Source organism: Amphiura filiformis, chromosome 1 (assembly GCF_039555335.1).
Source record: "Amphiura filiformis chromosome 1, Afil_fr2py, whole genome shotgun sequence".
Taxonomy (NCBI): Eukaryota; Metazoa; Echinodermata; class Ophiuroidea; order Amphilepidida; family Amphiuridae; genus Amphiura; species Amphiura filiformis.
This window is the reverse complement of record NC_092628.1, coordinates 22280619-22341566: the sequence shown is the minus strand read 5'-3', so window position 1 is coordinate 22341566 and position 60948 is coordinate 22280619. Positions and strand designations below refer to the sequence as shown.

The 60948-nt window shown below is 37.2% G+C and overlaps 2 protein-coding genes across 3 annotated transcripts; one reads left to right on the top strand and one right to left on the bottom strand.

The window, feature by feature from the left end:
* The first annotated feature begins 3981 nt into the window (after positions 1 to 3981).
* Positions 3982 to 14938, top strand: LOC140170018 (uncharacterized). Of its 2 annotated transcripts, none has more exons than XM_072193364.1 (6): positions 3982 to 4108; positions 5797 to 5895; positions 9074 to 9272; positions 11521 to 11672; positions 12203 to 12385; positions 13614 to 14938. In XM_072193364.1, the coding sequence occupies exons 2-6, from the start codon at positions 5824 to 5826 to the stop codon at positions 13911 to 13913; spliced, it is 906 nt and encodes a 301-aa protein (XP_072049465.1). In that variant the 5' UTR covers positions 3982 to 4108; positions 5797 to 5823; the 3' UTR covers positions 13914 to 14938. The 2 variants fall into 2 exon arrangements, with proteins under 2 accessions (XP_072049465.1, XP_072049534.1); XM_072193433.1 differs by lacking the exon at positions 3982 to 4108 and adding an exon at positions 4204 to 4311.
* A 414-nt stretch (positions 14939 to 15352) lies between these two features.
* LOC140169831 (glutathione S-transferase omega-1-like) lies at positions 15353 to 32564 on the bottom strand. The gene is made up of 5 exons (XM_072193171.1): positions 32387 to 32564; positions 31406 to 31511; positions 19625 to 19850; positions 18630 to 18756; positions 15353 to 16103 (listed from the first exon to the last, which is right to left on the bottom strand). The coding sequence occupies exons 1-5, from the start codon at positions 32460 to 32462 to the stop codon at positions 15865 to 15867; spliced, it is 774 nt and encodes a 257-aa protein (XP_072049272.1). The 5' UTR covers positions 32463 to 32564; the 3' UTR covers positions 15353 to 15864.
* Between the last annotated feature and the right edge of the window lie 28384 nt (positions 32565 to 60948).

Genomic DNA, 60948 nt, shown 5'->3' with positions numbered 1-60948 from the left:
TTAAAATTAGACAATTTTAGTTTTTGACCTCTGTTGAACCCAACATTTGACCTTTGACCTTTTCGGTTATAACTCAAGAACCGTACATCACAGGTATGGCAAACTATATTTTTTCTGAATCCTTATGACTAGAGGAATAATTTGGTATAGTTTTTAAAATGATTGGAGCAATTTTGAAATTTGACCCCTGTATGACCTTTTCCCGCCAAAACTACCTTTCCACCAAGTATATTTTAGTATACTTTTTGTATGCTGTTCAGGGGACATCTCTGACATTCATAGGAGTGAAAATAATTCTGTTACAATTAGTGGCGAGTCAAAACCCACTTTGACAATAATTAGTAATCTTAACAACATGGCTTATCCGTTTGAATTGCCGTAAATCGGGTTACTATCATAATAGTCTTTGTTGCTCCATTATTATGAACACGGAACCTCTGGTAGAAAATATGTACCTATTGTTAGGTGTTTTTTTTACCAAAGTTGTAAACATCTATTTCCGTGATAAAATACATGATCTAAATGAAAATAACTCGGAACTGAAGAATTTGTTGGCCTAATTTGTTTTATGATAAATTATGATAAATTTAACGAACTGGCATCGCAATGAACTTCCCGTTACAATATTGTATATACATGTACATACTTTTTGATAAATTTTTGACAATTTTGCGTCAAAGTTTGTCACCCTTGACAATGCTGTGCCCTATTATCCCCCCATCTGAAACTGTCCTGGCTACGCCACTGCCTTTCAGGTGCATGCCTTGAAACTTGAAAAGGTATATTTTTGTTTTATAATCATTATTGTTTAATATGTCCTTAAAATAGTTTCTTCATGCCTTCGACCCTTTTTGGCACATAACTCTGCAACGACAGGTACACGCACAAACGGACGGATAATTTGATGCTAATAATTGAAATCGGAGCATGTTTGGGGTCATTATGAGGGTCATAGGCTAAAAAAAACACTTGCTCACCGCCCTTCAGCTTTAGTTTTCAAAATAATGGGGCAATCCAGCACGCTTGGTATTTCCAGGGTGGAGCAACACCTCATCACACCATCCGCCAGAACCGTCCGAGTCATCCGAGATCGGTTCCAGGAGCTGTTCCCAAACTGAGTGGTTGGGATGGGTCATGCTGTATGGCCTGCAAGATCACTAGATCTCACACCACTTAATTTCGTCCTTTGGGGCAAAATCCACAGCAAAGAGGGAGGACCACCAGCAAGCCTACCAAGATCTTCGCAATCGTATAACTGCTGCATTCTTAAGTATCCGGCGTACAAGAATGGTACGCAACACAATTGATGCAATGAGCACCATGGCTGAAACCTGTATTCTTCAAGGAGGTAACCAGGTCAGAGGGCAGAGCAGCACTGTAAACTCACTTCAGAAGAACCAAAGTCAACAGCCCTTTCAGGGCTACCTTTTATCCCTAAAAGAGAAACGACTTATGTTGTAAACATGTAAATAAAAAGAAAGCAAGTAACAACGAAGTTGGAAAGTAAGAAACATAATAAAACCAAAAGGCATAAATACCAAGAAAAAGTAGTCCCTTCCCACATCCCTTTTGCCCACAAATTAATGACACATAACATAAACAAAATCCATAGTACATAAGCCCACCGGTAAAGCCCATTCTCTAAATAAGGCCACAAAAATTGTTTGATTGACGTAACCCGACCGACCGTAAAAGTAGGCCCGACCCTAGACTTTTTTCTCTATAAAAAAAACTGATTAATTAAAAAATTAACAAATAAATAAATAACAATTAAAAGAAAAGAAGTAAAAAAGTTCCAAAGCCTTAATTTATCAAACGCAATTTACAACTTTAAAATTAAAATTTTAAAAACAAATCCCGACCTATGTTACGCCAATCAAACAATTTCGTTTTTTGTGGCCTAAAGGTGTTGTTAAAAATATTTTTTAAGTTATCATTGAGGAATGTTTGATATTCATGCATGGTACGTGTACCTTTTTCAATCTTTGCAGTAGCCAAACCTCCTCCGTGGACAGAGTGAAAACGGATACATTTCTTAAAAAGAGCATGATCTTCAAAAGTTGTGAGCCGATTGAAATATATTTCTCGGTTTATTAAAGCTAACGATGGCAGGTTTCTATATTTGATCAACTTTCTGAAATATGAGAAAAGGGCGCAATGAGAGTTCTGTTTTTGTTTTTTGTTTTTTTTGTTTTTGCTTGTTTGTTTGATTTTTGGACACCCTATATGTTCAATTTTTGTTTTAATAATGATATAAAAACACGGATAAGTATATAAGGCCTAATAGATTGGAGCATTTATAAACGTTAATAATTGCGAAACGCGGGCAGTAGAGGAGATTAATAAATGTACATACGATTCCTGGATTACGATTTATGAATAGAATACAATGGCGAATCGGGAATAAAATAGATTTGAAGTGTAAGTAGACTTCGCGTAAAATAAACCTAGTCGCTTTGCTAAAATTCCACTAGTTGTTCTTCTTCAATTAAAACTTTTGAAAACTCGACGATTGAGTTTTGAATACACAGACCAAGCTATAAGACGCGCAAAAGAAAATCAAAGTTTGCAGAAATCATTTTAAGCTTGGAAACTTAACAACATGGCTTATCCGTTTGAATTGCCGTAAATCGGGTTACTATCATAATAGTCTTTGTTGCTCCATTATTATGAACACGGAAACTCTGGTAGAAAATATGTACCTATTGTTAGGTGTTTTTTAACCAAAGTTGTAAACATCTATTTCCGTGATAAAATACATGATCTAAATGAAAATAACTCGGAACTGAAGAATTTGTTGGCCTAATTTGTTTTATGATAAATTATGATAAATTTAACGAACTGGCATCGCAATGAACTTCCCGTTACAATATTGTATATACATGTACATACTTTTTGATAAATTTTTGACAATTTTTGCGTCAAAGTTTGCCACCCTTGACAATGCTGTGCCCTACCCCCCCATCTGAAACTGTCCTGGCTACGCCACTGCCTTTCAGGTGCATGCCTTGAAACTTGAAAAGGTATATTTTTGTTTTATAATCATTATTGTTTAATATGTCCTTAAAATAGTTTCTTCATGCCTTCGACCCTTTTTGGCACCGTAACTCTGCAACGACAGGTTGTATACGCACAAACGGACGGATAATTTGATGCTAATAATTGAAATCGGAGCATGTTTGGGGTCATTATGAGGGTCATAGACTAAAAAAAACACTTGCTCACCGCCCTTCAGCTTTAGTTTTCAAAATAATGGGGCAATCCAGCACGCTTGGTATTTCCAGGGTGGAGCAACACCTCATCACACCATCCGCCAGGACCGTCCGAGTCATCCGAGATCGGTTCCAGGAGCTGTTCCCAAACTGAGTGGTTGGGATGGGTCATGCTGTATGGCCTGCAAGATCACTAGATCTCACACCACTTAATGTACATACGACATAGTCGCTTTGCTAAAATTCCACTAGTTGTTCTTCTTCAATTAAAACTTTTGAAAACTCGACGATTGAGTTTTTAATACACAGACCAAGCTATAAGACGCGCAAAAGAAAATTAAAGTTTGCAGAAATCATTTTAAGCTTGGAAACATTATTATTTAAGTTTGCATACATTAAGTTTAAGTTTGCAAAAGATATTTTAAGTTTGCAAAAACTATTCGAAGTTTGGAAACATTATTATAAGTTTGCATTCGAAGTTTGGAAAAATTATTATAAGTTGGTGAAAATTATTTTAAGTTTGTGAAAATCATATCAATGTTGCATGGTTTAGATGTGAAAATTACGTTGGTTTAGATGTGTTACTTGCAGCAACCCCAATACCGACGTTATCACTTTGAGATTGAGATTGCATGCCTTTCATGGTACAGTACATCATACATTTTGTCTTCCGAGTACTGCACTGACTCTCGTACACAAGGTCGGCATTTTGCAAGTATCTTTGCACGTCAGTTGTCGCAGCTTGTGGAACCTGCGCACCCGTGTGAAAATGGGGAAGGAGAGTATTAAACAACCCATGCATAGCCGGGTCACCGTGAACTCGATAGTCACTTGTTGTTCAGAAGTGGCCCGTGAATGCATAGGTCTAGCGTTATTGAACGACAGTACAGCAACAGGTAAGTCTTGATTGCTCTATTTTCAAAATGAACTTGAAAGAAATTGTTTCATTTATTTATCTTTATTGTTAAATAGTGGGAGTGACAACTTGAGAAGTGCGTTTATTCTCGACCAAAGAGAGCTGCACAGTATTGGAAGGAAGGAAGGAAGGATTTGGACCTATACAGACATATACAGACAATCGATAATACTATAACACAGGGCACATTTTGTATATATGCCAGGGAAGTGTTACCACTAGTATTTATAGAAGTTTTTGCACTGGTAATTTTTTGTGTATACGGGTTTGCTAAGGCATGCAAAATAAATACATGTACTATTTATTTGCATACCAGATAACTGCACTGTGCTGTGAAGCCAGAACGTTCACGGGCTGCACAAATAGGGAATTTAGATTTTTAGTCCAGCAGTAGCTAAGATATATTTTATGAATTATGACCCTACTATGATAAACGTTAAACGTGCCTATGAACTGACATCAATGTCAATGCAATGGTAGTTCAGCATATCTTGCGAATGATATAGTTAGCTCTCGGGGGGGCACTTCAATATGAAATGGATATAGGTGTAGGGCTGGCACTTTCGCACTAAGGGGCATTCGGTGAGAGCAAAATGTAAAAAATATGGGGTCATTGGGTGAGAGCATGATTTTTGGCATTCAGTGAGAGCAAAATGTAAAAAATATGGGGTCATTGGGTGAGAACATGACCTTTTTTTTAAATGGAATCTTTGGGTGAGAGCCGAAACAGCGCCGCAAAAACCTCGAAAATCGAATTTCTAGGTCTAAATGGCTTCAAATTTCATCGTTTTTTCAAAATAAGTAACAAAATCAGTGATAAATGAAAGTTGCTGTTCAAATTGAACTTGTAAGGGTCTTTGGGTGACAGATCAAATGGAAAAATAAGGGGTCTTTGGGTGACAGAGCATGTGTTCGTAAAAAATATGGGGTCTTTGGGTGAGAGCGATGCTGAAAAAGGGGGTCTTAACAGCCCTACATACGCGTCACCTCCAAAGTTGGAGTGCCCCCCCCGGGAGTTAGCTTTGACAAAAATTGCATTGGGTAAAAAATCTTAAATAGCATGGCCGTTGCTAAGGAAGTGGAATAAGAAAGCGCGGGTTACAAATTTGACAGCATTGCAGGACGGATTCTCCTGACTCTTCTGAACATTTTGATATATAATTAGTCGATTTGAATCATCTGCCCAACGACGCGAAATCTCATACTATAGGGCTGTTAAGGTGGTACTACACCCCCTGATAAATTTTGTGACTAATTTTGCATTTTCTCAAAAAATAATTACACACTGGTAACAAAAGTTATGTATATATTATAGGGGCCAGGAATCCAATTACTTCACTGAAATATCAGTGAATCAAGTGGTTTATTATGTATGTTAAGAAATGAGGTACATTCTAGCGGTACAGTCTTTTCTTATCATAAATAATGTACCGCTTGTCTTGAGTCACTGAAATTCCAGTGTGTTGTTATTTGTTGAGAAAAATGCAAAAATAGTCACAAATTTATCAAGGGGTGTAGTGCCACCTTAATAGGCCTAACTAGCTCCAATATGCGGGCTTTCTTAACTTTTGTTTATATCTATAGGCATAACGGGAGAGAAAACAAAGACGTTTTGTAATCTTTTTACCACCCCAAGTTTGATAATATTATTATAATTATTTTATCAAGGCAAAGAACAGTAAAGCTACATTCAAAATGGCGGATGGCGGACCAGCTCGTGTTATTCTGTGGGGAACACCAAGATGTTTGTCTACGGCATTTTTAAAGGTTTGCTTAAATACTTATCATTAACTTAATTGTAATTGTATTATTGTTTACCGAGCTGACTATTTCTATAATATGCATATTATAGTTATGCATGACTCGACTATACGGCAATTGTATGGACTATGGAGTGCTGAAACAAACATTACAAGATACAAGACATACCCTTTTCAGCATGATTAAAATAAGTACATAGCAAACTCAAAACGTACAGGGTGAGTCAAAAAAGGTGCAATAGAGCAAAGAATCGATATTTATGTAAGAACCAAGTTGAACTTTCCCATTATTGAAAGTTTCCATAAATGCCACACTCAATATTCACCTTCTGTGAAAAAATGAAGTGACTCGCTTCTACCGTTTAATTTTTATGAGTCCTTTTGCTGCGATACCCAATTTCATTATTTGTCCACGAAGTACCATGTATTTTGAATGGGAGCACACAATGCACGATAAATGCACCGGCTCTGAAACTGACTTTAACTTAAATAAGGTTGATTTTGCGTTATTTTTATTTCTTTTTTTCTGTTCAAACAAACTTTCTAACATTACTTTAAGTCATTCATACCTCACTCAACTCCAACTCCAGTTTTTAATCCCAATATGTCCAACTTACTGGATATTTACTCCACTCCAATTTGCGCGTATTTCATTTCGACATTTGAAAAAACACGCCTACAAATTGATATGGTTTTGATAGAGAATAAACATCTTTAAAATAAAGGGAAAATGAAAATAACAATAAATAGACCAAGGGCAATAACACTTTGGGTGCTCCATTTCATTTCAATGCCAACGAGGTTAAGAAATGGCAGTGGTTCCAAATCTACCTTACACAGAGTGGGCTGACATTCAAATTTTAAATGTCTCTTGGACAAACATTAAAATTGGGTATCGCTATAAAATGTGTCATAAAAACAAAACGGTAAATGCTAATTCCTTGTTTTTTTCACACAAGATTACTAATGGATATGTTAATTGTAAAATGTTTTAAAACCTAAAGGTTCAACCCCGGGGGCACTCACATTTTTTTGGGTAGGTGTGCCACCGCCAGTTTCGAACGCGAGGTCTAGGGAACTGATCGCCCGTCAAATAGGGAGGGTCTAGGGAACTGATTGGCCGGTCAAAAAAGGGGGGTCTTGGGAACTGATCAGCCGCCAATGGGGGTCTCGAGAACTGATCCAGGGTAATTTTCAATTTTTTTTGTTGCATTTTTGCCACAGATTTTCGAAAAAATCGATTTCGATTCTTGTCAAAAATTGTGCTTCGAATTAAGTATAGGCCTATCGGGATGAAAAATAAATTAAATGTATCTCAACATCTGGCCCTGGATCATTCCAAGCAGAATGTCTGCATCACACTTGAATCCAGATTAGGGACCGATCGTTATTTACGGCAGGGTGGGGGATGGGCGTTTTGGAAAAAAATATCAACAAAAATTTTCGCGTTCCCCCCTCGCGTCCGCTCAAAATTTCTGCGTTCCCCCTTGTTTTCCCAATTTCTCCATTTAAAACTTCACAATCCCCCCTCCTGGTTCAACTAAAAATTTCAGGTTCCCCCCTCTCAAGACTAAAAAAAAATTGTGTTCCCCCTAAATTTTCCCATTACCCCCTGCCATAAATAACGATTGCTCCCTTAGTAGGGAGCCTACAGGGATCTATTCTATACGATGATTTTTATTTTTGGGTGGATCATCTAGATAGGATAAAATTCAAATTGAGAAAATATTCTAGGTATGACTTGTAGGCCCTACTTATCAGAAAACGATCATGTCAAAAATTAATATTTTGTTCTGGGTCTGATTATTCGGACTAACTTGTAGGCCTACTATAACATCCAGATCATAAGAAAATGACAAATAGCCTAAATTCCCTGTACTGGCCTACTTTCTCACCTACTGAATAATTATAGCAAACCTGAGATTGCCGCAAAGAAATTAATAGTTTTATGTGAATGAATCGAGCCATAAATGTCAAGTGTGCAGAATTCGGCAGTCTTTCCACCAGGCTGATAGATCGAAAATCACTTCTAAATTCACTATTCGGGCCAGCCAATGAAGTGTACATATTTGAGGTACTATAGTCATAATATTTACTTCCAGTTTTATTCCCAATGATGGTCTCAATTCATCAAAATGTTCATGTCACCATCAGCCGAAAAGTCCGATGATTTTCAATGTCATGGCCACACACACAGCACAGCTCGCTCAAGTCTCGAGTGATGTTTACATTTTGAAAACAATCACAAAACTGGCCCAGTGTTGCCTAAAAAGGAGCCCAAAATTCACCTTATTCCTTACAATGTGTTATTGGGGAAGAAAATGATGGAAAATCCCCATTGAAGGAACCTTTTGGGCTTGCAAATGTAGCTTTTGGGCCGAGATTTTGGGCTTGTAAACGTAGCGCGGAAAACATGCCAATCTATTGTCAATGAGAGCGGAGATGATGAATTCTGTGAGTCTAGCGAACGGCTAGAAAAAAAATTGAGTCATCAGAGCGGCAATCAATGAATTCAGGGGGTCTAGGGAACGGCCAGCGGCTCTGAAAAAGGGGGTCGTCGCCGCGGCACGTACCCGTATAGCTGGCAAATGTGAAATAAAAATGGATTCTTTTGTCTATTGCACTTTTTTTGACTCACCCTGTACATTTTACAGACATGACAAAACGTTTCAATAACATTCAAAATCATTTTTGAAAACTTGCTGCAAAACATTCTAACGTAATGATATTTTAAATAACATTTAAAAGTGTTGAATAAATATTTTGCACAAATATTTGGTCAAAATATTTACGATAACACTTTGACAAACTTTTTTAAAAACAGTGTTGTGTTTATTCATATCAAATGTTTTAGAAACGTTTTCATGACCCGACATTTAAATGTTATAAAAACGTTAAAAATCGAGGTTTGAATTGTAGTCGGGGTCCGATTGGGGGTCATGTCAATTTATTTGTATTTTGCCGTTTCCCCAAGTTTCATGCACATTGTATTCACAATTAGTGGGCCAAGTTATTACTAGTATTATTTTTTGTAACAATGAGTAGTTGCTTATTTTTTGCTAATTTTTCCTCAAAAACTTCAAAGCCCCTCCCCCAGTGGCGGTCCCGGGGAGGGGGGGGGGTGAATTTCAGAGGGGGGGGGCAAATTGCACCTTTGTTAATATTGTGTATCATCATACTTGCAGGCTATGACCCATGTGGACGATTCTATCGTATGGCATGAGCCTTACTTGTATGCACGAAGGCTGGGCACAGATGGCGCCGATAGGGAGAAATTTAGAATCATGGCAGAACAAGGTATGAAGGCTAAAGGTGCTGGTGGAAACTTCGATGCTATTATAGGAATGGCCAAGATGTTGCCGTTTGGATATGTTGGATCAGAAGGTTCGTATTTTGTATTATCTTTTTTAGTCTATGCCTGGTAAGTCTAACGGGCACTCGGGACTGGCACACTGCATCTGGAAATTATTGCTTTTCCGATATACTTACTCCCTATTCCAGAAAAATACAGAACTAATTTTTTTTTGATTAAATAAATATATTATCCTGTTTTGTAAAATGATACATAGCTAAATCTCAGTCACAAAATCCAAAGACATGGCACAAGTCTAAGCTTTCAAAGTTTGTAGTATAGGCTATGAGTTTAATAATATATACTGCGCCAATAAAGTATCCTTACACTTGGAAAAATAATCACAATTTCAAAACTGTACAATATTGGGGTAAATTTGTTTTTTAATAGATGCAGTATCTAATCCTGCACATTATGACACCATATTGAATCCAATGTGACCTCAAGAAGTAAAGTTACAAGCAATTGAAAAAAGGTCCCGTTTTAAAAGTGACAAACTGGCCTATACAAGGCGCAAAAAGATTCCAACAAGCGAAACAAAGAGACAACACAGTTTCTTAATTGAAGCGTTATTTAAAGCAGTTCAGTTTTTGCTTATCTGTACTTTTCATAACATTCACTTTATTTGTTAGTTCTTTTGTTTCAGTTTTCTTTCGTTCCTTTTGTTTTAAATTAAAGCCAAACGCATAAATTAGCCATTCACCACTCTCAAACCAGATGTTTTGTCTGTGGAGTTTTGAATAGGCCAGTTTGTCACTTTTAAAACTGGACCTTCGTCTAATCAAATGCTTGTAACTTTGCTTCTTGAAGTCACATCGGATTCAATGTGGTGTCATAATGTGCAGGATTAGACAGTGCATCTATTAAAACAACAAATTTACCCCAATACTGATCAGTTTGGAAATTGTGATTATTTTTCCAAATGTAAGGATACTTTATTGGCGCAGTATATACATGTATATAGGCCTATATAATATAATTGGTTATATAAGTTACAAAAAATGTGTTTTCCAAAAATAGAATGCATAACCTGAATCTTACCCCTTAAAAACGCTTGGATTTGGCCAATATTTCCCAAATTTGGCAAAATATTAAAATATTACTTTTATTGCCAGCTAGAACTAACTCAAGGATTAGGACTTACCCATGTCTCATTTGGCAGAAGCTAATAATATTTTTTAATCTCAAAAAATGAGTGCTGTATTTGTCTGGAATTGGGAGTAGGCCTAAGTATGATTGTGTTTTGGGCACTTCACTTTGTAGTATGGAGGCCACATTGACCAAATGCCTTGATAGTTTTGCGCAACAATTTGCACATGCGGATATTTTCATTTGACCAGGTTGTCATTTCTGGAAAGTGATGAAAGTTGAGATAAATCGAGTTGAAAATTATTTTTTACCAAATTCGCTATCGTAGACATGACGTCATATTGGTGACCCCGGAGCGTTACCATAGTGACTGGATCACGCTTTCGCGAGAACTGCAATGGTGATATCAATATATGGAATTTATATATCAAATTTTTAAATTACCAGTCATATTTAAGACCTGAAACCTCATGATTTCAGAAGGAAAACGTCTTGCAAACGCTTACTAGGCATTGAAACCCATAAGAAATGGCTAAATCTTGATTTTCATACAACAGAACATCGACGTGTACAGCGTAGATAGTATCGTCATGCAACCGCTTGATCCATCACTACGGAAGTAGTTTTGACCTCGGCAGGAAGTGACGTCGGACTACGATAGCGAATCTGTACCCAAAATTTTCAATAATTAGCGCTTGACTCACGGTCACAAAAGCTCACAAAGATGGTGTCATGTATAGGCCTATGCATGGTACATGCGATATTATGAAAAACACATTTCGTCGCTTCTATATCATTCGCAATAAATATTCGAGAGATATTGTCTCCTAAGCTAAAAGACCGTTCAATACTTTTAACAACAGAAAATCGGCACAAAATTTATCATTCCCCTATCGTCCGCTTAAAATTTTCGGACCCCTTGCTTTCCCCTTTTCTCGATTATTAAAAATTAACATTCCCCTCAAGTAAAAAAATCAGATTCCATCCTCATGACTCCCCCAAAATCGGATTTTCATATTAAAACTCCCACCCCCTGGCGTAAATATTGAACGGTCTCTTAATTTCGACGAAAAAGTGTGATGGAATAAAATGAGTGGTCATGTTTTGAGTGGCTCTCTCACCAGCTCTTTTCGGAGCCATCATTTAATGGTTTAATAGCGCTCTTCATCACTAATTTATGTTTTATTGCAGTGTCTTATCAATGGGTGAAAGAGCAACTGCAAGCTGAAGCCCCGGGGAAGAAACTGATTTTCAACAAGGACATGGTAGAGGGCATTGTCGATACGTATGACGCTATACCAGAGGGATTCCGACATGTTTTTCTTCTGCGACATCCATTGAAGGTATTGAGAAAACGAGCGAAATTCGTAGAGTAAAATGCTGATAGAATTTCTATTTATTTATTGATTGATCTGTTTAACGCAAGACGTTGTTAAAGTTATATAAAGGTCATATTAGGAAAGATTGTTGGATTTTCATGAAATTTGGTACTGTAAAACATGAAAAAATTGGGCCATTTTTCCAAGGCTGTGTCATTTGCCCTTTTGATGTCAAATTAGTAAATATTGTTGGGTTTTCATGTGCAAAAATATGGCAATTTTTTATGTCATAGTGTCAACCAGCGGTCAAATTTGTAAATATTGTTGGATTCTCATGATCATGTCGATCATGAAACTACAATGTATGATCCAGGTGATTACGAAAGCATGCGAGACTCCGTAGTTCGAGAAACGCATTGTTCTTTGAATTAAGCACGCAAGAGGGCATTTTTTTTGTTCCGTGCTTGTCGATAATAATTTAAAAAAACTCGAATGAGTAGGCCTATGCTCAAATAAACACTAATCACATGTTTTTTTTTTCCCTGGCCATACAGGTTTTTCCATCCTTCAAAGGCATGTTCAAAAATAACGCTGTTCCTGGGATGGAAAATGTTGACTTGAGGAAACTTCCCGGTACGGGGTTGATGCCAGCAGGGTATTTCTACAAAGAATTGTTTGATTTATATGAGTACTTGAAAGACAGCAAACCAATAGTCATATGTACTGACGATCTTCAGGTTGGTAACTTTGTTTCTTCCTCCTTCTTCTCTGTACTATAGGTCACATTATCACGATGCGAAATTGGTGGGGAATGCGACACGGGCGTAGCAAGCGGGGGGACAGGGTGGACGAAGTCCATGGGCCCCGAGGGTTCAGGGGCCCCAAGCAAAAGAGAAAATGAAATAAGCGCTGATTAGCTGATTAAGGAGATCCTAAAAGGCAGGGCCGAATTTACCTGGGCCAGGCCAACTTTTGGAGGCCCCAAACTCATCGTGAGGAAGGCATGTGCACAGGAGGCCAAGTTTGAATTACAAATTGGGGGCCAACTATAAGATCGACAGTGGTGGCAGAAACATTGCAAATTAGAGGGAGTTAAGCATATTTTGTTCCGATCTCACTGGGACAGTTGCGCGCGAAATGAATTTCTAATTTCAGACCATTTTAGCCCAAAATTAAGGTGAATTTTGCTATGTGAAAGGCTATAGTAGGCCTATGATATGCGCGAAGCGCACAAAATTGTGCAATTTTACCATACTTTGGTCCAAAACATGGTATTGTAGGACTAAGAGGAATATGAATAGGGCAATTTTGGGGGCCCCTCTGGCCCAATGGTAAATCCGGCCCTGCTAAAAAGGGCCCGGAACTCTTTCTTGTCCATGGGCCCCGAGGCTCTTGCTCACTGGCAATGCGATCATTGTTCTGAAATTCAGCATGATTTGCTGAAACCTGTGTTTTGGGATTATTAGCGATTTGACGAGCCAGGACACCCAAAATGCATCAAAACTTTGGAATAATAATAAGACGTGCTGTGCCGAAGCGCCAAAATAATTGCAAACGTAAACAATCTTATGAAGATAAAATCTGACATCAAAATAAAGCCGTTTTTCATACAGCCGTTTGTTGCATATCGCGCGAGTTATAGGCTAACGAATTCGGCATGGTATGACACTAGCCATGCTAGCAGTTAATACCGATGATAGCAATTTAGGCCTAGCTATTTTTCAGTGAGTTCACAAATAATGTTTTCGATTGTTATGAAAACGCTTTACACTCTTTATATAACAGGACATTTAAGCGTTTTTTGACAACCTTTTCTAACATTTTGCGAATAATATCGAAATCGTTTTGCGTTTGCTGGGGAGTAATACTGTATCGTTTATCTTAACTTTATCACCAATCTTCTGTCTTGTCTGACGTGGTTTAGAACTTATTTCTCATAAGTTTGTGTGTATTTTAAATCACCAGAAAAATCCAGAAGGCATCATGAAAGCTTACTGCAAGGAGATTGGTTTACAATATACAGAGAACATTTTGAATTGGTCCGATGATGGTGATGCTATCATGCAGAAATGGATGATAGCCAAGGAAGCCGCTGTGATGCTTCCGTCAACATCAATACATAAAAATGCATTTGGGAGCACCGGTTTTGGGGAACCTTCGGAATTGCCAGACAAAGCTGAAATGGATGAAGATATTGTGGAAGTTGTAGATAAATGTATGCCGTATTATGAGAAGATGCATAAGGACAGATTGCAGGTGGAATGAAGATGAGGGAATGAGTTTTGTTTTTAGAAGATGCAATTTTAGTGTGTATATATAAAACCGCTGCTTAACGACATTTGGTCAAACTTAATATCATGCTGCGCCATCGAAATGATGCGGCTTCCACGGTCGACCAACGACCGTTATCCGGATGTCAGCATAATTATACACAAGTGGTATAACCAGTGATCACATCCGCCAATATATAGCCCATTCCTATAATTGGCACTTCCCTGCCGTTGATGAGGTGTGAACATTGATATCACGTAATTATAAAAGAACGAAAGCGATGACAATTATAAGCTGGATAAGGGTAAACATTTTACATTTCGCGTTTACGAAAAATCGCAAACAATGACGGCAAATTAATCATGTATGTATAGTATATATTTTATTATGCCCTTATTCATTAATATTTGGTCTATCTAGAAAGTACAAACAATACTTATATTTCTTAACACCTGATTTGACAACAAGTTTGTTACCCTTGTACTCGCTTTCGGTATTTTATAATCACGTGATATTGATGTTCACCCCACCAACGACAGGAAAGTATCAGCTATAGGAATGGTCTACAGTGTGCCGTCATTTGGATCGTATGAGAAATTTACCGATATGACGATGTCATGTCGATATTTTATATTTAGCAATTCAAAAATAGGAATATCAGGGTTCACAAAAAAAGTCATTTGATTATGACCAATTTTGTCAGGTTTTCGTAAAATTAGTTACTAGTTAAGTTCACTATATAGGGACTTAACCTAACTATTTTGCAGCATTTGGGGTCAGAATTGTTTACCCTATTTTGCATCTCTTTTAAAGCTGAATTTTTACCCGGCTCGCTTTTTCAGAAAGGCGAACCGCTTATGCTCAGTATGTAAAAACGATGCCCAGTGTGCAAAACCCGAAGGCAAAAGCGACCGAGTATAAATTGCCTTAAAAGTAATAACTCGCTGGAAGCTCAAAAATAAAGCACCAAATTTATATCAATATTGTAGATAGCTTTTAATGTTATATAACGTGAATAAGTATTAGGCCCCCTAATACATTTGCAAGTTTTATACGAGTACTATTATAATGCTGCATAATTTCAATGCATTTTCACCTATCCATATTATAGTCAATGATACATTTTATTAAAAATGCTAATTACCAACATGACCAATGTGAACTATGTTTATTAATTAGTTGCAGTCTATTTTTCTCACCCTGCCATCGCGAGTCAGTTAACATGGTTATCAACCGCTATGTCGCCGGTAAGGGATCATTAAAATAGTTCTATAGTTCAGTAAAATATGTCTTTTCTTAAACATTACCCAAAAGGTCCAAATTAAAAATAAAGTAACAGAGGGTCCACGTTTTTGAGTAAAAATATTTGAAGCAGACTTAAAAAAATCCACTTCAAAGAAATGAAAGTCCCTGTTTCATAGGCCCCCTATATGTAAAGTTGCAAACTTGAAACATTTCTATAGTTCAGTAAAATAGGTCTTTTCTTAAACATGACCCAAAAGGTCCAAATTAAAAAAAAAAAAAACTAACAGAGGGTCCACGTTTTTGAGTAAAAATATTTGAAGCAGACTTTAAAAAATCCACTTCAAAGAAATGAAAGTCCCCGTTTCATATATGTAAAGTTGCAAACTTGAAACATTTCATACACCCTCTGAGAAAGATTCCAGCTGAATCTTCCACATAAGAAGGGTGAGTGTCAAATACGATTTTGAAATGTTTTGAAAATTCATACTCCCTCTGTGAAAGATATTTCCAAAACCTTCCACAGGGGGAGTGTGGATTTCAACTGTAATTGTAAGTTTACTTTAAAGTCTTATCGGGCTATTCGAGTTGAAATCCATACACCCCATATATATAAGATTTAATTTCCCACACAGAGTCACTCCCTGTTTGAGAAATAAAGGTTATGTCCCATATAAATGATTATAGGACGTGTCTTTCATGGCTAGCACTCGATCTCGTCAAACATTGTAGTCGGCGTGCGGTAATTGGTATGCCATTCAATGTACGCTTTTTCTGGTAGTAGAATACTCTTCACGGATGGATCCTCTAGCATACGAGCTTTCCAGGCTTGTAAGACTGGCAGGCTGTCCGGTAGATCATTTCCACCCAGCACGAAATGATTTCTGAGACGAGCAAAGAAAGGCCATATCATGTAGTCCAGCATCCCTGGTAGCTCCGCACCTGTATCATAAGAAATATATAATAAAACGTACGGAGACGGGAAACAGTTATACTTTAGCCAATTTTCGGTACCAATTTACTTGTTTACAAGCCATAAGAAATATAATATGTGCCAAGATTATATCATTTTTCTGTTCACAGAATCTGTGTTCTGTTCTGTTATTTTTACAGTATCAAACCACAGGTATCAAACATTAGATGTCACTATTTCATTCTTTCTCCCTCCCACCCACCCCGGCCTCCCGCTCCTAGATCCTCCTCCTTGTCCTTCTCGTCTGCGCTCAGGGCCGTTGTCAGCCCGGGTTGTTTGGGTACCCCAAGGCGATCCCTAAAAGAGAGAAGGAGAAAGAAGGGACGGGGAAGTGGGGACAGGGACGGAAGAGGGATGTGAAACCGGGGTGAGAGTATGAGATATGTATCTCACAGAGAGAAAGAGCTAGAGAGGGGACAGTTAAACCACTTTAACAATTGGATGGTCACATAATATGTCATATTTGGGCTTACAAGGATGTTAGCTAGACGCATTTGGAGGTGATATGGTCCATACGGGCATCCATTTTCGTTATCATGTTTATTGTGCGAAACAAGACTAGACACCAATGGTTTAAGACACCGTGTCCTCAGCTTGGCCTATTTTAACATCAAACGATTAAATTTTCGCGCGCATTCGTTCCAGCAAAATTATTTTAGCTGGTTAGTGATGGGACGATTTAGTAATAGTACCCCTTCCCTCCACGAGGCTCTGGTAAGCCCATGGGCCCCACCATGAGGGCCTGAAGGACGTTACCCGTTTGAGGTCATACACGCTTCGCACTCAACACATATTAATACCAGTAGGCATGTCACAGTGGCTGCACAATACTTCTGCCACACTGTGCATGCAAGCATAACAGTAAATTGAAAAGCGCGCGCATGAAAGTTGTTCAATTTTGGCAAACATCCATGCCGAAAAATTAATTTCCTCATATGTGCTATTTATCACAAATGTTTGAATTTTTGATATATGTGTGTGAAACCTTTCTGTGACTACCATCGGTTTTTTTTAAAATAAATAGTTGCTTCGTTTAAGAGCTACTACCTATTTTTATGGATTGTTGAAGATCCCTCATAAATCAATAAATATAGGCCTTTTGAAAAATCAAGATCTACCACCATTTAGCTGAAACACTAATCTTTCTAAGCATGTAAATTATTTCCGTCGACAACAAATGGCACACTTGAGGAAAACGATTTGAAACAAAACATTTTTTAAGTGAGTTTAAAGGGAGTAATATTCCAAACCACAATAGCTCTAAGCCATTGTGTGTGTCCAAGGCCACACCATTTTTGTATACGCGGTATAATAGAGGGGCTGTTCCGTTTACCGTTTCTCTTCCCACGTTAATCCAGATAACGAAATGTTAATTTAAAGTCTCATTGCAAATGAACTTTTATTTTTACTTCGGATTTGGCTTTGAGCAATGGTGACACATACCATATTTACAGAAAAAATGAAAATTCTATTGCAGACACCGTCAAAATTTCAAAGGTTTTTTTTTGTATTATATTAAAGTAATTAACTGCAGATTCTTTACTCAACATCATAACAGGTTCATACTTGACAAATTCATGATAAATGAAAAGACTTTCATTAAACATCGAAAAAAAAACCAAAATTACTCATGCCTAATTTACATAATAATATCATGAATACATAATTAGCTGTAATAAGCTAATTTGCATAATTGATTACTTTTTGTGTATTTTTTGTTATCAATTGAAAGAACTTTGTATACATATGTTTGTGAAAAAACCGCACCCTGATATCATGTACGGTTTTCTTTTGGCATCAATTTTGCATATTAATTAGCTGAACTTAGTCATTTTTTTATCTTTTATTTGTCTGCAGATTGGCCGGAATTGCTAAAATAGTATATTTGGTTAATTTATTATAATTATTCAATGATAGATTTTTAATTTTGTTTTCTTTGACGAAGTTAAAAAAGATAGGCAATTTTAACCTGTGATACTTAAATTAACGTTGCTTTTTCAAGCAAGTGTCCAAATAAACCTTCAAAATCTCGAAATGTGCCAATTTTGTCATTATAGCAATTTGTGGCAGATTTGCATTCCATTTATGAGCATCTTAAAATTGACACTACGTCACAATGCATTGACCGATTTCAATTCGGTTTTTGATTTTTGATGCTTTAATAAAGGTCATTCATGTAGAAACATTAAATAACGTGTTTCTGCTGCCCTTATTTTTGAGGTGATATACCTAATACCAGCAACAATTATTTCTCTTATGCACCCCCTGAGAATTCTCTAGTGTCGACCCTGTTTGTCTTTTTCTCCTCTCCCCTCCCATGTATTCTTCTCCTCCCAACCATATAAACCCTCCTCTTTGTCTTCTTTTATGCTCTTTTCTCTCCTCTTTTCTTTTCTAGTCATTTTACCACCGTTCGTCATTTTACCACTTCTCGTTTCGTCCTATTCCACGTTAATTAATATAAATAATATAAGTAATAGAAATTGAAAACAAACCTCCAAAGAAGTTGGTCCCCCTTTGCTCGAGTTCCTCCTCCAATTTCTCTATTTCTGTAAGAAACTTCTCCTTTAACTCCGGGTCTTGACCGCGCTTTCCTGCTGCCTTCCAAAACGCACCGTTCACCTATAAAATTCATCATACCAGCAATAAATTCAATGTTAGTTGATTATTTTGTCTCGATATTTTGAGTCAAAAAGTTTCAAGTAAGTTAAGGGATGGGGTATGAACGTTTGGACAGTATTTATATAAATTTTCGCCCAAAAATATTTTTCAATAACCATGATAACGTTTTGACAACGTTTTTCATTCATGACCTTTGTAATAAATTATAACCGGACATTTTAACGTTATTATAACGTTTTGACCAAAACCAAAACGGGTTTATAACGTTTAAAAATATTTTGTTTGCTGGGACATGGGTATTAAGGTTGCCGTGTAAATTGTACATTGGATCTCATGACAAAAATGGTAACTCACCTGAAATCGAGAAACATATATATGCTCCACACTCTTCTTAGAAGTGTCCTCTCATGAGAACCCTTGATGGTTGTTAAATGGAACCATAAAAGGATCCTTTGTCATTCTGAGGAACTGTTTTGTTACTCTAAATAGGCTGCCGAACCTGTAATGGTCAATGCGGCACCAGGATTTTTTGGGGGGGGGGGGTGCAAAGTGAATTTCAGGGGGCAAAATCGATCAATGTACAAAATTGCCGCAAAAAGTAGAAATGTACGTAATTTTGGGTTTTTTTGCCTCAAAAGTGTGGTGGTGGTGGTGGGGGGCATATTGGGGGAAATGCCCCTAATGGTTCTGCGAAGAGTTCTTGAAATTCCAGGAACCTTTGTTCAACTGCTTTCCAAGAGGACACTTGAGACCCCTTTGAAACCTTTCTAAGAGTACAGAAATGTCCATGCCAACGAAAACACTTTTATAGATGTAAAAGAGTTCTACATCGAACCATGAATGTTATCCAAAGGATTCATTAACATACCTTATCATTAAAATACTGGAGAACCATTTTATCGTTTGCCTTTTGATATGCATCTTTAGAGTGCAGTGGTCTTTGGTCTGGGTATAGTTCATCTAAGTAGTCAGACGTGATGAAAGACTCGTATATAATTTTATCATCTTTTTCCAGTACTGGTACCAAGGCACTAGGATTCTTGTCGAAGAACCATTCTGGTTTGATCCATGTATTTACATTCACTGTTTCATGCCTGCGATACCAATAATACAAAATAAGATAATGGTGAAAAGCTGTGAAACATAGTGGGTGACTCGATCCACACGATATGGATCACGTTTTCCGTGTGTACAAGTAGGCCTATATACACACAGAAAATTTTTTACACAGGTTATGTAAAAAATATACATAACATTAGGTAGCATATGAACTCCCAAACAAATAGGTATTTTTTACATAACCATGAATTATGTAAAAATAACATAGCAGATAAGTAAAAAAATACTATGGCTATTAAGTAAAATATTTACATAACTTTTATGTAGAATTTTTTACCTTGGCTATTAGGTATTTTACTACATAATTGTTATGTATTTTTTCACACAACTTATGTAAAACATACATAACATTTATGTAGCATATGAACCCCCATAACAAATAGGTATTTTTCACACAACCTTGAATTATAAAAAAACATACCAGTTAAGCAAAAAAATACTTCATTATTAGGTAGGATTGGGGCTTTCTTTCTTTCTTTCTTTCTGTATTATTTTATGCTGAAACATAATTCATGATAGATTTGAAGTCATCAGATCTTGGTCAACTGTCAGATTCGTTCAACAATACAATTTCATGCATGAAATATTTTATTTTGTTTTTGTTTTCCTTTTTATCAGTTCAACCCTCTATCTAGTGAATGTTCAATGTAATTTGTAAAGCATTTCTCTCTCGCATGTATTACATGTACGATACAATGCTATAATAATACACTAAGCCACTGAAATGCTTCAAGCCTAATTCCCATATTTGGTACTGTAGGACTACCTACCAAAGGCATTTCAATGCATTATCACGTCTACACCGTATTACATCGCTATCTATCTCAACACACATATTGCTATACCATGTATACACGCAGTGTCCGGGCGCAGAATACAGTATGTACAGTATCGTACTGCAATGAATGTCGAAGCACGTAATCATGGTCGCGGCAATACGTACGCTGCAATTAGAGAATAAACGATAGGAATTTTTATTTTGCCTATCTATGGGCGGCCGTGAGGGCCAAAAGGGTCTCAAAACTACACAAGGGTCTCAAAAGTACAATAAGGTCTCAAAAACACACAAAGGTCTCAGAAATAAACACACAGTAATGTCTCAATAGCACAATACGGTCTCAAAAACAGAGAAAGGTCTCAGAAACAAACACACAACAATGTCTCAATAGTATAATAAGGTCTCAGAAACAGGGATAGGTCTCAAATACAGAGAAAGGTCTCAAAAACAGAGAAATGTCTCAAAACAGAGAAAGGTCTCAAATACAGAGAAAGGTCTCAAAAACAGAGAAAGGTCTCAAAAACAGAGAAAGGTCTCAAATACAGAGAAAGGTCTCAAATACAGAGAAAGGTCTCAAAAACAGAGAAAGGTCTCAAATACAGAGAAAGGTCTCAAAAACAGAGAAAGGTCTCAAAAACAGAGAAAGGTCTCAAACACAGAGAAAGGTCTCAAAAACAGAGAAAGGTCTCAAACACAGAGAAAGGTCTCAAAAAGAGAAAGGTCTCAAAAACAGAGAAAGGTCTCAAATACAGAGAAAGGTCTCAAAAACAGAGAAAGGTCTCAAAAATAGAGAAAGGTCTCAAAAACAGAGAAAGGTCTCAAAAACACGTTAAGGTCTCAAAAACACGTTATGGTCTCAAAAACACGTTATGGTCTCAAAAACACGTTATGGTTTCAAAACACGTTATGGTCTCAAAAACACGTTATGGTCTCAAAAACACATTATGGTCTCAAAAACACGTTATGGTCTCAAAACACGTTATGGTCTCAAAAACACGTTATGGTCTCAAAAACACATTATGGTCTCAAAAACACGTTATGGTCTCAAAAACACGTTATGGTCTCAAAAACACACTATGGTCTCAAAAACACGTTATGGTCTCAAAAACACGTTATGGTCTCAAAAATACGTCAAGGTCTCAAACCAGGTATTACAACCGACCGTTATATGTGCAGTACCGCATGCAGTACTATACTGCACACATCAGCAGGCGAAACTACACATTCCGTCACGCACTTCCGCATGAGGAACTACATATCCCAACTTGCATTTCCGCATGCGGTGATGCAGGTCGGGATGTGCAGTTTTTGGAAAACAGACCAACTTTGCATCACTGCAGCCAAAATGTTTCTCAAATTGCTTGCGGTTGTAAGTTGTAAAAACTAAGACAATTTGTGTTAGACAATTTGTGTTAGATTTGGCCAAAACTTTTGTCCAAATTTCTTACAAAATTACAAGTTGGACTTAAAAAGTCTTATCATATAATGCGATTGAAAAGAAATTGTGCATATTTGAACACGTTCCTAACGTTTTCCTACACCTTTTAGGGTGTAATATAGAAACGTTGCCCAAAATATATATGCCAAATATTGCTTGCCCCCCCTCCCCCACCCTTTCGACTTGCCAAAAATTACTTGACCCGCCCTTTCGACCTGCCAAAAAAATATGGGATCACTCAGGGTCCACCCCATATCCATGTTGGTATATCACTGTGGAGGATGAATCTTATTCAAAAATTGAGTTTTATTGGAATTCAGCAGCAGGCATTGCATTCACTAATTTGGACATTTTCAAAACAACTTGCACCTCCCCTCATCAAAACAAAACTTCACTGAAACCCTCAGTTTTTGGCAAAAATCAATGCCTGTTTTACACCACAGAAAAAAGTCTTCTTGTGCAAGGGGTAAATGTGAAAGATAAAAAGCATCACAAAAAGAATATTTTGAGGCAATTTATGAATTGTTTTCAGCTCAAAAACATTGACATATTTTGCTTAAAATTGTTTTCCTTATAAATTTGGGTTTTATTTCTTGTTTCACCCCTTGCCATTAAAAAAGCTCAACAATTAACTTGTCTAATATTGATCAGCCCTTACACCAGTCACCATGAAAACAAACACATAGATACATGTTAAATTGTATTCTTATTTATAGTCACTTTATTTTTCTAAACACACACAAGTATTCCAACATGTGGTCAGTATACATGTATGATTCAAACAAAAATACACAAAGTTGTAAAACCTAAAGCATGTGTTACATTTTTAGAATTATTAATAAATTTATTGTTTAAAATTATCAAATTTTACTAGCAGTGCCCGTATTATTTTGAATATGCATAATTAACATTAAAAGTTGGGTTGTTTGTCTGTCACTTTTTAATTGATTTAAGGAATATCAACAAGGAATTACAAGAATCATAACAAAGCAGCCATGAAAGTGAAAATTTTAGCTCTTTTGACCTTGGGAACTCAGGCCTGTACATGGGGGAGTGGGGGAGGGGTGCGACCACACATTGATTCACCCCCAAATCTGCACAAGTATACACAAAGTACCAAAATATCACATTTTTGTGAGCATAGCAAGCAAAAACAATCAGGTTTTTTTACGCTTTTTTGGTCAAAAAAAAAGGTGAAAATTCCACTTTTCACAATATCACCCCTCTGAAAAAAGTGCACTTTCGCAAAATCAGCACCTCCAAAAAAATCATGCGTACTACGGGCCTGAGGGAACGGTGACAAGCCCTCTAAACTTACAGCTAAAGAGCATTACTTCTTGTCATTTATATAAAGCACTTATGATTTAGACCCAGCAAACACAAAAACGTTTTTAAAACGTTTTAAATAAGTTATATTTTGGCTTTTGGTTTAGGTAAAAACGTTTTAATAACATTAAAATGTCGGGTTATATAAAGGTCATGATAACGTTTTAAAACGTTTTGTATGAAAACACACTACAACAATATTTTTAAATGTTTTCAAAAAATGTTATTGTAAACTATTTTTGCAAACATTTTTGCCAAATATTGTGTGAATACTAAAATAACATTATGTTAAAATATTTGAACCCGGCAAATACAGAAATGTTCTTAAAATGTTTTTTTCAAAACATTTTAATAACATTTAAATGTCGGGTTATATAAAGGTCATGAAAACGTTTTTAAAACGTTATTGAAAATATTTTGGGCAATCCTTTTTCGCAAAATATTTTTTCAACCCCAAAATAACATTCTGTTTAGAATGTTTTGTATCAAGTTTTCAAGAATGTTTTTGGAATGTTTTTAAAACATTTGTATACCCTTTATATAACCCGACATTTAAACGTTTTCTGTAAATCATTTTTGTTTCCTGAGCAGTAGATTATCAAAAAATGTTTTTTAAGGTTATGAAAACGTTTTATACTCTTAATATACCCTTTATATAACCCGACATTTAAACGTTTTCTCACAACCTTCTATAACTTTGCGAATCAGGTCGAAAACGTTTTGTGTTTGCTGGGAGCTAATAATTCTGTTTGTACTGACACCAGCGCCTTAGACCGCTCGGCTATCAAGGCTTGATGGTGTCATGATGAAAATTTAAAAATATAATCGCAACTTCATTACTTCAACATACCACGTGACAAGCAAATACAGAAAACGTACCATATTTTGGAATTTTATTTGTTTAAAAACATTAATGTGTATTAATAGCGCTCAATTGTTGATAACTGCGTGTTTTATATACAGAAATAGGAATGAGGCTATACACGCACAATAGTAGGCCTATAATCGATTTTGATTCACACGTGCCCTACGAACTCGCCGTGTACTAAAAGCATAGATTATCAATGTGGCGTGGCCTACCATTTTTCTTGTAGCATCTTTTATACACGTCGATGTTTTCATCAATTACATAATTAATCCACATTAGACCCATAATTTTATTTCAGGAAATAAAAGATTAGATTACCATAAAAACGAAACAGTTATCATTGGTTGGGTCTAATGTAATTTATATATGTAATTTTCAACGTTTTTTTCTATCGCCATTCTCGCTCAATTAAAAAAATATTTTGGCGTATATAAAATTGAAATAAAATTTTCTGCCTCATAAACGACATCAAATGTGCCACAATTGGGTATCACGAATCGTTATATATGATGTGCAGTTAATATTCATATTTTCTTTTATACAGAGGATGCATCAGTTTTGACAGGAAAAATATTTTCTTGAAAACCCTCTCACTCGGTTATTTTAAAAAGGTAACCACGCTTCCCTAGAATGTTCAATAATTACAATTAAAATTTTTCTTATTCTAACAGCAAGCGTTTCTAAAATGCAGTATGGCGAAATGTGGTGTAGATATTAAAGGGACCATTGAAAGAAAATATGATTTGGTATCAAAATAAAGCCCATGAAATATAGAATCAATATCTAAAACAATTGAAGAACTAACTATTTTAGAAATAAAAATACAATGAAAACAACGTACTCGATTTACCCCCTTCCGACGCTACATCGCGCGTCATTTATCAAAGTAGAAAATTGGGCGCTTTCCTGATGACGTCATTGTGGTTACGCGTTTTGTGTTGCGTTGACATTTTTGCCGGGATAATTTGACAACAGCGATCGCGATCTAAATATCAGATGCAATAATCATGGTAATACAACCACTTGTAATTATTTAAAGGTCAAGTAAAAACAAAATTCCAGTTGATTGTCCACATGTTATCAAAAAGAGGAAGTGGAGGGCCTTTTTATTGATCATTTATTAGTTATTTTTTTACAATGCAAATGGATCATTTAGGCCTAGGCCTATGTATTATTCCCGGACATTATTACTAGTTGTGTAATTTGTAGAGGAGGATGATAGGATAGAGGCTCTTGTTATTTGATGGTTCTCTGAGAGGATGATTAAAACAAAGCCTCTAAATTGAAATGCTTATTGGACAGAAGCAAATCTAAACTATTGACAATATTATTAACTTTTGAAACATTTAAAAAAAGATGTTTTCCCTTATAATAAAGAAATTAGCATTAAACATTTCAGACTCCCTCAATGGCAATGCCATGCGAAAGGAAGTGGGCGGGACGATCAATTGTTTTTTATCATCATCAAGCATATGCAGCTTTTCCTATTTTACTTATTCATAAATTCAACCCCCCGGTCAACATGACCATGATTCCGATGACTTTATGTAGGCCCTACATGGCATATATAAAACCATAAAACTAATTATGAGTATGCCTAATTGCCTATAGGCCTATAATATAGTGACGATGTTGAGGGGAATATCGCCAAGATTTGTCGCAACACATAATGATGTGCCGGCGCGAACACCTCCCATGGGTATTATTATTATAGGCCTAGGCCTATGTATTTTTTTTCCGTATGATTGTAACATCAACCAATTATCTTTTCAGCTCCACAAATTTCATTGGGTGAAGGAAGTTTTTGATAACCAAACAACTAATCACCGATTTTTGAGAAGCAGGAGGAAACTGGAGATCCCTGAAGAAAACCTGCGGGATCGAGATAAACCAAGTTCACATGAGTCTTTGGGCCGCGCGCCAGGGGCTTGAAGTTGAACCCGGGACCTCAGTAGAGGTGCAAGGCGAGGAAACAACCGCGCCAACTCGCTCTCCCGAGCCTGACTTTTGTTTTGAATCTGGTCCCATAAGTGTGTCTCTACACGGAGCGACCGTTTAGAAACAAGAAACACACTTATAATCACTGGCAATTCAGCTTCCAAACTTCGGAGTCAGGATCGGCTTGCGTTTTAGGCCTGGCGGTTAGGCCTAAGGCCGTATAAAATTAATGTTTTGGTTCTCGTCCCTCCCTCCTCAATTTCTGGGATTTGTCAGATTTTTTTTTTTTTTAGATTTTTCAATTATTTTAGACTTTGGAATGATTTATGAATTTTTCATACATAGGCCTGTAAATAGGTTAGAGAACAAGGACCACTTCCAAGTCTTTTTGTGGTAGGGCCTACTCTAGGAGGTTTATCCTCAGAATCTCACATTTGAAAAAAAAATGCGTCATCGTTTCCTCGAGCACTGTTGGAAAAGACCGAAAATTGCAGACAATGCTGATTTTACACTGAAAAAAAAACACCTCCCTCCGTCATCAATTCATGAAAATCCTCTGGACGAGAACTAAAATATTAATTTTATCATTATGGCCTAACCTAGGCCGCACGCCCGGGAGGTAGGCTAAATAGGCCTAAAGATATTAAGTCGCATGTCATGGGCTAACCCGAAACATCATTGCCTTCTCTTTCCTTATATCCTCACCAGACATTTCAGAGGAAATATAAGTAAAGAGTTGCTATATCAGAATGCCTCAGTCAAAACAAATGATACTCTCTTGCAAACGCCGAGCAGCTAGCACTGACAGCTTTGACTTTGTCAATATGAAGGCCTAGGCTTAACTTACTTATAAATGTTTCCCCGTTGTTGGCCAATTTTGTAGGCCTAGCTAGAATTTATATATATAGGTCTAAGTCATTGTATAGCTTTGTAATTTATATTATAATATCCTTTTTAATATACTTGTTAGACCTAAAAGGCACATAAAAGTTCATTGCTGTAATGTAAACACGTTCATGCGTTGGTTTAGGACCAAGTCTGGACTATCCAGTGTTGCCATGCAGCGGAAAGGATAACCACTTTGACGTCACAGGGGTTGCCACGTGTCTCTGCGCATATGAATTGGGCGGAACGACGCGACATTGGGCGCTTTGTCTTTATTTGCTGATTTGGGGGGTAAAATAAAGGAAAATTGCGTTTATCACTTTAGAAATGGATTCTATATGTTATTAGCTTTATTTTGATACCAAATATGTTTTTCTTTCAATGGTCCCTTTAACAAACCATCTAACCCAATAAGTATGATAGGGCCTATATTGTGACGAGCTTAGTAACTTAATTTAGCATGTGATCCTAGCATCCTTTTTTATGACATTTTTCAGTAGATATCCACGCAAAAAGCTTATTCACAAAATTTCAATCCGATTTTGCGTTTGCGAGTTATGCATGATTATGTGTATTATTCCATAGGCCACTGTTGTAATTTCGATCTGGTATACCGGTACCAGAACAAAATTCAAATTTTTCATGTCACGATATTTTTGCTAAATGAATTAATCTGCAAGAAATATTTAGTACATAAACATTATGTAGCCAAAAGTTCCCAATGGTATAAAACTCTCAACTTTTTTTTGGAAAAAGTGGGGGGATGAGGCTGTGGATCACGAAATGCCCTTTTAACTGCATGTCAAAGCACGTAGCCATTTGACTTAAACTTTTGATTAATACATCCAATTCGGAAATGTATTAAAATTGCATTTCCCCATGCGGAAATACACCAAACATATTGCAGTTCCCCATACGGAAATAAAAAAAGATATTGCAGTTCCGCATGCGGGACTGCAAGCGGATGTTGCAGTACTGTATGCGGTACTGCATATATACGGTCGGTTGTAATACCTGATTTGAGACCTAGACGTGTTTTTGAGACCAAGATGTGCTTTTGAGACCAAGACGTACTTTTGAGACCCTTTTGGCACTCACCGCCCGGCCGGCGGGGTCAAAAGCGTCAACGCCGGGGAATACTATGGGCGGCCGTGTGTGCTAAAAGGGTGTCAAAACACGTTCATGTCTCAAAACACGTCTGGGTCTCAAATCAGGTATTACAAAGTCAACCGACCGTTATGTGCAGTCTATGTCTCTGAGGTATATGTCTCTGAGACCTTTTCTATTTTTGAGACCTTTTCTGTTTTTGAGACCATTCTGTGTTTGAGACCTTTCTCTGTATTTGAGACCTTTCCCTGTTTTTGAGACCTTTCTCTGTTTTTGAGACCTTTCTCTGTATTTGAGACCTTTCTCTGTTTTTGAGACCTTTCTCTGTTTTTGAGACCTTTTTTCTGTTTGTGAGACCTTTCACTGTTTTTGAGACCTTTTCTGTTTTAGAGACCTTTATCTGTTTTTGAGACCTTTCTCTGTTTTTGTGACCTTTCTTTGATTATGAGACCTTTCTCTGTTTTTGAGACCTTTCTCTGTATTTGAGACCTTTCTCTGTTTTTGAGACCTTGACGTATTTTTGAGACCATAACGTGTTTTTGAGACCATAACGTGTTTTTGAGACCATCATGTTTTTGAGACCATCATGTGTTTTTGAGCCAATAACGTGTTTTTGAGACCATAACGTGTTTTTGAGACCATAATGTGTTTTTGAGACCATAACGTGTTTTTGAGACCATAACGTGTTTTGAGACCATAACGTGTTTTTGAGACCATAACGTGTTTTTGAGACCATAACGTGTTTTTGAGAACATAACGTGTTTTTCTGTGTCAGTTGAGACCTTTCTCTGTTTTTGAGACCTTTCTCTGTTTTTGAGACCTTTCTCTGTTTTTGAGACCTTTCTCTATTTTTGAGACCTTATTGTACTATTGAGACCTTGTTGTGTGTTTGTTTCTGAGACCTTTCTCTGTTTTAGAGACCTTATTATACTTTTGAGACCTTATTGTGTGTTTATTTCTGAGACCTTTATGTGTTTTTGAGACCTTATTATACGTTTGAGACCTTATTGTGTGTTTATTTCTGAGACCTTTGTGTGTTTTTGAGACCTTATTGTACTTTTGAGACCCGTGTGTGATTTTGAGACCCTTTTGGCCCTCATGGCCGCCCATACCTATCCTCTACCGTGTGATAGACGACAGGCAGGTCCAATATTTTGAGTAGTGGATGCCGGCGCAGCCGGTATCCACTACGATAAAAATATTGGACCTGCCTGTCGTCTATCATAGGTAGAGGATAGGCAAAATAAAAATTCCTATCGTTTATTCTCATTCTTAGTCAGTTAAATATTATTTTAATAACGGTAAACAATTTTTAAAGCAAAACTAAGTTACCGTCATAAAACTCCCTCATTATAAAATGAACGAAACTTGTTTACAACTTCACGTAATCTGTTGCGCGTACTGCTAGCGCGTTCGCGTATTCCGCACTAGTCTACGCATCCAGCGCGATACATACGCGCACCTCTACACGCGTGTTACGCATTATCAAGACGCATGATGACGTGGGGTCGTCTACGGCCTGATAGACGGCACCCGAAATCATGCGATTGTCCAATCAGAAACGTGTCTACGAACTAGACCACTCCCAGGCTGACTAAGAATGTCAATTCCAATGTTGATAAATCTAGTCAATGAACCCATAAATAGCCATTTTTAATGTCTCAAAGATATCCATACATGAGCTTATCGAACGAATCTCCAGTTTGGTTCCAACTTATGACTTCGAAACCTACCTATTTGGATGATGTTTCAGGAGGCATGCGCTACACGATCACATACACGTCGTGTCCGCCATGATTGCTTTCGGTCGGCGCTATATTCTTACCTGAAATAGGTAAAAACTACATAAACTCGGCAAAATATCTGGCCAATGTATGTTTTGCCTTTCGAATAGGTGCATTTTAAAATTACATAACAACTGGTAAAACATTTTGATGAAATTTTACTTAACCTGTGTAAAAAATTGTCGAAATTATACACAACATCATTATACTTGGTATTTTTTACATAATGAAGGTCCGATTTTTCTGTGTGTAGTCGCCTAGTTTCTTCAATGCAAAATAAGTTAATTTCTCCAACGCAATGAATTAATTTCGCTAAGACGATCTACCCTTTTGCAAATACCACCATGATGAAACCAGTTTGCACAATTCAGCCAATAAAAACAAAAAAAAATAAAAAAAATAAATAAATAAATAAATAAAATAAAAACGACTTAGTAGTTAGTCCGCATGACAGGCTGCTTCTAAAAGGAATTAAGTTTACTTTTAACCTTGAAAAGGTAAATTTTTAGGGACCGTTCACAAACACTTGTAAGGGGGGCCTGATGCAAAAAAATTTTCTCGCAAAAATGTTTCTTTCGGGCCCCCTTTACAGACCTCGAAAATTTCAGGGCCTTAGAAGGGTAAAAAAAATTCAGGCCCCCTTACAAATGTTTGTGAACGGTCCCTTATCATTATTTTTCAGTATGCCCTTAAGGGCTGGGGTATGAACGTTTGGACAGTATTTATTTTGGGAGATTAGAGCACATCAGACATATCGAATTGCATTCTGAATACGAAGAATGTCATTCTGATATCAAATAATTTTGATTTTTTGAAATTCGCAATTTAATACACATTTTATGGCAAATCATTAAAATTGATATTTTTGATATTTAACAGTACTTGTTGAAGTAAACTTTATAAATCTGATGATTTATACTTAAAGTGTATGTAGGTGGGATGAAAAGCCGACGATCAATTTAAAATTTTGACCTTTCGTATTGAAGATATGGATTTTTTTTCCCAAAACACCAAACAAAAATAAGGTCTTTTTGGGAAAAAATCCATATCTTCAATATGAAAGGTCAAAATTTTCAATTGACCGTCGGCTTTTCCTCCCTGCTACATACACTTTAAGAATATATCATTAGATTTATATAATTTACTTCGAGGACTGTTATATATCAAAATTTGAAAAATATCAAATTTTTATAATTTGTCATAAAATTTGTATTATATTGTGATTTTCAAAAATGAAAATTATTTCATATCAGAAAGACATGCTTCGTATTCAGAATGCAATTCGATAGGTCTGAGGTGCTCTCATGTCCCACAAAAAATACTGTCGAAACGCAATAAACGCTCATTTTAGATCCCTTAAAATTGTGCATATTATAACGATTATATGCCGTACTTGATATACTTACGGAATATTTTTAGCATGTAAAACCAGTCTCGTTCTATCTGCATATGGGCAAAATTTCATACTGTATATCCTCAGCGTACCCGATGCTAGGGGTGGACATGGGTCTCCTGAAAGAAAAATACAAACACAAACAAACGGAAAGGTCATAATAAACAAGTAGGCCTAAATATAAACCCGAATATTAGTTATGTAATGTTATACATTCTTAAAATACACTGAATGTTATGTAATGTTATGCTAAGTCATATAATGTCAAGTCATGATGTTATGTTAGGCCTATATTATGTCATGCCATGTCATGCCATGTCATGTCATGTCATGTCATGTCAATTTGCAAACGCCGTGCTAAAACACTTGCCCCCCCCTCCCCTCTAGGCGCTTCTAGGTCTGCATTCCCCCATGAATCCATGAATCGCTCCCCAAAATTTGGGGATCCCAATTCAAATACCGTAGTACATTAAGGCTTTATTTACTGTCCTATGAAATTCGTATGTAGCCCTACCGTATTGTATCCGGGGGGGGGGGGGGGGTACTCAGTAGGCCTACAAATGACCATACGGGGACGGGTCGCAAATATGGGTAGCATTTTTGGTCTTTTGGTATATCAATGACCCCTTTTTCAAAGCCTATTTTCAAGTAGGCTATTTTGGTATATGAATGAGTCTTTTTTTTTCAAAATATCTCAATTTTTTCAGAAAATAGCCCAATTTTTCCTTAACCTAGTATTAATTTGTAAAAACTAAGACAATTTGGGTTAAATACGGCCGCGGAAAATTTTGACTTTTGGTATATCAATGGGTCAAAATTTCATGGAAAATTGGTATATTTATGTGTCTACTTTCAAATTCTCAGCGGCACGTCCCTACCAAAACCAAACTTGAGTACCCCACCCCCCGGGGGGTTGTATCAGTGTTGTGTGTGACTACAGTAGGCCATAGGCCCTGTGGGCAGGTATTTAGGCTACTAATCTTAAAGAACTTACCTTTTGTTAGATGTTTAACCAGAGTTTGATCATAAGGCTCCTCAGTCTTTCTGATCTTCGGTGGTTTATCTGACATGATTTACGAGTTGTGTGCGTAAGCCGATATGCTCAATGTCTACAAAATAGGACCAGAAGCAGTTGGCGAGTCATGAGAGTGCAGAACTGTGAGTAGGCCTACAGTAGAGAGAACGGCCAGTGTGACTCAGCATTATTGGGATTATTGTAAATAAAGAATGGCGAGTGTCATCTAATAACTGAGACTAGTAAAACCAATAATAAGCCAATATTTGTTTACTAGTCTCAGCTAATAATTATTATATAATGGACTTTCAAGGCCGAAATGCGTCAATAAATTTGTTTAGACTGCCCACAGATATTGGAACGTGGACTGCCATGCATATCAAATGTTTGACCTCTTAACTTTGCTACGTCAGCGGCGTTGGCTGTTTGCATATATTTTTTCCAACTAGGCCTAATTTAGGCTAATTTATGTTATATGCAAATTTTAGGCAGGATTTTAGCAAGGGCGGTAAAATGATCCAGATCCAAACAAATTAAGTTAAGAATTACAGTCAACATCAAGTCTTTGCCGTTCCAAAGAAAAAAATTGTCTCGCCATCAGTGCAAATAAAAAGTAAATTTACTTCACCCACATCTTCAAAAAAAAAAAAAAAAAATGCTCCACCTCGAACCCCCCCCCCCAAAAAAATTGCTCCACCGGAAAAAAAAAAATCAAGGCCGTGAATGAACAAAAGTTATAAGTGGTGAAGAAAAATGAACTTCAGAATTATTTTACTAGGGTACCTGCAGGTAATATGGGACCATTAAGGACGTTTAGCTTATTTGCATAAAAACTAAAGAAGATATGCCCACAAGAGATTGTTATGATGAACAACCTGTCCTTTAAGATTAATAAAACAGGCAATGTTACCTTGTTTTTATGTTTGTTTGGACGCTATGACGTCAAAATGACGTCATCGTCAAGTGTCCCATATTACCTGCATGTGCAGGTAATATGGGACACTGTGTTATCTCTATGGTGAAAATCAAAAGTTCAGAAAATCACTCTTTTGTTCTAAAAACATTTTTGTTACATGATTTTGAATGTTAAATGCAAATTTCTACAAGAAAATTCAATTTTCTAAATAGTTTTGCTTTTCGCATTGACAATGCACACAATTTCCTATGTGTCCCATATTACCTGCACCCATTCAGTTGAAAATCAGAGAAAATAATCATTTATAAAAGGAAAGTGCCAGTTGTCAGTGGAATTTTACCTGCTGATAAGATTAACCCATCACCTAAAGATCATAAAAAATGACAAATGCCCCCTCAGTACCAGAGTTTTTGGATACACAATCATAAAATGTGACGTCATTGATTTTATATCAGGCCAAAAAAACGACATAATTTTTTGGGCAATTCCACTTTTTGGCATTGATTTCCAGGAGTTTGATACACAGACTCCAAAACTGCATTTCTAGAAGCACAATTGATGTCTCTAAACACTTAACAAATCAACTTAAAGTGTTTACCTTCTCTAAGCGACTTTTTGTTAAAATGAAAACAGGTGTCCCATATTACCTGCTGTCCCATATTACCTGCACCTACCCTATATTTTCAATTGCAAATTTTCTTGACCTTCGCGCGAATTTGTTCCATTTTTCATCATGATATTTTAGCTTTGAACTCGAAAGTATTTTGCGCGTATTTATTCTTGAAAAGTTATTCTGTGAGCAAAATCACTTGATTCATAAACACATGCACAACATGCACAATGTCCACCCCATATCAAAAAGAAACTAGAGCGGTTCTCGGGTTTCGCGGGTTTCGGCATACGCGGTTGGCGTGTATAAAAAAAGTTGTTGGGTGGTGGTATGGTAGTGGGTGAAAAATCTCGCGCGGTTGTGTTTATATTTGAGTTTCTTGTAAAGCAGTAATAAGATTTTTTTTCTTTTTTTAAATATTTTGTTTCTCTGATGAGTTGCAGTAAAATTATTTCTATTTCTATTGGACAGGTGTGGTTATAGTGGAAATGATGAAGATAATAATGGATGATTTGGGCCGATGACAATGTTGATGAGAGATGATAATGATGAGAGATGATGATGATGTTGATGATGGATGATGATGATGATGATGATGATGATTATTATGGTGGTGATGATGATGATGATGATGATGATGATGATGATGATGATGATGATGATGATGATGATGATAACAACAACAACAAACAGGTATTTAGGACGCTATTCACAAGGTACCATAGCGTTTACAACAAATAAATGAAGTTCTTAAAATAAAAAAGTCTTAAGATTTCCCTTGAAAATTTCTGTAGATCCAGCAGTGCGAACTGAGTTGTCTCGGCATTCATGCAAAAATTAATATTAACTAACCAAGCCTTTAAGTATAGACTAAACAACATTTTGCAATATTATTTTGTTGTGCGTAAGCAACTTAATGGCACACAATTGCTACAAAGCCGAACAGACTACAGCCTTTACAGCACTTTACCATTATTCATTACACACTTTCGCCCTCTATTTTGAACATGCTATTCTCATAAAGGATAAACATGTTACGTTTCTGAATTATAGTCACGTAGTGCAGATGTTTCTATATCTTCCTGACTATCACTGATGATCAGTCAAGAAAATGTTGCAAAATAATATGAACAGTTGTTTGTGTGGGATGGAGTGGCTGTTACTGTTAGGGGAAGGGTGGCGCGATGGCTTGTGCAGTGCCGTAGCAAGAATACAAAACCGTGCGCCCAATTCAGTTAATGTAGGGCCTACCGATGGTATTTGTTTGCTCGGAAACTATTATTGAAACCATTTTATAAACAATACTTATTTTTTGTCCAGAGCACTCGAGAATCTAAAAAATTGGAGGGGCGTAGGGATCAATAGTTTACTAAAAAAAATTCAACGTGAATGCAATCCTCCTGAATTGTCAAAAAGTGGCTCAAAAACTACGGGGTTGACGCCTATTCCAATGATAGATAACATACGTCATAGACCCCTATATGATCAGATAAAACACCAAAAAAAAAAAAAAAAGCAGGACTGATTAACTCCGGTCAAACTGGTTATGTGTAGCCCCGGTTCCAAGGTGCTCACCAAAACGTAGTTAATATTTCTACACACCAAATGTACAACTACTGCACCTGTTTCTCCTGCATAACATTCCAACGTACCAGTGACATAATCCTAACACCTGTTACACCGGGACCACATTCCAGTAACAATTGACATAATTACCCCAACTCCTGCACCTGCACAGCATTTCAACACACCAAATGGTACTGTTTCTCCTGCATAACATTTCAAGATAGCGATATAATCTTAACATCTGTTGCATCGGGACAACATTCCAATGTACCAATACCACTGCCACAATGGGTCTTTGTTTAAAGTTTGTGGACATTCCGTAAAAATGTAATTGGTTTCTATTAGTTTCTCTATTGTCAGTTCCAGTAGAATACCAAAATATGGAAATAAGTTGGAAACATCAAGAATCACATTTTTATCTCAAATGTTATTTGCCAGGTTGAATTACCCAGCACATTTTAACGCCAGGTTGAATTAATGGACAGGACCTAGTTGAGCGACTATTTTAACGATTCATGTTGTTGTCTTGTTAATTAATTGATTCAATACCAAAACAACAACAACAATTCCCGGTAACAATAGCAATCTCATTAATTGTCAGGAACAGCTAGGACATTATACGTAACCTATATACGTAAATAGGGCTATTCCATTTTGAAATCCATTATCTCTTGAGGAAGTCATGACTTAGGCCTAAATCTTCTACACATGGATTGTGAATTTCAAATGAGGTTACCTGAATACGTAACTCCATTTGAAATATATACCCCCTTTGTGTGAGACTAAGATCATATCTTCCATAGGGGGTGTAAGAATGCCAACTGGAATAGCTCCCCAATAAAACGTCCAGTTACTTGGAACTGAGTGAGATCAAATTGCAAAAGAAAGATCGTGAATGATTTATCCCCGAGATCATATTGCAAATATGATTGGACATACGGATCTTGATTTCTTTTATAAATCTGTTTCCTTGTCATCAGTTTTCAAGCTTTTAAGTCAATAACGAATCAATTTGGGCTTTAGGTTGAATAAAAGTAGAAATTGAAATCTTAAGAAATAAGCAGGGCACGAATCATAATTTGACGGACAAGCTTTGACAAGTATAAGCTTTGTTTTTATTTTAAGATCTTGGGGATATATATATTTTGTAAATTAACATGGGGCGGATAAATCACTCCAATATTCGAGATTCGTATAACTTTTTTTCGTTACTGATTTTGCCTTAATGATATATTGGACAGATATTGTCCAAGAAAGGTATGTATAATTATTGACTAAAGGTACATTTTGTTTTTGTATAAGCATGATAAGGAAAGGCTTTCTCGGCATTTGGTTATGCTAGATCGTAACACTCTTCACTGATTGAAATTGTGTGTTGCATTGTGAATTATCCTAAGACAGATATACCAGTTTAGCCTCACCTAATGGTACATCGAACTTGAAGAAACAATAGCATAGAAAACACTGTATCCCAATAAACTTTGCACCAAAACGTGTGTTATTTTAGAAAGAGAAATCGCACATGCACTATTTTGTTTTGATGATATGATCATTTAGAGGATAAGATATAGCAAGATAAAAAAGGATGCATAAATATGTACCAAGCAATTGAACTTCCGCTATTTCATAATAATAACGACCACAATTTGACTAAGTGTCCAACACGTCTGCATAATCGGAATGATTCGCTTTGTTTTTGTAGCTTTCCAAAGTGGAAAATTTGAATTTTAAATTCGCTTTGCTACGGCTCGAGATATATTCGCTCGCGGTATCCGATGTCCCTAATTACAATACTTACAGAATAATCCCATCTGTATCAATTTTGCCTCTTATTTGTGATGCAGATTTTTAAAAGAGTAAACAGAGGCATGCGCAACGATAACTGGTACATATCATTACACGATTTTAACTATTTTGGTTGCATATTGAAGTATTGTTCTCTCATTATACAAATTTGAATTAAAGTGGAAGCCATTAATGTCCTGTGTAGGATTGTCCTTATATTAACATTATCAATAGTCAAGTTAAGAACAAGTGATTTAAATTAATCAGCAGTCATGGTCTTTTGTGTCGCATTGGGTGAGTGATCTTATCCTAGCTTCTCTTATCGAAAATCTTGCGCAAAGAGCCCGTCACCAGATACAGTAGTGTCTCTGGTCATGCTGGTGTATGTAGTTCCGGGTTCGGCGACCTTCACGTGGTCTCCCCTGTTAACTCGCTAAAACGAGAACCAACGTCGACAATGAGTCAAGGAAGAAAGCGACATATCGCTAGTCAACGCAGTGACCCTGAGCCCTGCTTCGCGTCCTTCTCAGGACGGACAGCTAACTGCTGTCGAAGGTTACGATGTAACGACGTTGCAACTGAACGTAGAAGGCCTCACCCCTGCCAAGATGAACATCATTGAGCAGCTGGCAGTCAACAACAAAGCCATTGTGATCCTTCTCCAAGAAACACACCGTGAAACCAATGAAAAGCTAACTCTACCTAACTTCTCACTGGCAGGCTACATCCCAAGCAAACACCATGGACTAGCAACCTTCATCAGCCAAGACACAGATGACTGGTCTCTTGAGGCCCAGTCCTCACCCGACTCTGATACTGAATGGATCGCAGTGAAAGTGCTTGGCATCAACATCATCAATGTGTACAAACCACCTCCAGTACGCCTGACCAACACATCTCTACCTCATTATCCAGCACCATGTGTATACGCAGGAGACTTTAACTGCCAGCACACTGACTGGGGCTACTCTCGCTGCAATAGTGATGGGATTTGCCTCGCGGAATGGGCTTCTACCAACAACCTGACCCTCTTGTTCAATCCTAAGGAACCTGACAGCTTCTTCTCAGGACGGTGGAATACTGGTACCAACCCAGACCTGGCATTTGCTGATCCCAGCCAAGGAAACCAACTCCCTGTGCGTAAAATCCTGGACAAGTTCCCAAGATCTCAGCACCGACCGTCTCTGATAACCCAACCTGCTCTGGTGTCTCCAACAGCTAGCAAACCAGTAAAGCGGTGGAACTTCCGGAAAGCAAAGTGGGACAAGTTCTCTGCCGAGGTCGACCAGCGTGTTACCAAACTACCACCACCAGAGAGTGATGATATTAACACCACATACTCAGCCTACTGTAACTTGCTCATAGATGCAGCCAAGTTGTCGATCCCAAGGGGGTACCAGAAGAGCTACATCCCATGCTGGGACGATGAGTGCCATGCTCTGTATGAAGACTTTACCTCGGCTCCATCGAAGGAAGAATCTGACCCCTGCGCTTCCACTCTCCTCACAAGACTGGATGAGAAACGCAAAGAACGCTGGATCGAGACTGTGGAATCAATCGACTTCACCTACTCAAGCAGAAGGTAGTTTGGTAACACGCTGGTCGACCTCACCAGAGCAAACCGTCAACCGCCTGACAGGCAGATCAACACCAAATGCCGGAAAGTGTCCAGTAACTGCAAACGCCATCGCCAGCGTACTTGTGAACAACGGCCGCTTCACCAACCCTGACCGTGATCACTCCAGGCGGGTCAAGAAGGAAGTGTCCGATCTTTGGAAGATGCCATCCACCTCCGATCTCTGCAGCGATTACACCATGCAGGAAGTAGAAGATGCTTTGAAACTACTCAAAGCAGGTAAGGCACCTGGACCAGACAGTATCCACCCAGAATTCCTCCATCATGCTGGCTCTGCTGCAACCAACTGGCTATGCAAGTTCCTGTCATCCTGTATGAAACGATGCAAGATACCAAAGATTTGGCGCAAGGCAACTGTCATCGCACTGCCCAAACCTAATAAGCCAAAGGATGACCCTAAGAGCTACCGTCCAATCTCTCTTCTCTGCATCCCCTACAAGCTACTGGAGCGCCTGATCCATAGCCGTATCAACCCGATTGTAGACCCACAGCTTCCTCACGAGCAGGCCGGTTTTCGTCGGGGCAGATCAACAGTGGACCAGGACACCCTCCTCACCCAAGACATCGAAGACAGCTTTGAAGGGAACCAGAAGACTGGTGCTGTATTTGTAGATCTGACAGCAGCATACGACACCGTTTGGCATAGAGGCCTGATATGCAAACTCCTCAAGCTCATACCAGACAGACGGATGGTGTCCTTCATCGTGCAGCTAATCTCGAACCGCAACTTCATTCTTAAGACCAGCGACGGCCAAGCTAGTAGACCACGCAGTCTGAGGAACGGTGTGCCACAGGGCTCCGTCCTAGCACCCCTCTTATTCAACATCTACATCCATGACCTGCCCAATACCATTGCTAAGAAGTATGGATACGCAGATGACCTGGCAATTCTGAAGTCGAGCAACTCTTGGGACACAATTGAGAGAGCGCTCAGCCTAGATATGGATACCCTAGATACCTACCTCTACCAATGGCGGCTCAAGCTGAGTGTTGCTAAGACTGTCTCCTCTGCCTTCCATCTTAACAACAGGGAAGCCAACCGAGAACTCAATGTAACCATCAAGTCAAAGCGACTGAACTTCGAGGCTTGCCCCACATACCTAGGAGTGAAACTGGACAGAGCCCTCACCTACCGGCAGCACTTGGTTAATCTAAGGGACAAGGTCACAGCAAGATGCGCATTGATTCGTCACCTAGCCGGCACCAGCTGGGGAGCAAGCGCCAAGACCCTCAGAACATCAACCCTGGCCTTGGTATACGCACCAGCAGAATACTGTGCACCAGTATGGAGCAGGAGTCACCACACCCACCAGGTAGACACTGGTCTAAATGAAGCAATGCGCACTGTGTCAGGATGTCTGCGACCAACTCCAACCGAACAGCTTCCGGTTTTAGCAGGAATCCCTCCGCCGGACATCAGAAGGAAAGCAGCCTCCGTAGCTATAGCACTCCGGTCTGAAGAACCACGACACCTCCTTCATGACACCCTGTCAAGAGCTAGGAACAGTGAGGGGGAAAGCAGGAGATTGGTATCCAGGAAGCCGTTTGCTCAGCAAGCAATAGTCTTGATGAAGACGACACAGCCTAACCAGACAGCCAAGGACTGGACAGCTAAGGCATGGAAAGACCAATGGCTTCAGTCTTCCTCACCACTCCAGCGCTTTGTCACAAACCCAACAGACACCATCCCAGGCTTCAATCCCGGGGGGGCACTCAACTTTGGAGGTGACGCGTATGTAGGGCTGTTAAGACCCCCTTTTCAGCATCGCTGTCACCCAAAGACCCCATATTTTTTACGAACACTTGCTCTGTCACCCGAAGACCCCTATTTTTCCATTTGATCTGTCACCCAAAGACCCTTACAAGTTCAATTTGAACAGCAACTTTCATTTTTCACTGATTTTGTTACTTATTTTGAAAAAACAATGAAATGTGAAGCCATTTAGAACTAGAAATTCGACTTTCGAGGTTTTTGTGGCGCTGTTTCGGCTCTCACCCAAAGATTCCATTTAAAAAAAAGGTCATGTTCTCACCCAATGACCCCATATTTTTTACATTTTGCTCTCACCGAATGCCAAAAATCATGCTCTCACCCAATGACCCCATATTTTTTACATTTTGCTCTCACCGAATGCCCCTTAGTGCGAAAGTGCCAGCCCTACACCTATATCCATTTCATATTGAAGTGCCCCCGGGGCTTCAATCTACCCAGGCCTGCTTGGACAAAATTAAACCGCCTGAGAAGTGGAGTTGGACGCTTCAATGCCAACCTGTTCCAATGGGGCTTAAAGGAAAGCCCAGCTTGCGAGTGCGGTAGTGAGGAACAAACAGCCGGCCACATCATCTCATCCTGTCACCTCCATACACCACCGAATGGTATCTCCGGCCTGATTGAAGTCGATGAAGCCACCAGGGACTGGTTGATGCGTACTGGGCTTGAAATTTAATGAAATTTATGTTTTGGTTTTTATATCTTGTTTCTTCCTAACATACGCAAGAAGAGAAGAATTGATTTGGAAAAAATTATAATTGGCGACATCTGTAGAGTAAATTCAGATTTCTGCTCTCCCCGTGGCTCATATGTAGAATTTGGCAAATGAATCATGAGAGTACTCCGTCCTTAAGATAACGTTACGCTGTCAGTCCCGCGTGTAGAGAGTCACACCTAATACATAATCACAGTCAGTTTCGAAAATAGTAGGGTAAAACTTTGACGGTTCCAATCTGTCTCGATTACATCGAAAAGAGGGACCATATGGAACGCAATGCTTCGGTAATGATTAATGGTTACCTTCAATAAATACAATTGTGCTTGGGTACGTTTTGGATTCAAATTTAATTGTAACATAAAATGGTATAAATTGTTTGTCTCGTAATACCAATCAAAAAAGGGAAAAGACTAGTTTGCACTATCTAGGACATTTTTACCTGTGAAACATAGTCAAACATGTCAAACAATTGTATTTTGTTTTCTGAAAATAGATATAGTTTTCTGAAAATAGATATCCTAGTCTCGTAATACCAATCAAAAAAGGCAAAAGACTAGTTTGCACTATCTAGGACATTTTTACCTGTGAAACATAGTCAAACGATTGTATTTTGTTTTCTGAAAATAGATATCCTAGAGAAAAAAAACATACTGCACAACAATCAACAATACTCGTGTTGCCTGTCAAACATATACTTGACGACAGTAAATTGTTGGGCAATTTTTTTTTTATAAAAGAGAGACACAAGACCCTTACAAATAGGCTAAAACATTTCCCCAATGTGTTTATTGCTCATGATTAGTAGATATGATTTCTTTTCGTGTATGGTAACAATATTTTTACAACAGGCAAAGCAGATTGAATAACCGTTCATTTCTTGACTACAATAAACTCCTCGTACAAAAATGGTGATAGTTTCAAATGTGGGATCATTGTAAAGGGAAATAGCGTAGCTATCCATTGATATGACATGTCACAAATAATCTGAGATATAGATGCTTGAAAAAACTTTCCAACCCAGGGGGCCACTCACATAAATGGTGTGTACGCATGCGTGACCAAAAAAAAAAACAAGTAAAAGGGGTGTTTTTTTAGGCAAGGCAAGTTACTCGCGTGATGCATTTAGGGTCTAAAAGCAGATTTTCAAGAATCTGTACAACTTGTTTTGGGTATCTTTTCAAATTTTTGGTAAATTACGAGTCCAAAAAGAGTACATTTGTTGCATTTTTACAAGCCAAAAACTCATTTAAATTCTATATTAAATAATTATTATCTTATTAAGGGGACAAATTTGCTGGCAGGATATAGATATAGAAGCTGAGCAATCGTTTCATGCACGTAGTCTACGTAGACAATTAAATCATTTTGCAACCTTAAGGTGGTATTGGAGGCATTATAAAAGTGCTCTAAACATGTTTTAAACAGATTAATTGAGTAAAGCACACCTATCAATATGCCTTTTGTTTGAAGCAGATCGGACATACGGTTTTCCAAATATATCAATTTATATTTTCTTTATATCTTATTGTTTTTATCAATAATCAATATAGTTAATGAGCTAAAATGACTGAGAAGCTCATTAACATATAATTTTTGCCAATATTTTGCTAAAATCCATGCATAAATGTTCAGGGTACTTTTATTTTGCATACTTTTGCCTTGAAACTTGGTCAAAGTGTTTCTAATGTGTTCTAATGTATTATATAATGAAGCCGCCCCCTAATTTGCATATTCGCATAATTAATTAGCATTTATGCAAATTAGCTCATTAATTATGCAAATATGCAAATTAGAGGGCGGCTTCACTATATAATACATTAGAACATATTAGAAACACTTTGACCAAGTTTCAGGGCAAAAGTATGCAAAATAAAAGTACCCTGAACATTTATGCATTGATTTTAGCAAAATATTGGCAAAATTACATATTAATGAGCCTTTGCAGTCCTTTTAGCTCATTAACTATATTGATTATTGACAAAAACAATAGGATACAAAGAACATATAAATTGATGTATTATGGAAACCGTATGTGCGATTTGCTCCAAACAAAAGGTATATTGATCAGTGTACTTTACCCTACTCAATTAATCTGTTTAAAACATGCTCAATGCATTTCCTAATTTCTAGAAAATGCATCCAATACCACCTTAAACATAAATTGAACAGCTCATAACAAGGTCAACATACACAGTTGAGTGCATGAATTCACAATAGACCAAATATACAGGTACTTTTACCTGGTTATACCAATTATTGAATACAATATTTTGAATGTATTTCCGTGTTCATTTTGCAACAGGTGGACTATACTTTTTCATTGGCTACAACTACGAACTGCAATGGCTATGAAGATGTTGTTAGCCTTTGCGAGACGAATCATTATTCTTGCATATCTTTGTCAAATATGGCAGCAAGCAAATGGAACCCCGACTGCGACGTTAGAACCTTCACCTGTAAACCATGTAGTGGAAGGTGGCACAGCAGAGTTTACATGTAATGTTACTGGTAGAAATGGTGAAGCATTGTTTTGGCAAGGTGTTGGTATAGATACCTACATAGGATGGCTTGAAGATGCGCAATTTACAGGGGAGATTTTCCCAGATTCCTTGAATCTCATGATGCATGGAAAGTATAATACTTCATACCGTTTAGAAGGTGGTACAGAAGTCCTTATTTTGCACATCGTTAATGTGACCAAAGATGACGGGCGTTATCGATTCAATTGTTTATACCGTGGCGACACAGGTATCAGTTTCATCTCCATTGGAATATGGTCCAGTCTCACTGTTTGGACAAAGCCAACTCTTCCACCCCAGTGCGTTATCCAGGGAAATATACCTACCGTTATAAAGGTAGAGATGGAGTATGAAATTGCGGTGTCGTGTTCTTTAGATGATGGCGATCCACGGCCTCTTTTGACTTGGTTTGAAGTAATAAATAATGAGAATACTATGGTAGAAATATCTAGTCCTGGCATAGTTCAAGCTAATTACGTATTCATTATCGGGGCCCAGGATCACGGGCGTGAATTCATTTGCATAGCCACGGTTGCTGGTAAATTGGACGAATCGCTATCCTGTAGTCTCATTCCATACAACCCCATACCTGTAATCTCCATAACACCAGATGCTTTAGTTATCACAACTCATGAGAGTGTATATAGTATCATGTGCTTCAATACTGGGACAGCGACCAATGATACCACCTACAACTGGTACATTGACAATACTTTGATAAATACTGACGAGGATGGCATGATCATAACTCAGACAATAACAAATTCTATACTTGTAATAGAAGATCCATCATTTTTATCTTCCAATAATAAGATAACATGTGAAGGTGTTATTCCTGGTGTTCCCAGTACAAATGCGAGTGTAGATGTTACCATACAGATTCCCGACGCTGTACCCTTAACCACAACTAAGCCTTTCGGATCAGATTCAGATCAACTATCACCATCTTCACCCTCTTTGAACGTAGCAGCCATTGTGATGGCTGTAATCGGTTGGTGTCTCTTCATCATCGTCTTGGTCATCCATCTTTGTTACTGTACAAGACGCAAAGTTACATCTGATAAAGAGCAGACTATCACCAAACCATCACCAACCATCGCAATGTCATCAGTGGAGAATGAGTCGTCTTACCAAGATCTTCAAAAGGACAATATCAGCAGCAATCAGGCATATGCATCTTTGAACCAGGGTAACGTGACGTCATCAGGAAACAGTGGAAGAATCGAAACATCGGCTTATGATTCAGCGTACGAAAACACAATCGAGGTTGCTATTGAGCCAGACTATGAAGATGGATATGTTGTGCCTGAAGTATACTAACCGGTTTATTTGTTAAAAACACCACTGTGGATGTTTTGATATTGAAATGAGTTGGGATGTGCGGCTTGGATTGTGCAAACTTATGAAAACAGACCCAAAAATGTAGCTAAATTTGCTAACATTCTTCGAAATTTCAGCAGATTTTGCCAAAAAACAAAGATAAATTAACGCTATTTCAAGATTTGAGATATATGTTTGGATAAAAAAGCACATCTTCTATAAACCACTATGTTGAAACTTCCGACCCATAAATCATGTGGATAAATCTAACCAATAGCTTATAAAGGCTAACCCATTACTCGTTGATGGTCGATAGACGTCCCAATAAATCGGACTTAGTCACCGGTCAGTTCTACAGCATAGATATCCATGGCTAACGATGGTTAACTATGGAAACATGTTAAAGGACATCAAGAAAATTTTCTAAGTTATTTATTTTGAGCTCTTTCGAGACGAGTAATGGATATATTCTGTAGATTTAGGTTTTGTCTGTGACTGCTAATGTGAGGCCGTCGTAGGTCGTACGGGGCTCAAACTCGGTGGGTGGGTGTAGTTCTGTCCTGGCAAGAAGAAGTTTATGTTCGTTAAGTCATCCGACCCCGGGGCCCCCTCCAAGGGGGTCATTTGAGGTAAAATGACTAAAAACTGTCATATGGGCATGAAACTAGGTCGTACGGGGCTCAAACTCGGTGGGTGGGTGTAGTTCTGTCCTGTCAAGAAGATGTTTATGTTCGTTTTAAAGTCATCTGACACCGGGGTCCGCTCCCAGGGGTCATCTGAGGTCAAATTACTAAAAAGTGTCGTATGGGCATGAAACTTGGTAGGTACAGTCAACATTTAAAACAACATTTTTGAAGGTCATTTTGGGGTCATCCAAGGTCACCACGGGTCATCTGAGGTCAAATTAGTAAAAACTCATATAGGCCTATGGGCATGAAACTTGGTGGGTACAGTCAACATTTAGAGTTATAAGTTTAGATCATTTTGGGGTCATCCAAGGTCACCCAGGGGTCATCTGAGGTCAAATTACTAAAACTGTCGTATGGGCATGAAACTTGGTGGGTACAGTTAACATTTAGAGCCAAATTTTGGAAGGTCATTTTGGGGTCGCCAGGGTCATCTGAGGTCAAATTAGTAAAAACTGTCATATGGGCATGTCACCATCAGCCTGGTAATCGCGCCCAGGCGAGAACCGCCAAATATGGTAACCGCCTAGTCTATTTTAAAACTGATGCATCAATGACTATGTTCATCATGTCATTATTGTATCATTCTCACATACATTAGGAAATGAATTTGGAGAATAGAGGCCTTGCATGTGACATATCATCCCGTAAATATGGCGGACTACTCAAATGCATTCAACAAAAGCATGATTGTAATCAAATAGGTTGATGACAACATTTGATTGAATGGACTGCACTCCGCCATAACTACGGTGAAGGACACCGGCTCAAATCCTTTGTTTGGAGCCAATCGATAATTTCATGCAGGGCCTCTATACTTTCTGTTAATAAAATACTATGCTGACCTCACACTCCAGTAATTTCAGATCATTGAGCTCAGTAATACATCAAAGAATGTCTTCCAATTCATGAAAACAAATAGATAATCTGCATATCGGATTAAAAGCTTGAGGCATTTCAATTGCAAGGCTCATTACTTATACACCAACAACAACATAGGCCTACAAGTGTATATAATGTAGCATATGCACACATTATCATGTTGTGGATGGTGAATCAAGCTGCAGTGCCTACCCATTCCCAAATAAATGCAGTGACCAACCGGTGTTCACTCATAATTGACGTACTGGGCCGATATTCATAAAGCCTTGCTAAATTAGCAACCAACTAGTGCTTAGCAAGATGCTAAATCCACTAGTTGATAGCTACGTAGCAATCAACTAATTTCTTATTCATAAAACCTTGCTAAACACTTTGCTAACTAGCTATCAACTAGAAATATTTAGCTGATAACTTATTTGGGTGTTTTGGGTGATATGGCCTTTAACAGTTGTGTAACATCTAATACAATAGGCTTATATAATACATGTCTATTATACTTGAGCTCTGAACCACAGTCAAAATGATCAAAATGTAATGACTCATTGCTGATGGTCTTCATTGAGATTTCGTTAATAAAATTACATGTGTATTTTGTAAGCTATATAGGCCTACAAGGTTGTTACGGCAAATTAAATTAAAAAGATACTCTGAACAAGTAAAGTTCATATACATGTTAAGTCCTTGGTTTGTTGTAAAACATACTATACATACTATATTGCTTCATCAAATAGAAAACAACATGCATCCACTTAACGCTGCTCATTTAGCTTCATGAGCAACACTGTGTAAATAATATTAGATAATTTAATAGCATATGATATATCTTGCTTGTTGTCCTGACAAAAGCCAAGCATGATTTATCTTTATCAAATTGACATATAATTTGTTATTGAAAATAAGTCATGCATCTTTACCAAACAGAACATTGGTAACATGTCTCCAAAATATATATTTTACGTATCAAACAATTGAACAGAATTGCTTCGATTGAACATATCTGCTTAACTAAAGATTACTTGCTATATCATAATCATTTTTCTTGTGCAAATTTGGTTAAACAATACTGGTATAGTTCAATGTTTATTCATTCACCCTAAATTTGTTGTGTGTTTTTAAGACAGTTTCTTATGTGTAAAACACACTGAAGACCTCAGAAACAGAATATTCTGAGAACATTATTTTTCATAATTGACAACAGTTAATATGAAATTAAAACAATAAATCATGTCAAACTTAGTTCAAAATCATTAAGACTAGTTGTCAACTAGTGACTTAGCGCTGCCCCAGATCAACTCTAAGTTTTGGCAAAATTTTAGAATGTTGCTAACTCTAACTGGGTTTTATGAATAAGAATTAGCAATCAGCTAGGCTTAGCAGCTTGCTAAAGTCAATTTTAGCTGTCAACTAGGCCTAGCGTGGTTTTATGAATATCAGCTGGGCCGATATTCATAAAGCCTTGCTAAATTAGCAACCAACTAGTGCTTAGCAAGATGCTAAATCCACTAGTTGATAGCTACGTAGCAATCAACTAATTTCTTATTCATAAAACCTTGCTAAACACTTTGCTAACTAGCTATCAACTAGAAATATTTAGCTGATAACTTATTTGGGTGTTTTGGGTGATATGGCCTTTAACAGTTGTGTAACATCTAATACAATAGGCTTATATAATACATGTCTATTATACTTGAGCTCTGAACCACAGTCAAAATGATCAAAATGTAATGACTCATTGCTGATGGTCTTCATTGAGATTTCGTTAATAAAATTACATGTGTATTTTGTAAGCTATATATAGGCCTACAAGGTTGTTACGGCAAATTAAATTAAAAAGATACTCTGAACAAGTAAAGTTCATATACATGTTAAGTCCTTGGTTTGTTGTAAAAACATACTATACATACTATATTGCTTCATCAAATAGAAAACAACATGCATCCACTTAACGCTGCTCATTTAGCTTCATGAGCAACACTGTGTAAATAATATTAGATAATTTAATAGCATATGATATATCTTGCTTGTTGTCCTGACAAAAGCCAAGCATGATTTATCTTTATCAAATTGACATATAATTTGTTATTGAAAATAAGTCATGCATCTTTACCAAACAGAACATTGGTAACATGTCTCCAAAATATATATTTTACGTATCAAACAATTGAACAGAATTGCTTCGATTGAACATATCTGCTTAACTAAAGATTACTTGCTATATCATAATCATTTTTCTTGTGCAAATTTGGTTAAACAATACTGGTATAGTTCAATGTTTATTCATTCACCCTAAATTTGTTGTGTGTTTTTAAGACAGTTTCTTATGTGTAAAACACACTGAAGACCTCAGAAACAGAATATTCTGAGAACATTATTTTCATAATTGACAACAGTTAATATGAAATTAAAACAATAAATCATGTCAAACTTAGTTCAAAATCATTAAGACTAGTTGTCAACTAGTGACTTAGCGCTGCCCCAGATCAACTCTAAGTTTTGGCAAAATTTTAGAATGTTGCTAACTCTAACTGGGTTTTATGAATAAGAATTAGCAATCAGCTAGGCTTAGCAGCTTGCTAAAGTCAATTTTAGCTGTCAACTAGGCCTAGCGTGGTTTTATGAATATCAGCCCTGATCATTATGTATGATTTAAACTCATAGGTTTTGGCAATTTGGGATGGGGTGGGTTCAAAATGACCCCATAGGATTATACGGGGTAAAAATTTAAAATTGCTCAAATACCCTTTCAAATATATCAAATTATTTAAATAAATAAATAAATAAATAAATAAATAAATAAATAAATAAATAAATAAATAAATAAATAAATAAATAAATAAATAAATAAATAAATGAAAAAAATTGAATAAATTGTAGCATAGCATTAAAATCATAATAACCATTGCTGGCAGGCGGATTCGAACCAACGATATTGACATTACCAGTCTGATGCTCTAACACTGAGCTATGCCATCATCTAGTAATGAGGGTCGAGTTTTTAGCGTATACAGTGTTTGTCTGTGACAATGCCGCCTTGTGAAATAAATAAATATAAAATCTCAATTTTTAATTTAAATTTATTTGGTAATTTTCTAACCTATACACCAATCCGAGAAGCGTTTACTGTATTTGGCCCTCTATTGACGGCAACACAGATGTACCAGAGCGGGAGATTTAATTCGTAATTCAATACTCATGATGTGTATTGAATATCACTATTGTGTACAATTCCCGGGTACAATTCTGTATAGCACACAATAAATAATGGATGGAACCCCCGACCTCGGGACACCGCAGTTTTACATCAGGGACACCGCAGTAATGGCGAAGTCGGATAGGTGTATATTTTCTTTAGAGCAGGGACAAATATTTCCCTTTTATCCAATTTGGCCGCTAAATAAGAATCTACTTCTTTTATTACTGATTTAATTCCGCGATTTGTTCCATTCAGCAATATCAAAGATTAATGTCAAGCATCTCACGGCAGATATTTAGTTGGCTTAGTGGTTTTGCACAGTGCTTTTTAACCGGGAGGTACCGAGATCGATTCCCACCTCTGCCTGCAATTTGTTTTCAAGACTGGGAAATAATAACCTGACATTCGCCGCTGACATTCGTACTGCAGAAGCGGAGTTGTAACTTGTTAAACTTTGCTCCTTCCGTAAAAGGGTACATTATTTTGGCACTACATTATTTCTTTTTTCCACATTGCTGGTATTAAATATCAAATGGTCATAATTGGCAGTCACTTCAAATCATCGCCAACTGAACGAGGTTCAGGAATGTCCTCTCATTGTTAATTGTTGGTTAACCCACCACTTGAACAGGATTTAACCAAAGCAAACAAAGACTTAACCCTTTTTACGAATGCTATACATAAGTAGGCCTATAAGCTTATTATCCTCTTCAACAATAGGATTAAAGATTGGCGCTTGACTGGAATTACGTGCTAGTGTCATTGGTTATTGTTAAAAGGCAATAAGGTGTGTAATTGCAATATTTCCTCTGAATAGGAAAGACTCTCTACATCGAATTAAGCCCGATCCTGACTCCACTTTGCAGCGGTATGCGATGCTGCGATGCTTTTCAAACATCTCAGCATCCCGCGATGAAATTAAAATGTACAGGTGGAGTCAGTATCGGGCTTTAGGAGAATGTGTCTTCCAAACCCAATTCGAAATGATGCGCTTGAGAATTCAACAATATAAATAATCGTAGCTCTATTATAATACACATTAATGATTTAAGCAGATAAAATTCCAAAATATAATACGTTATCTGTCTTTGCTTGTCACGTGGTAGGCCTATGTTGAAGTTGCGATTATATTTTTAAATAAGTTTCAAATGAATAACAACAAGACAAGTGGCCGAGTGGTCTAAGGCGCTAGGCTCATAGAGTACTAAGCCTTGCGCCGTGAGTTCGAACCCCGCCTCTGCCAAACTTTAAAAGAAGTAAATTAAAATTTTACTTTAATTTTAATTTCATATTTGGGAAATGTGACTGGGAGAATTTATGTATGGCGTGGAGTGGTGTGATAGGGCATGTACTTTAACTGGCCGGCGCACAGTGTCGACTTCCTATTCGATAAATATAAATTTAATACTCCGTTGGTGAGCGACGGGCGACTCTTATTTCACCGAACGCAAGAAAAGGAGTTCTATCTGATTGGCTAGCAATCGATCGCTTAGGTCGCTTAGTAGTCAACTACAAACTCAAAACTGAGCATCGTATTCAATTCGATTGAAATCGATATTCTATTATTGCCGTAGATAAAGAGAGTGATAGTGTGTCAATAATGTACATTGTATTGCAGCTGGATTTTACATGCATTCTTTTATATAAATTTTTTCTCAAAGAGTTGAATATGATCAAAATTTTTACTCAGGATTTCAAATTTTTACCCGCAAATTGCAGTTAAACATATCCACAGCAAAATACAGGTCCTCACTAATTAGTGTATTTAATTTCCAGTTAGTGTATTTAAGATAAAACCTGACAACAAATAAAATTTTCTTGCAATAGAAATATCATATGGGATACTGATATGGTAGGCCGCAACCGCCACAACGTGGAGCTGCTACGCGTAGCTGACTTTTTGCTCCGTGGAGCCAAATTGACCAATCATGATCATGTTAGAGTTTTTCATTACTCGGAGGTAAAACTGACTAATTAAGTACGACTTACTCATTACGTGAAGCGAATTTATTCATTAAGAATTTGCCAGACGAGCGTCACGTAGTTGCAAGATATCCTCGGTCACGAAAGTTATGATTCAAAAAGTAGTTTATCAAAAGTACGAACTGACTTATTATTAAGATGGACATGCACTCATAAGAAACTCATACAGTATTGTACATAACTATATAGCTAGGCAGAATGGTGGTAAACTATGCACGCAGTTCTGTGATCTGCAGTGTATCGCCGGGAGCTAATTTGTATAACTTGCGCGGTGTCCCTGCGGAATTCGACCTTAAGCAAACTGCAAACCAGTTCGGATTTACTTTATATACTAGTAGTAGGCCACACATACTGTAGTTACTGTCCGTTTTCCTATACACAATACTCAGTGCGCTCACCATTGACGCGTGACCTCTACAAATAGTGTATGTTAGAATTATAGGCCATTGCCTAGTTGACGTCACTACTGTGTAAAAAATAACCGGCCAATATTTAAAGTATTCTCTGAAATTCTAGAAAAATATAGTTTTGTAACATGTCCTAAATTTTTAGCTAATTTAGGTGTTTGGAAATATTGGTACTTTTGTACCAAAAATATGAAGAAATTATTTCTAAACCGTGTTAAGTCATTAAGCTTCTCATTTTCAAGAACGCTGGTTAACAATAAGCAGACTATTGTCTCATTTCGTAAACAAAAGCCCACAGTATTGTTACCTTGCGTTCGCTTTATAATCGTTCACCCAACTGAAACTATAATACCAGCTCATTGCTCATTGCACAGGTAAAACAGACACAAGTGCAGTGTGTATTCAACCAGAGAAGATCTGATGTAACATAGTTGAGCCGTTTTCATTGAGTGTTATCTTGGTTTAATAGCTTTTAATAGGGTTTAAGTCCTTCAAAGGTCGTGGTGAGTTCTACTGTAGACATGACTGCATCATGATTATTTTTAAGTCAACAACATTCAACAATATGATCACCGTGATAGTATGAGAGTATCAGTACCGTGGGTGTCAGTGATCCTGGCCTGACACAGTAGACAAACAAACAAACAAACAAACACGCCACACACATGACACATGCATGCATGCAAGGTAACATTGACTATACACTAATCAAACAATGGTATTGATCCTGTACAACTGGTCGTGGTTTATTTACAATCGATTCATTTAATATCCCCATAGTAAACATTAATTTTGGCAAGAGTTTTCTCTCTGGAACGAGAATGCATCCACTGGCTCCGCGTAATGAAAAGATCTAACATGATTGGTCAATTTAGCTCCGCGAAGTGAAAAGTAAGCTACGCGTAGCAGCTCCACGTTGTGGCGGTTACGGCCAGCCATATATTGATCATGCGAAAATCGTAAAACATAGAATAGAAACAGTGTGGCCGGCTCTCAAAATCTCAAATTGTATGCTTAGCCTGAGTTGCACGGCCTATCTCGAATAAAATCACCATGCGTAGTTGTTGAAAAACGTGAGGATTCATCGTACTATCACGGCAATTTTTAACACGAAGATATAGGGATGTTGACGGTGTGCGGCGCGGTACGGTGACTAAGTCTTTATTGGGCGTTTTATCGTAGGTCAACGAGTAATGCGAATCGGCCTTTTCACTAAGAAATTATACGGGAAAACGCCAAACGGATTGCGAAGTGTCAAAATTCATCAAGCATCGAGCTTCGTGTTAACATTCAGTTTCCGTACATGCCCAAAAATTGGCATAAATGACCAATGCTATGGCAATTATATTACCTATAGTTTCTAAAAATGTACATAGTAATACTAATGTGTATATAAACAATATTGGGTCTATTCTTTACTACGACGACGGGTTGCGTCGTTATTCTGAAGGGTCTTATTTGCAACGAAAAATAATAGTCCGGCTGCAAACACCATATTTTGGGGTTAGATGGTTTTGCCAGTTAAAGTTTGTTTTTTTGCTGGTTATTGATCTTTGGGTGGTGTAGGATAAGATTCTAAGGTGTGTGAAATTGTCACCCATAGGCAATCCGAGATATTCAAGATGGCCGCCACGTATCTCTGAAATAGCATTCAAATGGTGTTTTATTGACAAAAGGTATCATACCAAATACTGTTTTGGGCAGTTAAAGTTTATTTTTTTGCTGATAAATGATCTTTGAGTGGTGTAGAATAAGATTCTAGGGGGTCTAAAATTGTCACCCTTGGGCAATCCGAGATATTCAAAATGCCCGACACGTAACTCTTAAATAGCATTCAAATGATTTTTTTAGTAACAAAACAAATAATTATACGTATTTAGTGCGCATTAATGGTAGTGTGGACTCAATATGTAATATATGCACGTAGATTATGAATTGACACGCTTCAGTGATCCCAAATTGCCATGATGGCGTCCCGTGAGTTGTGTAATGTATGCTCATAATAGGTCACTGTCTTTTCTTAACATATTGAATGGTTTGCATAACATATCATACTCATACGTTTCTTGTTATTTAATTTCAGTTTCAGACCATTGTTGCAATAGAATACACCAATTGGATTGAATTAAAAATCATTACATGTGTATATATTGTCATCATGAAATATGTTCTTAAACACAAATACCTGAAAATTGTAGGTATAATTGTATGACACTCTTTGAAAATACACTTTCAAGGAGTGTGAAGATATAATGATTACTGTTCCAAGGGAGTAACTTGAGTAATAGCCCACATTTGTATGGACTAAGGTTGAGTTTTGAAAATGACAAACTGGCCTATATTATACAGCGAGAAAACACTCCAACGTGGGCAGAAAAAAGACAGCATATTTTCTTCAGTCATTAAAAAAAATTAAAACAGTATGTATTTGTTTCAATTTATCTTCACATACCGATACGGGAACGAATGTAATAATGCTCATCGTTGCTCTCTGAACAATGGGCCAGCACGTATACAAACAATCATCAATGCAAGCAAGATTATGAGTATGATTTGTATGTCAGCTTATGTCAGCCTGAAAAATGATAAATTTCTACCATAAAAATTGTAATTGTGCAGAAGATGGTTCTACCCAGTCCGCCAAACGACTACGTTGATCTTCCCCCCACTTTGACTTCCAGAAATACTAATGTGGGGAAATGTGTAAACTCCAAAAGATTCAAAGCATCCAGACAGATGGAAGCTTGCATATATGTACATATCTACATATGAAAGTTATGCCAAAATTTTAGTATCTGATAGCAAAATGCGCGATCGTGGTGATAGCTAGGCAAATGAAATCAGAGAACGTTTAGAAATATCTGTGAGTGATCTTCAAGCGATGGGAATTAGGCATCACAGAGATCCTGTGCCTCCATGAAGAACAGATGATTGTGTTTTAAATTCAGTGAGTGTTCCAGGTTAAAGAAGAAATAAAACAAGCAATTTCTGGTTTTTTTAACTGTTTTTAGTGACAAAAGCAATACACGCTGTGATGTTGCAGCATCTGAAGAAGATGCAACTGATGAATTCCTAAAACATATCTGGTGATAAGAGTCGCATTTGGAAACCTGCTGAATTGTATCAGAAATGCTGCACACATATCGGAAATCACATTAACTCGTGCTGATCATAGGTGACTCAATGAAGAACTCCAAACAAACTTTGCCGAAGAGATTCTAGTTCTTTCATCACAAAGTTATTCTAGTATTATCGTATTCCCCACGTGAAAGGTGAAGTTATAATGAAACTGTTATAGGCAGTAGCATCCAAAGAGTAGCCAAACAGGTAGTACGAGAGTGCAAAGACATTCGCATTGTAAAGTCACACTACAATATCCCTATCGACGAGGATTTGGCTGCATAATCGGTATCTGACATGCTACAATTTCCTCGCCGAAGTTGAAGAAGTCCTTGTCAGCTTTACTGATAGGCAACAAAGTCCTGTGCAAAAGCAAGCAATGGATCTCCAAGTGGCATTGGGTGTCTCATACTGCAGTTACTGTCCGTTTTCCTATACTCAATACACAGTGCTCTTTCCCATTGACGCGTGACCTTTACAAATAGCCCTACGTTAACAGTATGGGGATATGACTAGTTAACGTCGCTGTGTGAAAAATAACCGGCCAATATTAAAAGTACTCTTCTAAAGTTCTAGAAAATATAGTTTTTTAACATGTCCTAAATTTTAGCTAATTTAGATGTTTGGAAATATTCGTACTTTGGTGTTTTAGTTAATGTTATAGGTAATAGTACATTGCCTAGTTAACGTCGCTGTGTGAAAAATAACCGGCCAATATTAAAAGTACTCTTCTAAAATTCTAGACAATATAGTTTTGTAACATGTCCTAAATTTTAGCAAATTTAGATGTTTGGAAATACTCGTACTTTGGTGTTTTAGGAAGGATATGTAAACGACAGATAACACCAAAAATATGAAGAAATTATTTCTAAACCGTGTTAAGTCAAAAATCATTATGTTGCTCATTTTCAAGAATGCTGGTTTACAAAAAGCACGACATTGTCTGATTTCGTGAACAAAGCCACACATAACATTGTTTCCTTTCGTTTCCTTTATAATCGGTTACCCAACTGAAGCTATGAATACCAGCTTTATTGTGATATCGCACATGAAAACAGTCACTTGTGCACAACCAGAGAAGATCCGATTTAATCAGTTGAGCTGTTTCAATGAGTGTTATCTTGGTTTAATAGCTTTTAATGGGGTTAAGTCCTGCAAAGGTCGAGATGAATTCTACTGTAGACATGACTGCATCATGTTACTCAGAGATTCAAAGATGATTATAAACCATCTGTTCGAATACCGAGTTACATGCTGCTATAATGATCGGTCCTACACTTCAAGAATTTCGGCTGCAGTTGCAGGCGCTGTTGATATTAGTCGTCAAGGAATTGAAGGCGCTCAGCTCAGGAAGGATTGGTACAAGTTGGGCAGATAATTTCGATACAGATATCAGTTCAGATATCACCAAATGGAAAGCTGTTAACCCCGAGCTGTCACTCAATACACTCCTTGCAAAAAGTCTTCCAAAATGTGTTATATTTCTACCTTTCATTTCGGTGGTGGCCATCTTGGAATTTTTATGCGATTGTAAAGAAGTAAAATGTCAAACTGGATCTGCTTAATTCTAGGGTGTACATTAATTATTGTAAGAAACAAAATCTGGCAAGAGAACTTTACCTTGAAACTAATGGTTTTTGCTTATGACGTTTAACAGCGGCCATTTTGAATTGGGAGAGTGTCATGTTTAAAACTGTATATAGTTTATATTTAAAGCATCCAAAAGGAAAATAATGTACACAAAATACTTTAAGTTATCATTTATTACGGTACCGCTAGTGAATAACCGAGCTTAATTTGATTATCTATAGCGGCCATCTTGAATATTTCTAATTGCCCAAGGGTTACCATTTTACATCCCCCAAAATCTTATTTTGTACCACTGAAAGAATAATAATCAGCAAAAAAAACTACTTTAACTGGCAAAACCATCTAACCTTGCTCTGCCACCGGACTATAGGTCCATAATTCAGTTAAGTTTTTTTCATAACTAACTATGATGTCACAATGGCAGGTGATACAAATTTATGCATTGATTTAATGAATGCGTGTTCCCGGTAGGTCTATCGAAAACCACTCTCCTGTAACGGAGCGAGGTCGCGTATTTAACCAGTAGCGCCTATTTAAGATTCTGCACGTACAAAAATTAAAATTAAAATTAAAATGCACAAAACGTGTTCGTTGTACAATATATTAAAGACAGCCAGGAATATTGAACATACGAAGGAAGTTCTAAGTATCAATATGATCCATTTTGTTTGTAAGAAGTCTAGATTATACTGTCACCGTTTAATCAAGAGAAAGAACATTCTTAATCCAATCTCAACTTTCACCACGAATGCGAACAAAATAGGCATAATAACTAAGACTTGTCCACATACCATGAACATAATCGTCAGTTTGCCAGATACTGGGTCCACTCGCACTGGTATCTTTGTATCGTTATCATGGTTATGCATATTGGACGGCGGACACGTACGTGAAAAGTGAATAGGCATAAATGCCTAGTCTAAGTGTCTATTTTGTCAACCGGTTTAATTCTTTGACCCTACAGAACGATCCTATATAAATTATATTCACTAAGCAACATTTACAATATTATTTGGTCCGTGTAAGCAGAGTAAAATGGTAACATCTTTACGAAGCCGAGCATACTTTTTAGCATCCCATTCTGTACAAATCGTGTATGTAGCCCCCACACAGCCTTTAATAAATGTACCATTATACTTATTGCACACTTTCGCCCTCTATTCTTATAAATGCTAAAGTTGTTACGTTTCCGAAGTAAAGTAATGAGACACGTTTATTTTGTTCCCATACGTTTATTATGATAATTATATAGTTGAACAAAATGTTGCAAAATTCTCCACATTTGTATGTGTGGCGTGGGTGTGTGGGTTGGTGGTTAGGGCGGAATGCTGGTGTGTAAGTGGGGTGTGTGGCGCGATGGAGGTGTGTATGTGGGTTGTATATTATAAGAGAGACTATAATGGGTTTTTTTTTCAATTGCAGCTTTATCATGGTCTAAGATATTTAACAGAAACAAATAACAGAACGAAAAGGTGGATTATAATAAAAACAGTTTTATCGAAAGCAAAATAATTGGAATTGAATTGAATTGAACTTTATTATACTGATTGACACTGGTCACTACCGTTTATTTTCATATAATATCTCCCTAGAAATGAATGTAACGGATTAGCCTACATATTAATATAACGTGACATTTGAATTGACAACATCTAATCCTATGACATTAGCTGAACAAAGTGTTAAAATATCAAAATGTCCGCAAATCACAGACCTGCTTCCGACATGAATGGTCAGTTTAATCTTGCTTCATAGCGTACTTTAATCACCTGTCTTTCAGTGCTAGTGAAGGCTTCAAATTAACCTCATGATGGAGAAAATGAGTTTAAACATTTATTATCCTTTTGCCAACAGCTACTGAATTCTATATTTTCACGAGCCATTTTTAAGATTTACTCCCAATAAGGTAATGCATAACTAGAATTTAAGGAATTGGCTTCCGTTACACAGTGAAACTAATGAAACCTTCTTTTTCTTCTTCTTTTTCTCAATTCTTACGTTTCTTCTCTTTATCTTCATCTTCGGAGTCCCTCCTACCTCCCTTTTCTTTCTCCTACGTTCTCTTCAAGGTTATTTGAAGGCATATAGAACGGTATTCATTTTTAAGCAAAGTCAAACACTGATGGCGCTATTTATCTGAAATCTTGTTTGCATCTTTACAAAGGGTAGATACTTGTAAAATGGCATTAAAACATCATAAAAATTAGTAACATGTAGCAAGGAGATTTTCAGACTACTTTTTATCATGAAATGAAAGGAATAATTATTGAGCAAAATTATATTTAAAATATATTTATATAGCGCCCTCAATGTGCACACAAATACACAGTTTATAGAATAAAAATGACCAGAAAATGGCAGAAAAGGATGAAAAATTTGATAAAGAAAAGAAAATCCAAGTTAAAAATAGCTAAAAAATATAATGTGTATAATGTGTGATAGGGGTTGGGATTGTGAAGGTCTAGAATTAAAAAGTATGTAATGTTTTGTTAGGAACATTAATAAATTATCACATCAAACAACCGTGCTTCTTTTTTCATCTTCCTGATCGCATTTACACATCCATTATAACGAACATACTTCTTGTAAAAAGTCAACAGGCTCTCTGAATGTGAAAGATATGTATCAATTATTTCTCGTGTTTCGTACTAAATTCAATATGACCAGTATGTCGAGGGTCAATACGAGAACCAAAATCTATAGCCATCAAATGATTTTATGTACCAGTGATGGGTATATAAGATCAGATAAATGACAAAAATTATATAATGAAAAGAAAAAAAACAGGGCTGGTTAACTCTCGTTAGGCTGTTTATTATCCCCGCTGGAATACGATCGGCATATCCGCTTTCCCGGGGGTCACCCCAGGATCCATACCCAAATATCCTATGAAAGCGGCCCATTGTGGCCTGTACACCATCCGCGATAATGAAAACGCGTAAAAAGGGTAGTTTTTCGTGGGTAAGCACAATACGCGAGTAACGCGTTTAGGGTGTCAAAAACATGAAATATTGGAAAAAAAGGGTACCAAAATTGCAATTGCTAATACGCGGAAATGAAATTTAGGGTATGAAATTTGATGCAAGGAATAAAATCCCTGTTTAGGGTGTAACACCTGTTTAGGGTATTGTTTTATCCAAGGGTTAAATCCTTGTTTAGGGTGCTTTTCAAAAGTTGATTATCGCGGATGGTGTACAGGCCAATGGGAGTGACCCCCGGGCCGCTTTCATAGGATATTTGGGTATGAATCCTGGTCATGTTGGACAGCCAAGTTCTATTATGGTGTGTATAACGACAGTTCGCACAGGATCCGGGACAAGAGATCATTCTTAGTAATGATGCAATTCGTTCATTAGTTCATTGACTTTGCATTGTCTAAATATCCTTTTGAATAAGGTACAACCAAATCAACATCGAATAAGAACATGATGCTGTTGGTTATTCTTGAATGGGAGACTCCATTTGAAATCTATACCCCCTGTGTGGGAGACTAAGATCATAACTTCCATAAGGGATGTATGAATGCCAACTGGAATAGCCCAATAAAACGTCCCGTTACTTGGAACAGAGTGAGATCAAATTGCAAAAGAAAGATCGTGAATGATTTATCCCCGAGATCATATTGCAATTATGATTGGCCATACGGATCATGATTTCTTTTATAAATCTGTTTGTTTGTCATCAGTTTTTAAGCTAATAACGAATCAATTTGGGCTTTAGGTTGAATGAAAGTGGAAATTGAAATCTTTAGAACACAGGGCACGGATCATATATTGACGGACAGGATAAGTTTTGTTTTCACTGTAAGGTTTTACGGATATATGTATATTGTAAACTGA

What these genes read in the sequence shown, in the direction of transcription:
- LOC140170018 (XM_072193364.1), top strand. Translation starts at nt 5,824, where the DNA reads ATGGCGGATGGCGGACCAGCTCGTGTTATTCTGTGGGGAACACCAAGA. An exon ending in TGTCTACGGCATTTTTAAAG is followed by an intron (nt 5,896 to 9,073) that starts GTTTGCTTAAAT and finishes TCATACTTGCAG; the next exon opens with GCTATGACCCATGTGGACGA. An exon ending in TGGATATGTTGGATCAGAAG is followed by an intron (nt 9,273 to 11,520) that starts GTTCGTATTTTG and finishes GTTTTATTGCAG; the next exon opens with TGTCTTATCAATGGGTGAAA.
- LOC140169831 (XM_072193171.1), bottom strand. Translation starts at nt 32,462, where the DNA reads ATGTCAGATAAACCACCGAAGATCAGAAAGACTGAGGAGCCTTATGAT. An exon ending in GGTTAAACATCTAACAAAAG is followed by an intron (nt 31,512 to 32,386) that starts GTAAGTTCTTTA and finishes TTTTTCTTTCAG; the next exon opens with GAGACCCATGTCCACCCCTA. An exon ending in TTACATGCTAAAAATATTCC is followed by an intron (nt 19,851 to 31,405) that starts GTAAGTATATCA and finishes TTGGTATCGCAG; the next exon opens with GCATGAAACAGTGAATGTAA.